The following is a 64,779-nucleotide window of genomic DNA, read 5'->3' on the forward strand; positions in this document are numbered from 1 at the left end:
ACAGGCCAGGGCGATCAAGGCATCGCCTGGGGGATGGTGGAGGATGAGCAACGTGATCGGGTATGGAGGGTGGGGGGTTCTGGTTAAACTGACGGAGCAGGGTTCTTGCCAAAACTGGCTTCTACAAGGAAGTGCACAGATGGGCCTAGGAGTAGGTTCTGGAGCCTGACTAAAGTTTGGTCAAGAAAAGAATTTCTGTCACCATCAACTTTTAATTATGAAAATGTTCCTTATCACAGTGACAAAGGGTAATATATACTAGAGGAAGAAGAGAATTGAATTAATTGCAAGATAAATACCCTAATTTGCAATAGTAAACCGGTTTGTTCCAAGCTCATTGAGGTTAAGCATGAATGTTTTTTATTAAGTATAATATACAGAGAGTAAAATTTTCCTTTTTAAGTGTACAGACCTGTGAGTTTTGAAAAATGTTTTCAATTGTGCAATCGCCACTGCAATCAAGGTATAGAATTTTTCCATCATGCAAAAAAAAAAAAATTCCCTCATGCATATTTGACGTGGATTCTTTCAGGACCCAGAGGCCATACCACCTTGTCTTAATTACTGTAGTTTTATAAGGAGTTTTGAATCAAGTAGTGATAAAGCTCTCACTTTGTTCTTTTGCAAAGTAATTTTGGCTACCTTAGTCCTTCTGTCTTTTGTGTACATTTTATAATCATTTTGTGAATTTCTACAAGTTGGGGGCCTAACCCCTAGGTCCACTAATTATCTCTGCCCTTGATCAAGTCACTTAACTCTTTTGTGCCCCTGTTTTTTCATTTATAAATTAGAATGATGATGGCTAATGATATTTTGAAGTTTAAGTGGGACAGTCCATATAACTCGTGGCCATAGAATGCCTAGCACATAGTTAGCACTCATTAAAGATCAGCCACGTTTTCCTTTACCACCATCCTTTGAGTGCCTTAGCAGTCTTTTCTTTCTTGGGGACAGTGGGGAAGTTAATGAACAGTTTGAAGAGAAATAGTAACTTGTTTAGCACATTAAGTGGGGCCATGGATGAGGGCAATGGGCTAGCGTGGGGTGAGGCTGGGGACAGGAAACAGGTGATAGGTGACTGCAGTGCCCTTGTGGCAGCTGATGAGGTGTTAGTCAAGCCGGCAAGGAAATACTTGAGTTATTTCTCAGATAGGTTGAGTGAGACTTGAGAAGTAATTGGCTATAGGAGTTGAAAACAAGGAAAAAGTCGAATTTGGCTTGGAGTGGCTAGCTTGAAGAGATCGAGTGGCTTCTGGTGGCTTATATGGCATCATATATAATTCACAATGTTTTTCGTGTGTCAAGATTGTCGGAAGTTGGGGAATAGTGCCATTCTTTAGACTGTAAACTGTCCTAACAGCAGGGACTGCTATTTTTGCCCACTATAGCTTACCCAGGGCATAGCACAATGCCTTACATATAACTAGGTACTTGTAATAGACAGAATAATGGTCCCCCAAAGATGTCCACACCCTAATCTTCAGAACCAATAAGTATGTTACCTTTCCAGTGCAAAGGGGACTTTGCAGGTAGGATTAAGCTATGGAGCTTGAGATGAGATTATCCTTTTTTTCTGTGTGGGCCCAGGATAACGACAGGGGTCCTCATAAGGGAAGGAGGGAAGCAGTAAAGTCAGAGAGAGAGAGGGAGATACCAGAATTTGCCTCCCTGATGGCCTTGAAGATGGAGGAAAGGGCCATGAGCCAAGGAACACAGGCAACCTCTAGAAGCCAGAAAAGGCAAGGAAAGAGATTATCCCTAGAGTCTCCAAAAAGGAACGCGCCTTGTCAACACCTTAATTTTTGCATAGTGAGATCAGTTTCTGACGACTTCCAGAACATTAAGATTATAAATCTGTGTTGTTTTAAGCCACTATGTTTGTGGTAATATGTTACAGCAATGATAGAAAACGAGTATCTGTTTTATGTGATGGACGGTGCTGAGAATTTGTGAAGACCTGTATTACACGGCTGCAAGTTTGCTGAATCTAAGTTTGCTGTGCTCCATACCTTGCTAACAAAACCTTGTTGTCTGGTAGCTGGGATTGACGGGAAGGAAAGTGGTGCAGTCAAAACGTGCTTGCAGCCTTTCCCAGAACATCTGATGTCATCCTTCTTTAATTCTATGAAATGCTTTGTTTCCAAAATCTCAAATCTCAGAAACAAATAAGAGATTTAGGGTCTTTGGGGAATGCAAACCAACCTCACAAGAACAATATGGTGGTAAGAACTCAGGCTCTGAAACCAGACAGGCCTGTTCCATATTCCTGGGTTTGCTCCAGTTCTGCAAGTTTTGATGAGTTTTAGAGTCTCTATTTCCTCAACTATAAAATTGAGACTACATTAGACTTTGAGAGACTGAAGCATGCAAACACTCTATATACAGTGAGCACTCAGTAAATGTTAGTCATTGTCATTGTCATTCTCTGAAGCTAACTGGAACCGAAGAGGTGGTAATCTCAGTTTCCATTAAAAAGTTAATTTACACAATCTTGATTTACATTATGGGATTATCCCTGTGTCTAGTTACACCCAGGGCAGGGAGCTGGAGTTGTTGAGGGTAAGCTGTGAATTGAGGCGGGGGGGAACTGGCAGTGTATGTGCTGAGAAAGTGACCAGGCCAAACAGCCTACAGAAATGGAACATTCCGCATCCCCTCCAGACCTCAGGGGGAAATGGGAAGCTAGTAGCCTCCACCTCCTCCATCCAGTCATCAGTGGCCTGGAAGAAGCACACCCTGAAAATATGAGCAAAATATGCCTTTTGATTTTGAAAGACAAACCTTTCTCCTGAAACTAAAATGTGCTGCCTAGAAGCCTTTGGGCTTCCTAACATTTATATGAAAAATGGCAGATATTCAAGCAAGGACTTTTGGAATCACAGATTCAGCTTTTTTTCCCCCCTATTTTTAATTCTTCCCAAGGTGAAGCACTTATTCAGGTGTGACTTACAGTTCATTAGAACCTCAATTAGCAGATCCTCAAAACACTGGAAAGAGGAAAATTAGAAGAAAATGAATGGACCCAAAATGTATTCATATCCAGGAAACTTATAATGAAAACAACATTTAGGGTCAGGATCCAGAAGCAAAGCAAGATCAGCGTCATCATTCAAAGACTCAGTTATATGTATTGTACCATACCTGCTGAGGTAAAAAAGCAGACTCATGCTACCACTTAGGTTTCCAAGGACAAGGGCTAAAACCAAAACCTTTTTCATTATCCACAACACCCCAGTACCTAAACCAGACCATAGATTTTGTGGGTTTACAAGAATTACCAAATGTAGCTCAGAAAATGAAAAGTGTGCTTGGTGCCCAGAAAAATAAAATTATATTCATATATATTTATGTGTGTATGTATATATGTATATATATTACAATTTTATATATCAAATTCTAAAATTTTATATGTAAATATTATTTTGCTACTATATATAAATATATAAGGTATGTAAGCATACATGGTAAATATAAAGATATAAGGGAAAATAGTAGGCCTCAGTGCATATATAATTTTAATATTTATATTTTAATATTTATATAATATATTCCTATATTAAAATTACATGTCTATTCAAACTCACTATTTTACCTTACCTGAAGAAGTTCCAATAGACAAAGTACCTCTCCTTTAGTCATCCTACATTTTGAAGAGTAAAAACTTAAAATATTTTTAAAAGAAAAAAATTGTGTCATCAGATCCATTTTAATAAGGCTGACTAATGTTACTAAGTATATAACACTGTCTAATACCAAATTACAGTCAAAATGCATTACTAAGAAAAGATGATAACCCCAACTGTAATTTTAGTTTTGTCAGATATAAAAGCTGGATATGACTCCTGGCCTACATTTTTCTGGAAATATCGTTCATTATCTGTTCATCTGTCTCAGAGAGTCAATGCCTTGTGCCATTGCCATTTTGATAACAATCTGCTCCTTACAAGGCTGAGGTATGAAGGTGTCATCTCTTATAAAAACCTCTCACATCCAGTGTAACCCAAGCACTAGCTTCTCCCTACTCCCCTCCAAAGGGCCTTTTTTTCTTTTATTTTTAAAGAAAGGGGGATTCATCATCTGCTCCAGAGTCATCCACCTGGCACCTCCTTTTCTGCCTTGTGAGCTCCTGCTCTGGGTCATCACCTGTGACCATGTCTTCCTCCATGTGACAGTGCAATCATGGAGCAGAGGAGGGTGATACGGGATGGGCCACACTCCCTGTAGAGACCTGCCCTTGATTTCCCGACAACAGCAGGTGAGAATGTGTTTTAAGACTTTACTGACCAGCTGGGGATAACTTAATGGCATTACAAAGTAGGAAATACTTTTTAACTGGATGTTAAATACGACTCCTTTCATTGTCCAGAGGGCATTAAACACTTCATTGAGGAGGGTGGGGTCCTTTTGAGGGTACATCCCATTTCTCAACCCTTCTCTCAAGCCCACTCTCCTCTGTCCCTTCCAGAGAGAACATGAGAGTCCCCTTCCTCAAATATGGTCGGTTTTCATTCCACAGTAGGAAAACTCCACTACCCACCCTCAAGGTCAGTGCTGTGCTAGGATTTATCACCTTCTGTGGTGGACACTCTCCGAGCCCCACCCAGGTCCCCTGGGATCCTGTCTACATTTCCTCCACCCGTCTCCCCTGGCTTCTGTGTGCTTTGGCTTCTAATGGCCTCTATCAGAGACTCTTTTGTGGAAGACTACTCTTAGGTTATTGGAACAGCTTTGAAGAGCCAGAAAGAACCAGGGAGAGGCAAGGACAGGAGTGTGAAAGCCCAGCTCCCTGGCCTTAAATTGGGACAAACTCTGAGGCATAACTCACACCCCAGAGTTCCCCCCTCAGGTTAGGCTGAGGCTGGGTCAGCCTGAAGTCACGCCCTTGGCTTCCTCTCCTTCCCTGTTCTGCATCTGTCACCCTTTCAAGGTCTCCCTAGAAGTACTTACTTCAAAAAAACCACTTGTATATGCATCCTTATTTCAGGGTCTTCTTCTAGGGAACAGACTTAAAGTACCTCTCCACCCATTTTCAGGTATAGTCCAAGGCTCTAGGATTCTCGAGCAATACATTCCCAAAATCCAGCTGAATGACCCAGGGGCTCTGGTGTGATATGTCAAATCCTTTTTCAGTTGTCTTTCCATCAGAGCAGGATGAAACTGTGCCCCTTTACTACTCCAGTCCTCAGTGGGTAAATTCTGGGCAAAATAAACATCTGTCCCAAGGACAAAAAAAATTCTTAGCAATAGTAGATTTAATTTGTATTATAGAGGACAAACTTTCCCAAAGCCAATGCAACTTGCAAAGGGGTGCTCTACTCAAAATTAGATTATTTAATTAGGCCAAGCTGATTCTATTCCCGTCGTCTACCTCCTGCCCACTTACCGGTGGTACATAGGAGATATATGGAGAAAATAAGTCCATTACATGCCCCATGGAAGAACAAGCCGTCAACCCCAAGGACCATTTTTAGTAGTGCAAAGACTCGGGGGGGCTTCGAAATGAACAATTCTCTTTTGTCTGGTCCAGTGGTTCTCAAAATGTGGTGCCAGGACCAGCGGCATCAGCAGCGTCGGGGAACTGGTTAGAAAGGCAGATGCTCTGGACCGCATCCCGGACCTCTGGAATCAGAAGCTCTAGGGTTGGAGGTGGGCCCAGCGATTTGTGTTTTACCAAGCTCTCCAGGGATTCTGATGCACGCTTCAAGTTGGGAACCACTGCTTTGGTCAAATCAAGCATTTTCTCTCTTCAATCTTTGTAAAAATTTTTTCAAATTCTCAGGAGAGCTAGCATGACTGGCTGTTACCAAGGGGTTTCAATCCTTGACACAATCATCTATGTCAAAGAGAAAGGGTGAGTAAAACCAGGGGAACTCTGTGAACTAGGAAGCCTCCACGGCGTGTGATTGTTGAATCTATCATTATTCCCTGGTCTGGGAGTCATGCACACAGTCATCTGTGATGTACTAGAATACGATGAATGAGGTCAGCCAAATATAGTGGTCACCATGAGTGATTTAAAAAAATGGAAACTAAGCAAGTTGCTCTACTTTAGATTGTTTGGTACATCCTAATATTGAGATGAGTGCTCGTCCAGTGCATTCTTACAACGTGAGTCTGCTGATCCCGTTATTGTACATACTATTATAGTGGCCTATTTACTTTTGTTTTTGTCCCTATACTGGAAGCATCTCAATGATTGAGACTGTTTCTTGTTCACTTTTGTATCTCTAATGATTGTTCCACAGTTAGGTGACCAATGTTTTTGTTTTTCTTTAGTCTACATGTAAGTGAGATCATATAGTATTTGTCTTTCTCTGACTTATTACACTTAGCATAATGCCTTCAAGTTCCATCCATGTTGTTGGATTCCCTCATTTTTTATGGCTGAATAATATTCCATTGTAGGTATATGTCACAACCTTGTTATCCATTCATTCACTGATGCACAAGAAAGGTTTTTAATTGGAAGAGTAAATTGATTGTGCCTCACAAAGGAGAAGTGTGTGGTAGCTTTTTCAGGCCTCAGAAAAAACATTTAATCATTAAAATCTATTATTTTACTAAAAGGAATTTATACTATTTCCTGGGCTCTCAAACCCTTTGTGAAGCTTTAGCTGGTGGGGGGACAGGGCAAGTTTTGAGGGGAGGTCTGTGAAGACTGAAGAGTGAGAGTGTAAAGGGGCTAGGAGAGCAGAATAAACTTGAAAAAGGTGGGCTTGTGCTGGGGGCAGGGCACTCTAGACCTCTGCCAAGCAAATACATTGGGGATAGGGAGACAGAGAATGCTTTATGTTTTTGTTTTGTTTTGTTTTTTTAGAAAGGCAGTTTTAAGTTAAGGACCATTTATTTTAAGAGGCAGAAATGTAAAACTACCTAAATCACCTTCCAGGAGTGGAAGCATGCAACTAATTTATAAGCAGAAAAAGGTAAAACACATTGAAGGAAACCATAATGTGCCACTCCAAAATATGCCACCTTGATATAAGGATTGTTTTGAGTTGAAGGCAGTTAAGAAACTGCGAAAGAATAAGCAGTTCTCTGTCCTCCCCATGTCTACCTAAAATTAGGGCATAAATTTCCCTTTGTGAAAGTGTTTCTCCTCCCCTCTCCAATTCTATAGGAGGAAAAAAACCTTTACCACTGGAGACAGAAAATCAGCCCTGGGACGGATCAGCGTAATAAACCTTACTAAATAACCCTTGTCTTTCACTTGTTGTCCCCATGTTTACCATCCCACAATTTACTGCTCCTAGAAGCCCAAACTTTTGTCTTCTCCCTTTTCCACAAATGCATTGGGTTTTTGTTGTTGTTGCAAAATGCTGTATAGGGGATGCCTGGATGGCTCAATCGGTTAAGCATCTGCCTTTGGCTCAGGTCATGATCCCAGGGTCCTGGGATCGAGCCCCATCTTGGGCTCTCTGCTCAGCGAGGAGTCTGCTTCTCCATCTCCCTCTGTCCGCCCCCCCCACCCCACTCGTGCTCTCTCTCAAATAAATAAAATATTTAAAAAAAAAACTACACAAGAGAGAGCAGCCCACATGGAGACTCTCTCAGAAAAAAAGCAAGGGTGGGACTTATAAAATCAAAGCTGGAAAGTTTCATGAAGACTGACTGAACAAGACATAACTTGTCAGTTCAAGATTGGTTCATTGTAATGAAGGTGGTCAAGGGTCATTTACTGAAGCCCAAGACTGGTTGTGGATTTTAGGAACTGTGTTTACCCATCAAGTCTCTAGGGTGACCCCAGATAATGCACTTGAGTCATAGCCTGTAAAGAGTCACAGTTTAATGATCAAGACATTTTCCCTGGACCAGTTTTCCATTAAGTAGTTGCTCAGTTCATTTTAGGTGGGCCCCGACCACATGCTCTGTGACAATTGTTCATATTCTCCCAGCTCAGGAGTCTACAAACCTAATATACTGAAGGCCAGTTCTGTTACCTTGAACAGGAACAATTCCAAAATTACAAGTTGATGATCACAGACATTTATATATATATAAGCTCTATGCCCAGTGAGGGGCTTAGAGGGGCTTTCACCCCACCAAGATCAAAAGTCTCATGTTCTACTGACTGAGCCAGCCAGGCACCCCATGTGACAGAGATTCTTTTCTTGACCAAACTTTAGTCAGGCTCCAGAACCTACTCCTAGGCCCATCTGTGCACTTCCTTGTAGAAGCCAGTTTTGGCAAGAACCCTGCTCCGTCAGTTTAACCAGAACCCCCCACCCTCCATACCCGATCACGTTGCTCATCCTCCACCATCCCCCAGGCGATGCCTTGATCGCCCTGGCCTGTCTTCAGCAGAGGATCCCCTTGGCTCTGTTTAGCCAGAATCCCCCATACTCCTGATGTTTCCTCTTAGTAATTTTCCACCCACCGACTCCCATCCTGCTCCTTGGCTATAAACGCCCACGTGCCCATGCCGCATTCCGAGTTGAGCCCAATCTCTCCCCCCCCACCCCCCCACGCCCACTGGAAGATCCCATTGCCGTGGTCCCTCTCCCTAGCATGATGCTTCTGGATAAGGTCTGCCTTTCCATCTCCGTAATGGACTGTGGGAGGGGCCTTCAGTCACATGATCTCCCAGAGCTATAGCATCCCCCCCCCGCCCCCACCCAGGGATTTGCTGTAATGTGTCTTGGGGCCTGAACACAGGAAAGACACACCAGTCTCAGGGCAAGCGATGGAGGGTTAACCAGAGATGAGGCCAACAAGCAACGTATCTTCACCTTCACTTGCTCCCCGTAGTCCATGTTCTCTGGCTGGTCCCTCTAATTAGCTGCAGCAGGGGAGAGGTGGCAAAATCGAGACCTAGACCTCAATGGGTATGGCACAAACCAGTTTGCTAATTGTAAATTGGCTCAATTATCTTGCAATTAACGGAACTCTCTTCTCCCACTAGCATATCTTAGCCTGGCCGTGAGTTTTCTCAGCATGTGCATCTAGGTCAGGCTGCTGTAGGGGAGGGCAGCCATCGGAGTCCTTATAATCAGCCAGTGTGCTCATTAACGTGCTTGCAGGGCTCCAAGGACGGTGTGCACTCGGAGCCATTTTTTTTAAAACCCTCGTCTTTGTGGGAAGACCAGGCAATTAGGGAGTGCAAGCGGAGGGGCCGGCTGAAGCACGCTAAGCGCTGCCAGGCCCACTGACGCACGCCGGGATGCACGCGCAGCCAGGGTGAGTGCCTCGTCCAGTGCACCCCTGGCCAGAAGGCCTAGGGGTTCACCCGGCGGGGGCCAGGGAGTGGGCCACAACCTCCACTGGACGCCGTGGTGGCTTTAAGAGCTGACACGCACGCCTCACACGACACCGTCCATTTCACTTGGACATGGAGTAGCATTTCCCTTGTCCACACAGCCAGATATATCAGAGAGCACACGTTTCTCGACTGCACTTCTCTGCCTGAGCTTCAGTCGTGGCTGGAGCAGAGGCCGCCGGCGCCCTGCCCGAATCCCCACGGAGCTAACATTGTCCCCGCAGACGGAGCACGACGGCGAGCGCTTGTGACTCTCCGTATGAGGGTATCTATCGTGCGGCCACGTCAGCATGGGTGGCTCTCCTAAGCGGCAAGCTGGAGGGACAGGGAACAGTGCCGGGCCTGTCCTCGGCCAACGAGAGAGAGGAGTGCAGGGATACACACCCCAGCTTCCTTGCCTCTCAGGTAGCAGACCCCGACGCGTGTTCGGTACCGGCCCCCCCCCCCCCACTCCGCCGGGACCTCCCCAGCAGGGCCCAGCTGTCCACCGTGGTCTTCTGCTCAGGGACGTGCCCGCTGTTGTCTTCTTTCCCAGGTCATCCCCTTTCCCCCACCGGTGCTTCTGGGGATGAGCTCCCAGGTCAACCGCTTGCACTCAGATCCTCTTCTCAGGGTGCGCTTCTGGGGAAACCCAACTTAAGACACAGCCAGGGCAACACCGCAGATCTGGGCCATCCCGTGGCAGGGGGGCAGATGCACCTCTCTCTCTGGCCAGTGACAAGTACCCCGGGACGGGGGCTCAGGGGCTGCATTTGGATCACGCTCACGGTTTCCAGAGCAGGTCTACAGTGGAGGGGTTCTCAACCAGGGGACGATCTTGCCGCCCCCCCGCCCCCGCCCCCGCCCCCGCCAGCCAGGGGCTGGCTGGCAATACCTAGAGCCACGTTCCGTTGTCACAGCTGAGGGGGCGAGGGCCACGGGCATGCAGAGGACCGCGCCAGGGATGCGCCGGACGTCCCCGCACAACACATGTCAATAGCGCCCCGGTTCGGCCCTCCTGGCACCGTCCAGGGCACCAGAGCCAGAAGACCTGGCTGCGGGTGCCTTCGTGGTCTCCGAAAGGGGGATAAAATATTTACTTGACAAGATTCTGAGGAGCCTGGGGTAGAGGCAACTAGAGCGTGGCGTCCATCATTCCTCCATTCGACGGTGCCAACCTGGTGCCAAGGAGTGACCACCCGAGTCGGTGAGCGAACAGGGATGCCAAAGACATGGTCTCTGCCCTCAGAGCCTCCGGAGGCCGGGTGAGGAGAAACGGTGCCCACGCTCAATTCGCTGCCAAGGTGAAGGCCGGCTGTCCTCAGGCACGCGGCCCGTGTGCAGGGGCAGGAGAGCAGGGAGCGGGAGACACGCTTCTTGGAGGTCAGGACGGCATATCTGAGGGCGAGAAGGTGGAGACGGGCAGGCCTCTCAGCAGAAGCGGCAGCCGTCTGCCAGGACGGGGCGCCCTGGGCGGGGTGGCCTGTCCGTGGCCGGTGACTCGGGGCGAGCACAGACACGTGGGAAGGAGAGGAGAGAAGAGCTGGGAAGGAGGCGGGCGCCACCTGGCCAGGGGCCCATCGCAGGGCCGGGCCGGGCCGGGCCGAGCCGGGGCGAGGCGGGTGAGGCAGCGAGGGCACCGCCCGAGCGCGGGTGTCTCCCTCAAGCTGCCGCCCCGGGCCCCCTCGCTTGCCTCACCCGGGCTGGCCCTCCGCCGCCGCCGCCGCCGCCCTGCTCGGAAGCCAGGAGTCCGCTCCCCGGGCCAGGGGCGGCCAGCCGGCCAGCCGAAGTCTCGCACTTCCTTCTCTTCCGGGAGGATATCTGGATTACGGCGTAGAAAAATATGCTTTAGCCATCCAGTGTCAGACTTAGCCTAAATTCGGGCAAGTGGGGGTGGGGAAAAAGAGAGGCAGGGGAGGACGTGTAAAAGAGTGAAGAAACTGAACTGGACTTCGAGCCCCCTTGAGGCGCTCCACAAGAATCCACTTGCCCAGAGACAGCCGGTGGGCCAGCAGAAAAGCATTCTTGTCTCTCCGCGGACCAGGGTCCTCTATCTCTCAGGAGCCCTCCGTCAAAAAGTGTTGAATCCTCTCTCAGTGGACCGTCCTATCTACGATACATGCAACTGTCACCATTGCCATTGGTTAAAACCCACCCCGGTTTTACAGCTGTGTGAAACTGGGGAGTTCCCCCGATTTGTCTCGGCTTCTTTTCCTCTGTGGGCCTTTTCTATGAATAATCCCATCATCGCCGTGTCTCGCGTAAACCTCGAGATTCTTTTAAAAACCTGCCCCGAAAGGCCGGCACATCTCAAGGCAACAAAGGGAATGGAAAACAAGGGCCCCTCAATCCTCTAGGAGCCCGTCACCTCCCTCCAGATCCATGCTTAGGATCCTGGCTGTGGTCTCCAAGACCGAGTGACGGCTGGAATGTGCTGCCATGGCCCGGGACAGGGGCTCTCACCTTTTCAAACCGATAGTTTAATCCTGAGCCGTAATTCCCAGACGAGACGACCGGCCCACGGCATCCTTGGTAAAGCGCCCTTACCGTGATACACAGGGCAGCACGAGGGAAGTAACTCAAGCATCAGAAGGGTATGTCCTGCGCACATCTACACGCCAACCATCAGGCAGATCACCGGAAGACTCAAGGAAGAATTCCGACGCCTGCTCCAAATACAGCGAGCCTCCACGTAGGCGGGAGCTGCTACACACGTGGACTCTGTGGGGTGTGTTCAAGCGGTGATGGGCACCAGGTGCAGCCCCGCCGTTCACGACAGGAGACTCAGAAACAGCGAACAATTCTGGGTGAGGCGCTGGCCAAGAAAAGAAATGAACAGCTTCCAAGGCTTGCGCGACAGCCGCATTCCTGCGCAAACCCGCGTGGACTGGGACCGGACCGGAAAGTGCGTATTCTCCGGCTTGTTGCCTCCGCGTCGGTGGCGGCATGCTCTCGGCCTTGAGCGGAAAACAAAGGTCCGGCCCTGCAGCGGAAGTGCGGGCTGTGGGCCTCAAGGCCCGGAGGCAGAGGCAACGACAGGAGGAGGCTTGAGGCCCGCCGCCGCTGTGGCCTGCAGAGAGCGCACGTGCGCACAAGCGGATGCTCCCGCGGCGGGGCGGGGAGCCCGGGGGCGGGGGGAGAGCGGGGAGGGCGGGGGGGGGGGGGCTCCCATCCACCTCCGGCCCAGCCGGCAGGGAGTCTGGACCTGGCGCGGAGGCGGCTCTGACACGTGCGGGTGTTTTCCCCAAATCGCAGGTAAGTTGTGTGGTGCTTGCGGTGGGGCGGGCTTCTGGCCGTCCATTTGCAAGTGAGGCTCGTGGCTCCACGGTGGAGTTGCGGCGCTGGCGAGACTCTACCTGGACGTGAAAGACAGGGTTTTCACCCCGCCCCTCAAGGCACTTGCGTTGTGTCTTCTCTTTAGGGCCCCCTTTGTCCCGCGATGCAACAGGCTGTAGAACGAGCTTTGGACCGTGCGGACTATGTCATCGCAAGTGCCCAGCAGAGGCCTCCTAAAAGGAAACGCTCGTCGAGTGGGGAAGCATCTCTCTATGAAAAACTTTATGACATGTATGTGGAAGAATGTGGGAAAGAGCCTGAGGCTCCGGAGGAACTAAGAAGCAACGTGAACTTGCTAGAGAAGCTCGTCAGGAGAGAGTCGTTGCCCTGTTTGGTGGTCAGCCTACATCCGGGAGTGGGGGGATATTCGCTGATGCTCGAGGGGAAACATGGAGCGGATTCGGAGACCATTCGGCTGCCTTATGAAGCAGGGGAATTGCTGGAATACCTGGATGCTGAAGAATTACCCCCTGCTCTGCTGGACCTCCTGGAAAAATCTCAGGTTAACATTTTCCACTGTGGGTGTGTCATAGCACAGGTGCGGGACTACAGGCAGGGCAGTGGTGGGGAACCTCCCGGCTACCAGAGCAGGCATATTCTCCTGCGCCCAACCATGCAGACGTTAGCCTGCGACGTGCAGTCCATCACCAGCGATGGCCAGGAATGGACCCAGGAGGACAAGCTGTTGCTTGAGAGCCAACTGATCTTGGCTACTGCGGAACCCCTGTGTCTGGATCCTTCCATATCAGTAGCCTGCACGGCAAACAGGCTGCTCTATAACAAGCAAAAGATGAACACTCGCCCGATGAAAAGGAGCTTCAAGAGGTATTCTGCACCCTCTCTGAGTCGGCAGCGGGAGCTGTCCGGTTGCCCACCTCCTCCTGAGCTCAGAGTTTGGGCCTCTTGCCGGAAAGGCAGAGACAGCCAAGCTGGGCAGCGGTATGACCTCAAAAATTCTAAAGCGGGCAGTTGTGTAGATATGTGGAAACAGAGACCCTGTGACTTGGCCGTCCCGTCTGAAGTGGATGTGCAGAAATATGCCAGAGGGAAGAGGTCCGCCAGACAGGATGTCTCACCTCCAGGAGTCTGGCCAGCCCACGAGGTGAGAGACGGTGGTGCGTTTGGATGTGAGGCTGGCGGCGAGCCTCAGACAACGGAGCTGACCTTCATGCAGCCGCCGCTGCCGCCGAATAATCCACCTTTCTCTGGACCGAGAAGGCCCTGGAAGGAAGGCGGGTGGGAGGGACAGATGTCTCCTCCGCACCCCTCCACAGATGACCATTCAGACGGTGTCCCGCCCGAGTCAAAGACTGCTGCTGGGGGGGTAGTCGTTCGGCCAGACGCGGTGGTCCCGCAGAAGGCCAAGTGTCTGGTCCCCGCGTCCCAGAGCTCCAGCGGCTCAGCCGGCCTCAGCGGGCTTCCTCCCGGGAAGGACCCAGAACAGCCTGAGATGGTGTCGGTTCGGTCTCCGGTCCAGGGCCAGGGCGTCAGACCGCCACCTCTACGCGTCAGACTTCCCTGGAGCTCAGGAAAGAGTTGGTCGGGGAACAGTTTTACTCCATGGGAGGCCAGCAGCTTTCTTAAATCTCCATCTCCGGCTCCTGCTTCTAAGCCACCAGGTCTTTCCCAGCAGTCGTCCGTGGGTGTGAATCGAGTTAACCCGCTTCCTGCAGCCCTCCCGTCCTCTGCCAGCGCACCGCAGAGGAGCCCGGCGAGCCGGGTCTCGGCCAACTCCCAGCAATCCTCTGTGAATGTGACTGGAGTTAGCCCGCTTCCCGCAGCCACCCTGTCCACCCGCAGCTCCCCGCTGGGAGCCCTGGCCACCCCGGTCACGGCCAAGTCCCAGAAGTCCTCTGTGGAAGTGATTCGAGTTGGCGCGTTTCCTGCAGGCACTTTGCCCACCAGCAGCTCCTCACCAAGAGCCCCGGCCACCCCGGTCACGGCCAAGTCCCCGAAATCCTCTGTGAAGCAGGGCACTCGAGTTAGCAGGCTGCCTGCGACCACCCCGTCCCCCGCCGGCTCATCACAAAGCAGCCCCCACGCCCAGGTCACGGCCAGCTCTGCGGGCCGCAACCTCCGCCTCCCCAAAGTGGCGGGCCCCGGTCGAGGAGCGCAGGCTTTGGCGCGGGGCTCCGGCCCCGGGCAGGGCTGCACGGCTGGCACCACGGCTCCCGCGCGGGTCAAGCCCAGCAGCCTGCCCTCAGGAGCTCAGTCCCCCAGTGCGGTGCCCACGGCAGCGCGGGGTCCTCCGGTCCGCGTTCAGTTTTTTTTAAAACACCCTTCCGGCCTCAGGCCAGTAACTCTACTGGAGCTTCCCCAAGATTCGCTCCTTTTGAACACCCCGCAGCAGCCAGAGCAGCGGCTCTGTCAGTTGATTCCCCAAGAACAACTTCAGCAAGCCTCCACTTCTGGTCCTCTGCAGCCGGTGCCACAGGGTTCAAGGGCACGAGGTGCCGCCGGTCCGAAAACGGCCTCATCTGCTCAGCCGGCTGTGGTCCTTAGCCGGGCTGGAGAGGGGAGTGTGCCGCAGCCCCAGGCGGCGGTGTTGGCCGCGCTTGGCTCTGCGGAGAGCCACGGAAGGCCCCGGCAGATCGGCCCTCGCCCTGCGCACCCACTGCCGCCGGCCCCTGCCTCGCAGCCACCGCCCCCGCAGCAGGCACAAGCCTTGAGAATCTTGCAGGGCCCCGTGGCTGTCACGACGGTGGCCGCGCAGACAGCTGGGCCGCCTCGGGGCCAGCAGGCCGCAAGCCAGTCCGGAGGTAAAGTGGACAGAGGCGCGCCTTCCCCTCCCAAATCCTGAGGCTTGCATTATTTGCTCTCTTTTTATTTTTCTTTAAGGTTTTATTTATTTGACAGAGACACAGCGAGAGAGGGAACACAAGCAGGGGGAGTGGGAGAGGGAGAAGCAGGCTTCCCGCGGAGCCGGGAGCCCGATGCCGGGCTCGATCCCAGGACCCTGGGATCATGACCCGAGTGAGCCAAAGGCAGACGCTTAACGACTGAGCCACCCAGGCGCCCCATTTGCTCTCTTTTTAAAAAACACCAGAGCATGGGCCCAAATCAACTCCCGAGTTTTGACCTCATTTTGGTTCTGGTTTCATTGTTGTTTTGTTTTGTTTTCCCGTAACGTGTCAGTATTTTACGGTTAGATGTCCAAACTCTACGGAAGCACAACCTCCTGAGTGGTTTGTAGAAACCAGGCAGCGATGTAAGAAACTGGGATTGTTTTTGCTTGAACTCATTGCCTTGTTGCTGTGCTCGTAGATGGAGTCACCTTTACGTTAATGTTCTAAAGTAGATCCAGCTCCAAACTGGGTTCTGTCTAAACCCCTAAAGCCTATAATTTCTCGAAAACCGTAACACTACACTAGCAAAACAGTTAGCGTGGGTATGACTTTAACAGGACGGTTGTGAAAATTTTTCGATGAGCTAAAAATCCTGACCTGAAATGGACCGCCTTCACCATTTTTGAAAGTGTGCGGTTGTCAGTCATGCTCAGTAGATTCCCGTTGCTGCACAAGGGATCCCTGGAACTGTTCTCCTCTTGCAAAAGTGAAACTCTGTCCCCACGGAGAAGCAGCTCCCCGTCTCCCCCAGCATTCTCTTTTCTGTTTCCCCGCGTTGGACTGCTTCAGATACTTTGCATAAGTGGAATCCTGAAGCAGTGTTTGTCCAAGGGCGTAGCTTTTTACACATGGTTTCCCTGTACATAGTCTGGACTGAAGTGACCTCTTAAACCCTCGAAACACCTTTTAGTCTACGGCCATACCACCCCGAACGCGCCCGCTCTTGTCGAAACACCTTTTAGAAGAGTGGACTTGGTATGTGCTTAAAAGGTTTGTGCACATGTATTAAATGCAATTTTTACAAATTTGTTTTGAAAGGATCTGTGAAACCTGCCAAAAGATGATGTGCTTGCCAGGCTTATATGGAGGATGTGGGAGACTTCGCAAATGGGCGGAGCGGCTCAAGGACGCCCCTGCTTGGTGGCGGTCCCCAGGCTGCACTCAGTGCCCACCCTGCCCCCACCCCGGAGCCCAGCCCCTCTCCTCCAGGTATAATCACTGGCCTTGAAAAGGCACTTGTGGGATGTCTTGCTTTCTCCCTATACAATCAATCATTTACTTGGTTTAGAATGCCAGGTTATTTGCAGAAATTAAAGAGCTACACACATTTGGAAAATGTGTTGTATTTGTTTGCGTTTCAAGTGTTTGTGACCTCTGGTTAGATTCTGAAGTGGAACCCTCCCCGCCCCCCGTTTCTGCCTCTCCCCTCCTGGTGCCCATCAATTGTTCAGCAGCCAGGCTCCCCCATGTCCGTTCCTGCTTTCTTGCATTGGTGGCGCTCAAAATAGCCCTGATGTTCTTTCTGTTTCCCCTTTCTTTTTATGGAGGTGTAATTCACATAAGCAACAATCACCCATTTTCAGGGGTACCGCTGAGTGGCCTTCACTACTACGTTTACATGGCTGTGCCACCACCAGCTCTATTTCCAAAACAGCTTCCTCACCCCAAACAGATCTCTGTAGCCAGGAAGCACTGGCTGCCCATCCTCCCCTCCCCCAGCCCGGGAAACACCAGTTTGCTTTCTGGGTCTGTGGACTTCCCTCTTCTAGATATTTGCTGATGATGGGATCAGATAGCATGTGACCTTTCATGTCTGGCCTCTCTCACTTGGCATAATGTGTTCGAGGTTCGTGTGTGGTGTAACACGCATCGGGCTTTGTTCGTTCTTGCTCGGCTGAATAATATTCCCTGGTGTGCGTATACCTCGTTTTGGCGATCTGTCATCCATCGATGGACATTTAGCTTGCTTCCACCTTTTGGCCATTGTGAATGCTCTTGCTAGGAACGTTGCTGTGCAAGGAGTTCTGTGAGAGCTTCTGGTATTTTGTTGCATTACAATTTTTAAAGGGCAGCCTGTCTCCCTAAAATTTGTTTCTCTATGTACACATGCATGCTTCCCTGCCTTTGGCTCTGACAGAAAAGGGAAATGAGGTCTGGCAGTTCCACTTTAAGAGATGAGTAAAGAGGCAGGTAAGCGGCGGCTCCTACTTGGTCAACCCCGCTGTACTAACGTGCTCTCCCGGCCCTGCTAAGGAAAGATTTCGGCCAACCTCAAGCCAACGAGTCAGACATGCCATGTGAGTGACGCTGAGCCCGGTAGGGCTTTAGGTTACCCATCCTGGACATCTTCGTGTATGGTGCCCGCACTTGTAAGAACTGAACCGGCGTGATGACCACTTGCTAAAAAGAGTTTCCGCTTGGCCTTGGGAACCAACCAGACACCTGCACCCAGAATCCCACCTGATATGATGTACTTCTTTCCTTCCGCCCTCTTGGTACTGGTGACCGTTGAACAATGTGGGGTTAGGGGCGCCGACTCCCCATGAAGTCAGCAATCTGTGTATGTCTGCTGCCTAGCCAAAAATTTAGCTCCTAGTAGCTTACTGCTGACCGGAAGTCTTACCGATCACTTAAACTGTCAGCTAACAGGTATGTTGTTTGTTGTATGTATTATACACTGTATTCTTACGATAAAGTAAGCTAGAGAAGGGAAAATATTATGGAAATTATTGGGAAGAGAACATTCATGTATAGTATTGTATGGTATTTCTCAAAAAATATGCATATAACAGATTTATGAAATTTAAATCTATGTTGTGACATAGGTGAACTTGTTCTTGAGTAATGTGGTGCTCTCTTCCCAGAGAAGTAAATAAATTAAGGTTTGTGTCACATCACCGTTGGTGATCTATGATTATTTCCTTTTAATCATCCCCATCAAGGTTGGTAATTTGAGGCAACTGCCACACTGATTAACAGAAAGGTAAGCACCCTTGAAGTAAATCTCAGAGTGTGTATTTATTCACACAACTCTTTAGGGAGGACTTCCTATGTGCCTCATACTGTGTTAGGCCCCAGCTGGGATGGGGAGATACAGATACCAAAGAAAAGAAAAATCCCTCTTCATAATCTAGATCTTATTCACCACTCATGTAATTTCATCCTTTAGCAATTTAAGCTACATTCCCAGTATGATAAAGTCTCGATAGGATAATGCATGTTACATTTGCAAAGAGGAGTATGTAATAAAGAGATTGGGAAACAGAAGGTTCAAGATTTTAGTGGCCTGTCACCCTATCACAAGTCAGAGGGCAGAACACAGACCATAAGATGATGGAGATAAGATTCCAGATGAAAAAGTATTGCCCAGCCCCTGGAGTCCAGGGATGTGTATCTGCACAGAGAATGTGTACTTACTCATCAATAAGTTAAAAAAAACTATTATCCCATTTTCAATTTCTATTTTGAGAAAATCTTGGGAAAAACATGTACTTCTCCTAAGAAACTTTTCTTTTCTTACAAATAACTAAACATGTTAGGTTCCTTGCTGGGTAGGCTGTCTTCAGGTCCTTTTCTCCCTTCCCTCACCTTCTAACCAATACCAATCTTGTCTCTGGTTTTTGTTGTGTGCTGCCTCCTGAAATGGCACCGTGGCCACCCGTTCATTAGCAGAGGCTGAGTTTATTCTCACTGGTAAGGGTGAGGACATCCTTGACAGTCTCAGTGTTTCAGGTAAATATCTTTTTCCATAAAATAATCCTTCATCTCCACAACTTCAGTATTTCATCTGCAGGGAAAATGTACTTAACTGCTGTCATCGCATCTTGGAAAACATCTAGGCTAAAAAATACAGGATTTCTTCGCGCTCTTCTCACCGCATGCTAGGCACTGTTCTGTTGTACATGTTGTAACCCACTCAGGCCTCGTAAGGCCCGTGTAAGGAAGGTACAATGATGGATGTGGAAACAAGGTCTTGGGAGCTAAAGGTCACCTACCTATAAAGTATCAGAGCCCAGATCTGGACCCAAGCTTCTTGGGGTAAGAGACCATGTCCTTTCCCACACTGCCCCCTCCACTGCCTTACTGAGGGCAAGACATAGACCCATCCACGGTGGGCTCAGCATATGGTTGGAGAGACCCCCAAGGCGTATGGATGAAATGACAAATTACAGCCTGTCACTTAACTACGTGTTGGTGCTTGAGGGGGGCTAATAACTGGCATCTCTGCCAGAGTTTAGAACCATCTGAAAGAGAGAGAGATTCAGAGTCAAAGAGTTGGACATCATTATTTTCTCTTTGTAAGGGATGCTCATATGTTAGAAGATGTAATTCAGATGTGGGCCAAGCAAGTGTCATAATACTGCTCCCTGGGTTGTAGGGGCATCCTTCCGCTCCCCAGCAGGGCTGGAGAACTGCAGACCCCTCCCCACAGGTCTGGCCTTCTCACCCGGGAGAACTGAGTGGGCAGAGCAAGGCTAATGTTACTCTAATAACAGCAAGATGACAGGTGATGATCAAGCTTGCTTAAACTGTACATAGCAGCCAGATTATTGAATGGTAATCACAGCAGCCTGGCAAGGAGTTGCTTACAAGACATGCATTATTCATTTAATCCTCAAAATGACCCTATTGGTGGTTAGTGTTGTAAACTCCATTTTCAAGCGAGACAACTGAGAGGATGCTGTAACTAATCTAGCTAATGGAGGGGCCAGGATTTGAATCTAGATAGCCTGCCTCCAGAACCCATAATCTTAACCACTAAGCTGGAGCTGCGTAATAAATTTACTGGGTCAGGGCGCCTGGGTGGCTCAGTTGGTTAAGCAACTGCCTTCGGCTCAGGTCATGATCCTGGAGTCCCGGGATCGAGTCCCGCATCGCACTCCCTGCTCAGTGGGGAGTCTGCTTCTCCCTCTGACCCTCCCCCCTCTCATGTGCTCTCTCTCATTCTGTCTCAAATAAATAAAATCTTTAAATAAATAAATAAACAAATAAATTTACTGGGTCAGTCTGGAAATAACTAGGGCTAGGTTGGGGCGCCTGGGTGGCTCAGTCAGTTAAGCTTCTGCCTTCCACTCAGGTCATGATCCCAAGGTCCTGGGATTGAACCCCACATCTGGCTCCTTACTCCATGGGGAGCCTCCTTCTCTCTCTTCCTCTGCCTGCCCCTCCCCCTGCTTGTGCTCTCTTTCTCTGTCAAGTAAAATCTTTTTTAAAAAATAACTAGGGCTAGGTATAACTGCTGTTTATAAAGTTATTTTTGTAGAAAAATACTTATCAGGGGCACGTGGGCGCTCAATCGGTTAAGCGTCTGCCTTCGGCTCAGGTCATGATTTCTGGGTCCTGGGATCAAGCCCCATGTCTGCTCAGCGGGGAGCCTGCTTCTCCGTCTCCTTCTGCCCCTCCCCCCGCTTGTGCTCACGCGTGTGCTCTGTCAAATAAATAAATGAAATCTTTATTTTTTTAAGATTCTCTAGGTATGGGGTGTGACCTCAGGAGCACCTTTTTTTTTTTTTTTAAGATTTATTTGACAGAGCGAGAGCACAAGCAGGGGGAGTGGCAAAGGGAGAGGGAGAAGCAGGCTTCCCGCGGAGCAGGGAGCCCAATGCAGGGCTCGATCCCAGGACCCTGGGACCATGACCCGAACCAAAGGCAGTCGCTTAACCAACTGAGCCACCCAGGCGCCCCAAATAAAATCTTAAAAAAAAAAAACAACTTACAAATCATACTTAGAAGACAACCCTTTCATAGAGTGGGACTTCCTCCATATAGCAGTCAAAGATGATCAACCACCCTGGAGTTGCCAGTTATCTGCTGTATTGAAATGAGCAGAATTATCCCAAAGTGACCTCATTCTGGCTTGCTGGGACCATGAATCAGCTGAGGCTGGAGCAGAGTGGAGGAAGCTTCCACTGAAGGATTGCTGATGGGGCAGCATGACACCTCTAACGGGCTCTGGTGAGAACTGGAAAGGGTATGAGACTTGCCCTGCCTGCAAGCTAACAAGTGAGTCTGCTTCAAGCTCATGGATGCTGGCAGAAATCACAATAACATTGGGTCAGAGGCAAAGGATGTGATTCCTCGTAGCACAACAGACAGCACGTGCTTCCTGTTTGCGTCGGTTCTCTTGCCCCCCACTTCCCACTGGGGCAACACAGAGGTGGGCCCAAGTGGATGCTGCATGTTCAGTGGAGGTGTGTTGCAGGTGAGGAACCAAGCTTAGGAAGTACCCGTCTCTTAAAGAGGGCTGCAAGCAAACCTGCCCAGTTTTTGCCCTAAAGGGAGACATTATTATACCATCAACAGACACATTTTTCTTTGGCTCCATAGGGAGACGTGCTCTCTATCTCCTAAGGCTGTTCACTCTACAAACTTTCTTGGAAAGTTAGCTCAGAATAAAAGCTATCAGTGTTTCTGCTCACAAGGTGTGCAGGAACAAGAGAAACCCACGGAAAAGTGTCTCCCAACAGACCTCGGGTGCCAGAGGCTGGAATTCCCAGACAACTTCTTTAAATATCTTGTGTCCAGCTCCAGACTGCGTGGCACCCAAGCAATTTGTGTGTCCCTTCCTTGACAAGGTTGTTTTCTCATGCTTGTTCGAAAGGAGAGCAATAAGGGCTCGGGTCCCTCTACTGGAACGTGGCCCCACACTGTATATCCAGGAAGGTGTGGGGGCACTGGTAGTCTCCTCAAATGCATGACAGGAGCAAAGGGACCCATGCCTTCTCTTCTCTTGCTACCCTGGTGTTGTAAGTTTTTCTCTCTCCCAAGAAAGCTAATGACTGAATTTGTTTCAAGTCCTGGTATATGGCAGGCGAGACCCAAATGGTCTCAGTACAGTAGATAAAGAAAAAAATAACCAGACATCTTAGAATTTACAAGCAGCCAGAAGGAGAAGGATCAAACAGGGCAGGTGCCCAGCAAAAACAGAATTGTGAGAGAAGACAGATAACAAATAAAAAATAAAACTAGGATTTAAAGAGATTCAAGTACAGCATTCGGGTGACCAATTGTCCCAGTTTGCCTGGGATTGAGGGAGTTCCAGGGATATGAGGCTTTCAGTGCTAAAACCAGGACAGTGCTGGGCAAACCAGGCTAAGTTGGTCAATCCTGTGCACGCGCACCTTCCCACACGTACAAACTCTGTGAAACCAGATGCTGTGGTTTGAAACTTAAAGATACATCAGATGAATTAAAGGAGAGGATGACTACCCTTGCAGCCAGAGTCAGTAATCTGGGTGAAGGGAAGAAATATCTCAAAGCATAATATCTCAAAAAGACAAAAATGTGGAACTTACAGGGAAAAGGAAAGAGTCTTGGTGGAGGATAGATCTAGGAGACAGAACAAGCAAAAGCAGGCCATGAAGAAGGAAAGGGAACTGGTGAAGGAGAAGCATAATGAAGAGAATAATAAATGAAAATTCCCTAGAACAAAACAAAGGCCCAAGTTTGCAGACTGAAGAAGTATGCCAAGTTCCCAGTAGGTTCCATGAGAATCCTAGTCGGTGATCTAGAAACAAATTATAGTTGATTAAGTTCTGGTGCAACAAGTACCGATTCCCTCCCCTTCATCTAACACAGATGAGCAGATTGTACTTCCCAAGTTCCGGACTTGGGGTTGGTTATGTGCCTCACGTGGGCCCATGGACATAATATAAGCAGAAGCCTGAATTTTCCTTGCACAGGGGGCTCACCATTGTCAACCTCAAAAATAAAAAAGCCAGTTATTTTACTAGTCAAATGAGTTTATTGAGGAATAACAGAGAAATTGCACTTTGGGACATACAAGCGATGGTGAACCCTAGGTAAGTCCAAGGAGATGAGGGAAGGTCAGCTTTTATGTTTTTTTAATGGTGGTTGGAATTTTCCTTAAGTTTATTTATTTAAGCGATCTCTACACCCAACGTGGGGCTTGAACTCACAACCCCAAGATCAAGAGTCACATGTCACCCAGGCGCACCAAGAGCTCTCCCTTCAGGGCTTCCCAATGCCATTTTAAACGAGGCTTCCCTTATTTTCACATCCTCCTGTTCTGCTTTCTGCCATGAGAGCATGCTTTGGGACACTCCTGACTCAAGGAAGATGAGAGGGGCGCCTGGGTGGCTCAGTTGGTTAAGCTACTGCCTTCGGCTCAGGTCATGATCCCAGGGTCCTGGGATCAAGCCCCGCATCGGGCTCCCTGCTCAGCAGGAAACCTGCTTCTCCCTCTCCCACTCCCACTACCCCTGCTTGTGTTCCTGCTCTCGCTGTCTCTTTCTGTCAGTTAAATAAGTAAATTTTTAAAAAAAAGGAGGATGAGAAATACATCAAGTGGCCTGGAACCAACTTGAATGTTAAGAGTCAAGCCCAGCCTAGATTTACAGATGTGTGAGTAAGCAATAATTATAATTTAATGCCGATAAGATTTTTTTGTGGTAGTTTGTTCCAGAGCATCATTCTGGCAATAGCTGATATACATACTTAGACATACCTTGATGGAATTCTAAATCTCTAGAATGAAAGATAAATCTTAAGTTTCCACTCAGAAAAAGTTTTCTATAAATAGAAAATAAGACGAGTATTGGGCTTCTCTTATACAACATTCAAAGTCCTAGAAGACAGAGGATGTTGAAATAACATCTAGAGACTTCTGAGAGTACAGACTACCACCCCAGAACCCCATATCCAGCCAGGATTTTATTCATCAGTAAACAAAATTCTTTTTCATTTTTTAAGAATTAAAAAATGTTAACAACCACTTGACCTATTTGAGGAAACTACTTAAATCATACTAACCAAATGACGAATAAACAGAAACAGAGGCCTCAAGTGCTAAAGTTTAAATGGATGATGATTGGATGTCTGCAAATAAGTAATAATATGTTTTCATCTAAATCAGTCATAAATGAACCTCTTGGAATACATAATATGAGTACTAGATAAGGATTTTTTTAAGGTAAGTATTCTTAAAAGAAGTTGCTGGAATGGTAATTTTAATAATAATCTAGAACTAAACTATTTTGGAGTCACCTAGGCATCGATGTGGTGAACATGGAGGGAGAATGGAGAAAGAACATTTGAAATTTCTCAACCGGGGCCAGAGAGGGAAGGGAAGTTAAAATAGTCTAACAATCGCATCTTACTGGAGTAGGGGATGCAAGGAAAAATAAACTGTCTTAGTGAGAAAAGAGTTGAGGGGTCTTGTTTTCAAATAACGTTAACAAAATAGTCAATTAAGAATACCAGAGAATACTTCTTTTTTCCGTCTGGGCTGCTGACATGCCATCCAGACTGAGGCCTGGAAACTTCGGGGCCACGTGAGCCACGGCCACGGCTGCATGCGCAAGCACCGGAAGCACCCAGGAGGCCGGGGTAATGCTGGTGGCATGCATCACCACAGGATCAACTTCAATAAATATCACCCAGGTTACTTTGGAAAAGTTGGTATGAGACATTACCACTTAAAGAGGAACCAGAGCTTCTGCCCAACTGTCAACCTTGATAAACTGTGGACCTTAGTCAGTGAGCAGACGCAGGTAAATGCCATCAAAACAAGACTGGAGCTGCTCCTATCATTCATGTGGTGTGATCGGGCTACTACAAAGTTTTGGGAAAGGGAAAACTCCCAAAACAGCCTGTCATCATGAAGTCCAAATTCTTCAGTAGAAGAGCAGAGGAGAAGATTAAGGGTGTCGGGGGCACCTGCGTTCTAGTAGCTTGAAGCCACGTTTTCGGAGGGGGTTCATTAAATGCTTACAAGTGCTTAAAAAAAAAAAAAGAATACCAGAGAATAAATTGCCATTAAAAGAATGGAAAAGTACAAAGGAATGTCCAAATTAGCAAGGACAAAAAAATGGAATGGATAGCAACTTCATAAAAGCAAAAGAAAAGGAAAAGAACCATCAAAAATAAAATGATATAGCATGAATACAATATGGAACAATAAAATCAAGCATATCAGTCATTTCGGTAAATGCAAATGACCAGAAATGTCCAAATGCACTTAAAACAAAAACTGAACTATATGATCATTTATAAGAAATAAGAGATAGCAAGCCAACACCATAAAAAACAGAAATGGCAATATTATTATCAGGAAAGGAGGGAGTGGAGATGAAAGTATTTCCAAGGGGCTGAAGAGGGACACTGTGGAATGGCCGAAGGCACAGCTCAAGAAACAAGTGTAAAAAAACTGGTATGTCTCGAGCAACATAGCAGCTAAATATGTAAAGAAGAGAGCCTAGGATTGAGTCTGGAAGGGTGCCAACATTTCTGGCTTGGGAAGAGATGAAGTTGGAATGGGAGCCTGAGAAGGAGCCGCCAAGGAAGTAGAGGAAGAACAGGAAAGTGGGCAATGGTAATTTCTGGAAGTCTCAACCAATATACAGGTAAAGGTGACCCCAGCAACAGTGGTTGGGCAGACTCCACCCATGGCCAGCTCCAGGGTCAGAGAAGACAGAACCTGGGCACCAACACTCCCTTCCCCACAGGGAGGCTAGGGGAGACCACGGCCTTTCCACACAACCCTAGCTCTCCTGTGGCTGCACTTTGTAGCAGAGTGTGATGGAGATGCAGTGCAGAATTAGGTTCTCTTATCTAAACGGAGTGGTGTGAAGAAAGCTGTCCAGCATTTGAGTGACACTGCAGAACACACCAGTATGTGGACATCAAAAGATCTATTTAACTTCCCGAGACTTAAAAAGTCAGTCCATGTTAAGATAATGTCATGTTTGCGGGCGCCTGGGGGGCTCAGTTGGTTCAGCATCTGCGTTCGGCTCAGGTCATGATCCCACGGTCCTAGGATCGGACTCCCTGCTGGGTGGGGAGCCTGTTTCTCCCTCTCCCTCTGCCCCTTCCCAGCTTGTACTCTCTATCTGTCAAACAAATAAATTAAATCTTTAAAAAAAAAGATAATGTCATGTTTCTGACCCACTCAAAATCCCCCTTTCCCTTCTATTGACTAATTGGGAATCTACACTTGTTGTCAAGTCCTAGAAATAATTTTAGGGCATTTTTAGTAAGATCTATAGGAAATACAACTGTTTAATATTGGCAAATGCAGGTCAAATCTCATTTTTGTGCCATAAACTGTGCAGAGCTTTGACTTTTCAGACATGGACATCTGTGGCAATAAGTAAGTTTTTGAAACAGCACTCTCACTAAGCATAGTGACTGCCCCTCTCAACACACACATACACACACAGAGACAGACAGAGAGAGAGGCTTTCGGAATAGCCAGTAAATTATGAAAAAAAAAGGCACTGCACAAAATACAGACATGATCTGGATGCCACTTACTTTGGATTTCTACCTCCTCCTAATAGTCTTCAAGGTGTTGCTGGCATTTTCACTGTGTAGGGCCCTGGGGTGGGGGGGTAAAATGTAGCTGGCCTGATTCTAACTGGAGGAGGGAAGTCAAAGAGGAGCTGACATCCCAGACACCTCTTCCCCTGGTGGGGGTGTTACAGAACCTGGACTGGATCACCCGACGGAAGAACCAAGCAGCTCCCGGAGATCTTGGAGGACAGGAGGTTTATTTAATGCCGGCGGGCTCAGAGGACAGTGGTCTCCAAAGGTCTGAGCCCCAAGCACTAACAAAGGGGGCAATTTATACACTTCTACTTCTGCATACTTGGTACTTTGAGCACGTGCACGAAGTGGGGCAGGGAGAAGAATCTGGAAGAGCCCCAAGGCAAGGACTGGGCCTCTCTCGCTGGCTCCGTCAGCCATTTTGGGACACAGATTTTCTTTATCATTCCCCCCCTTTGATGCCCCTTTAAACACCTAGTTTGGAGGGCATCATTCTGTTTGACTCTGAGGGTTGACTGCAAGGCTTGGGGCGAACACGGACTTAATCATAAACTTAACAGCACACCAGATAGAAGAAAACCAGGACTGACTGGGGCCAGGAAAACCATGGTGAAATGCGCTCAGAAATAGACAGCAGAGGGCCAGTAAAAGTGGGATCTATGACCTCAGGTAGAAGCCTCTGGGGGAAAGTCCAGTCAGGAGGGGCAACAGTGTGGAGTCCAACTCCCAAGATGAGGGAAATCACGCCGAAGCCGGAGTGGGTTCATGAAGTCTGGCTGGACTCTCCACTGGCGAGGCTCCTCGGCCCAATGATGAGCTTTCCAATCTTTGACCCAAACTGAGTCCCCTGTCTGGAAGGAGTGTACCTGAGACCCTAAGGAGATTGGAACCCTCTCAAAAGTGTACTTTTGTAATTTATTTAGGGTGGCCCCAGGGCCCCGAAGCTGCTCCTTTATCTCTTTATCTCCAACCCAATGCAAGTTTCCTGGAAGGCTTCCCAAGCACAGGGGAGGCCGTCCATACATTAATTTGAAAGGGGAGAAACCTGATGTCTGGCGTGTGCAGCGAGCACGCAGGAGAGCTAGGGGTAGCAGATCCGGCCATGGAAGTTAGTCTCCTGACAAAACTTTGCTAAGGTTCCCTTGAGGGTGCGATTCATTCGCGCTACGGTTCAGAGACCCTGTCTCCTCTTGCCTTGGGTTGAATCAGAGGCTAGTGTGTCCAGTGGGCTCAAAGGTTATCTGAGCCCTAAGCTTGGAGAGTATATCTTGGCCCAGGAGAGGGATGGGGCAATCGGGCAGATAAAGGAATTCATGTCGGACCTTGTGGCCCCTGAGTTCACACTGGCGAGCCTGGCAGAAGGGCTGTTGCATGGCCCATGTCCCGGTGGCCCCAAGGATGGTTGCAGTCCTTTTGCTGAAAGGGGCCACTGGGGAGGTGACAACAGAGTGCTTGGCCCCAGTATCAACCATAAAAGTCACTGGTTGGCCCCCCACCTTCATTCTGACCATGGGCTCATGGGGCAAAGGAGGAAAGAGCCCGGTGCCCCTCCGTCTGAGGCCATTCCTGCAAGGCCTGTGAGGTCCTCCTCTCGGGGTGCTTCCTTGTGGCGGCTGGGCATTCGTTTTTTCCAATGCCCTTTCTCTTTACAGTAGGCACATTGATCCCTTGCCAAGGGGGTTCTGGGCTTCCCCCCTTTCAGTGGTTGGGGTCTCCTCATCTTTGTGTTGTCCTTTTCTTTCAGGGTGGCGGCAAGGAGGCTGACTTTTTTTTTCATCTTTTCGTTGGCTTCCTGTTCGGCTGTGACCTCCCTGTTCATGTAGACCCTATTGGCAATCTCTATTAGTTGGGTGATGTTCATCCCGGCGAAACCCTCTAATTTCTGAAGTTTTTTTCTGATGTCTGGGACAGCCTGAGCCATGAAGGAGGTGTTTACCATCTGTTGGCCTTCCTGTGCCTCGGGGTCAAATGGAGTGTATATCCTGTAGGCTTCATATAGTCTTTCGTAGTAGTCCCCAGGGGACTCCCCTGATTGTTGAGTGACCGAGGATACCTTAGTCATGTTCATGGATTTCTTAGCTCCTGCCCAGATTCCCCAGAGGAGGGCCTCCTGGTACCGGTGGATGTGGGCCTGTCCCTCGGTTGTGGTGAGGTCCCATGCTGGGCACTCTTCAAATGTGGCTGTGTTAGCCCAGGCAGAAGGGTTGATGACTCCTGCTGGTGCGTGCTCTTCCAGGTACTGCTGTGCACCTTTCATTATTCTCCTCCTTTCCTCTGTGTTAAACAGGGTGTGGAGTAACTGTTGGCAGTCTTCCCAGGTTGGCCAATGAGTCTGGAAGAGGGATTCTATAAGGTCTACCATGGCCTGTGGTTTCTCAGAGTAGGATAGGGTGTTATGTGTCCAGTTGAGGAGGTCGGTGGTGGAGAAGGGCTGATAATACATCATGGAACGGCCAGGTTCGACCACCCCATCTTCATTGCACCTCTCAGGTTCCTCCGTCTCTCGTCGGCTAGGATTTGTGGAGACTGGGGCTTTTGCTGATTTTCTTTGGGTCACTTGGATGAGGCAATTAAGACTCTGGCCATCCCTGCCTATTGCAAGCGAATCGCACCCGGGGGGAAGGATCTGAGCAATTCCTAGCCAGGAGTCAATGTACGGAAACTGGTCAGGGCATCCTCGGTCTCCTGTTATGACTCACCATACTCGATGAATTGTTGGGACATCCAGTGTCCCTTCTGAAGGCCACCCGACAAAGGTGGGCCATTCCAATTCACATAGGGTTCTCAACTTGCCGGGGCTCATCCTGACTCCATAGTGTCCTGAAAACCCCTTTCCCTGAACTTTGGGGCCGGTAAGCAGTGTGGAGTCTCCAGGTGATGTTTAGAGATTTGGTCACCTGTACAATGTCTGCCACAAATGCGGGTCCATCGTCATTATGGATTGTTAATGGCAGGCCGAACTGGGGCACGATCTCCTGCAAGAGGACTTTAGCTACTTCCCAGCTTTGCTCTGTCCTGGTCGGGAAGGCTTTGACCCACCCAGAGTATGTGCATACTCTCACTAGGAGATATTTGAACCCTCTGCTTGGCTGCACATCTGTGAAGTCTACCTCTAGATCTTCGAAGGGGGTTGCTCCCATCCTCTGGACACCTGGCGGGGACCGTGGTGCAGACCGAGCATTATTTTATGCATCGTTCACTCATGGCTTGGCATAGTGCTGGCAGCTGACTGATGTCTTGAGAAGGGTCTCTAATGCAGTTTTTCCCAGCTGAGTGAGTCGGTGGTGTTCCTTGAGTAGATGCCCTCCAGTTGCTGTTGGAACAAAAATGTGCCCATCTGGCATCATCCCCCATCCCTTTTCAGTCAGGGTGGTCCCCTCAGCCATGGCCCATTCCTTTTTCTTCCGGGGTGTCAGGGCCATGGTGAGGGAAGGGGATCTGTCTTTGTCCTCACTGGCTTCGGTGGCTGCCTCATCCACCAGACGATTTCCCCATGCTATGGGGTCATCTCCTTTCTGGTGTCCCTTACAGTGCAGGATTGCTACTTCCCTTGGAAGCCAGATGGCTTCAAGGAGTCTCAGTATCTCCTCCTTGTTCTTGATAGCTTTTCCTGCTGCAGTTAGGAGCCCCTTTCCTTGCAGATGGCTCCATGTATATGTACAGTAGCAAAGGTGTACCGAGAGTCAGTATAGATGTAATTCAGCCTGTTGAGCTGACCATCCAGCTGGTAATGCTTTAGCTTCCAGGACTTCAGTGGTTGTGGTTACTGCATAACCCGCTTTCCAGGCACCCTCTTGTAGGTAACTGCTGCCATCGCTGAACAGCGTGAGCTCTGGATTCTTTACGGCTTGACCCCATGGATCTGGACAGCTCGTGTAGACTTCATCAGTCACCTTGGAGCAGTCATGGTCTGGTTCCCCCTCTTCCATCGGGAGAAAGGTTGCTGGATTTAATGTCCTTACTGTTCTGAGGGTGACCTGCGGGTTTTCGCAGAGGAGCCCTTGGTATTATGCTAGCCGAGAGTTGGAAAGGAAGCGGGGTCCCTGTGCGTTCATGAGGGACACAACTGCATGAGGGACCTTGACGTTAAGTTCTTGCCCCAGGGTAAGTTTGTCCGCCTCCTTGATGAGTAGGACTGTGGCTGCCAGCGCCCTGAGTCATGGTGGCCATACTGCTGCCACGGGGTCCAGCTTCTGACAGGTAAGCAACTGGCCGTTGCCAGGGTCCAACAGTCTGGGTGAGTACCCGAGGGCTATTTTTTCCTTCTCAGTCCAGGCAGGGGGTTCCCGATCTGGTCCCCCTAAGAGATCATAAAGGGGTCTTGCTATTGCTGAGAACCCAGGGATCCAGATGCGGCAGAATCCTGCAGCCCCCACGAATTCTCATAGGCCCCTTTCTGTCTAGGGCTGTGGCAGGGAGATGGTGACCCTTTTCCTCTCCGGCCCTAGTTCTCTCTTCCCTTGGGTGAGGAGGAAGCCATGGTATTGGACCTGTTGTAGGCAGATTTGTGCCTTCTTCCATGAGGCCCCGTATCCCAAGTCTGACAGTTTTTTTCTGAGCCACTTAGGTGCCCCCGGGGGTTGCTTTTTAAACACACAGCTTCTGAGATATACCCCCATCCCACCCATTTTGATTCAGTGGGTTTGCATAGGCCAGACAGTATTACACCGTGCTCATCACAACACGTGTCCTCCGTAATAGCCATCACCTGGCTCCCCATCCCCCAAATAGTTGCCTTTTTAACAAGGTCCTCCCTTGTGACTCTTATAAAGGAGGTTTGGAAACAATGTCTAAGCCTTACTGTTCAGAGCGCGGCCAGGGGACCAGCAGGATCTGTATCGCCAACGTCAGCCCCACCCCAGACAGACAACCGGAATCTGCCTTCGAACAGTGTAGTAGCTTGGCTTTTGATCTGACCTCTTCTCTGTTTTCATTTTAGTAGGGTTCCTCCCCCGACTTCTTGCCCCAGTCCTCTCCAGAAGAGCCAGTTTCCCCTGCCTCTCCCTACCTGAGACCTGTCCCATCCCTGGGGGATGCTCACCTCCCATCTCCCACCACCCAGAGACGACAGGGAAAGGTGTTCTGTGAAGCTAAAGAACCTAGATAGCTGGAGATCTTGCCTTGTTAGAGAAGGCCGACTTGACTCCCAGGTCCTCCGACCTCCGCAAATTCCAGACCCCCAGGCCTGTCTCATGATCTCAATTTTGGTTGCTCCACTTTGTCTCCATCAAGTGTTCTGAAGCATTTCACACACGACCGGGCTTAGGCAATCTGGCCAGACCTTGAAATTTTTGATCATGGTCTCTAGAACCATAGGTTTAATCTGCCCTGACCCCATGGTGATGTCCCTGTGTGCGGTGGTGCAGAGACAGATAAAGGGCGTGGGGGTGCCTCCTGAGGTGAGGAGACCAATCAGATGCCCATCTGGCTGTGTCCCGAAGGAGCTTAGGTGAGGCTCAGCCGTAGCGGTCTCAGCGTTGTGACTTAGGATCGGAAACTATTCCAATGCCACCATAGACCCTATGCCGTTCACCACAGAATCGCAGACAGGCCCACTCAGACTCCGTAGGCTTCTGGGGACCTTAAGGGTGCCCGCCCGTGGAGTCACAGAATCAGTCCTCTTGAGCAAGCCAGGTCAGACTGCACATTCACTCACACATTCACACTCCAGAAGTTATTACATTCCCTCCCTGGGAATCCCTACCTGTAAGACCTCTAAGAGGTCTCTGGGAGGTGATCAGGCTCCCCTTCCACCCCAATGGGGGTGGGCCTGTCAGGGTCCTGGGGCCCCAGGCCTTACCGGACTCCAACGTCGGGACCAGGTCCTCACCTGCCAAGTCTCCTCAAGTCTGGCGTGAACAGCCGAGTGGGGCCGGCCCGAGGCGACCAGGGCGGGAGATGGCTGAAAATTAGGCAGGGCTCGCCTTCTCCGTTACCATCTCTTGTTCCATCACGGCCCCGCCGTTGCCCCCAAACCGGTGGCAACAATGGGCCAACATGGTTGGGTTTCCCAGTAAGGGAACCAAATATTACGGAACCTGGACTGGATCGCCTGATGGAAGAACCAAGTGGCACCCGGAGATCTTGGAGGACAGGGGGTTTATTTAATGCCGGCGGGCTCAGAGGAGAGTGGTCTCCAAAAGTCTGAGCCCCCAGCACAAAGGGGGCAATTTATACACTTCTACTTCCGCATACTTGGCACTTTGGGCGCATGCGCCAAGTGGGGTGGGCGGGGGGGGGGGGGAAGAACCCGGAAGAGCCCCAGGGCAAGGACTGGGCCTCTCTCGTTGGCTCCGTCGGCCATCTTAGGACACAGACTTTCCTTATCAGGGGAACTGGGGCGATATTATTAAAGCGGACAAACTTGCAACCAGAAGATGAATAAGTTCTGGGGAGTGAATGCACGGCATACTGACTGTAGTCAATAATACTGTATTATAGGCTTTAAAATTGCTAAGGGATTCGATCTTAAATATTCTCACTACAAAAGAAAAATAACGATTAGGTGGCATGATAGAGGTATTAGCTAAGGCTATGGTGGTAATCATACTGCAGTATATAAATGTATCAGATCAACACACTGTATGCCTTAAACTTAACATGTTATATATCAAGTATATCTCAACTTTTAAAAAATGTTCAAAAATGGGTAACAGCATCCCCTCTGGAATTTACCTTAAAAAGAAACAAATAGAATCAAAATCTAGAGCCATCCTACCCGAAGCGTGGTCCCCCAAGCAGCAGCATTGGCCCCAATGACAGCTGGTTAGAAACACAGACTCTCAGGCCCCAGACCTACTGAATCAGAATCTACATTTTGCCAAGATCCCCAGTAAGTCGGCCAAGTGCCGCTACAGAAAATCTCCTGGCGAGCTAATAAAGAACACAGAGTTTCAGGCTTGTTGAAGTGAGATGTCGCCTGGACCTTTGTATTTTTACTAAGTTCCTCAGGTGGCTCCAACACCAGCCAAAATTTGAACACGAGCGCCCAAGTTCCTCAGGTGGCTCCAACACCAGACAAAATTTGAACATGAGCGCACAGCAGGCGGCACTGTTAATACCGTAGCCATGAGCCATGAGCCACACGCAGCTCTGGACAGTTACTGTAATTACTTACAATTGAACAAAATGAAAAAGTCAGTCACACTAGCCATAGTATTTCAGTGTTCAAGAGCCCCTCTACTCTATTGAGCAGTGCAGGCGTCACATTTCCATCCTTGCAGAAATTTCTGTTGGACATCACTGGCCTCATAGGTTTTCCCAATCTTGGCTACATGTTGGAACCACTGGCTGTAGTTTGTTGTTGTTAGTAGTTTGTTCTAAAGGTAAATGCAGAATGCTTATTTTAGGCCTCATCCTACAGGCATTTTATCTTCATAGGAACCTGACCTAGCATTTTCTAGTAAGAACACCATTAGGAAAGTGATGACCTTGATCTTGATAAGACCTCACAGATTTCCTGCTCAGATGATCGTGTGAGATATTGTCATTTAAGTTTGCTCAAGCCCAGGTTACCGTGCCAGGTTCTACATAGGTACCTTTGTGGATGTGATATTTCTTCATTTTCCCTTTTATTAACTGAAAAGATCACATAAAAGCACTAAGAAAACTTTACACGATTCCATACAACCATTACACTAGTTCTGTTTAGAGCCATTACGCACTATCCTTACATATCTGCCTACAGAATCTGATTTTTCACAGGCCACCCAGCCTGGCTGTTCGATAGGTTTACAACAATTATAAAACTGTATCTCTCTAGATCAGCCCCCACCACCAGCCAGCAGACTATACAGAAACATCATCTCCAAATGCCTGACTTTGGCTCCTGACGTTCTGGTTTGTCCCGTACACATTTTCCCGCAAACGTAATGCACCTCCTTCAGCCACTGCTCCTACAAGGACAGTGGAACCCCAGAGACCCAGGCTGCTACAGTGATGTCCTTTGCTGCTTCTGACTCATAGACATGCCTCCATTTCATACTCGAACAATCTCCAAGAGTCACTCAACTAGGTTACTTTAACAGAGTGGTCCTTTATGGAGATTTGCATGGTGGGGCACTTAGACGTGCTGGATCCTCTTGCCCCAGCCCAAGCCCCTGAAAGATCGATTTGACATTGCACTACATGGAAACATCTTTCCTCCGGTCAACCATTCCCTAACCAAGTGTGCATTTGGACTCTCCTTCCTTTGGGGGTTAGTAAGGAGTGGCCCTGATTCTCAGGGAAGCTCAGTGCTAGAGGTGGGAGAGGGCCAGTGGCCCTACATGGCTAGTCATTGTCCTTAGGAGGGCTGAGACTAGGGTAAGGCAGGGAGGCACTCCCTCTCTGGGCCATACCAGAACAGGTAAAATTTTGACACTGTGCTCACCATGGATTTTTTTGCCTTAATTCTGATTTTTAAAATACTACACAAATTATTTTTGTCTTAATTACTGAAGTGTGTTTGCCTGGCACTCTGTTAAATTTTGTGCAAGTGTCTCGCTTGCCTCACCATAGTCCCAACCCCTGATCCTCTCCATTGGGCTCCTCTGTCCCTCATTTAATAGAGCCTGAACAGGCCTACTGCTCATGCCATCACATCATACTTAGTATAAATCCCGTCTGGTAACCCCGTTTAGCCCCTGAGCTACACACAAATGATTGCTACCTCATTGTAATCACACTGTTCACCATTTGTTGTATTATGTTTAATTTCATAAATAATTGTTTCATAAACAATTTTCCTTGTTTCTAGGTTGCCTTAATTGCCTCTTTTAACAGCTGGAAGATAGTCTACTCGGCCAATGCACTATACTTAACTCTTCTATTATTGGGTATTCATTGCTCATTCATTAATGAGCCTTTAAGTCTGCAAAGAAGCAAAGTGTTGAGGTAGAGGCTTGAGTGAGAGAGAAGCCACGTTGCCAAATCAAGTCGGAGGCTTTTTTGATGTCGTTTTGGAGTTTGGAAGTTTGGGGACTCTTTTTGTTTGTTTGCTTTCTGGTGGGCTGCAAAGAGGAGAGGAGAGTTCAGCAAAAGCTGGAGCCTAAGTCAGCAGACCCAGGGGAAGGGCATCGGCAGGAGATGTATGCTAGGGAACCGAAGGTGTTGACTATATGGAGCCACAGTGGAGACCCCGCTGTTACTGCCACTGGGCGGGCTGACTCAGAGACCCATCTAAGGGCACTACTAGCACTCTATCTTGCATGCATACAAAAGAAGCCACTAAGCAGATAAATCCCATCTGACAAAGGCAAAGACGGGATTTATGTCAGATAAAGAGGAGGGAGAAGAAAAAAAAGCAGACATTTGTAAATGGTGACGTTTGCTTTCTTTCCCCTAGCATCGCTTCCAAGGCTGATCAGCTGGCAACGAGCGGAGAGGCCAGAGCAGGTGCCTACTGACAGAAGGAGGAGGAGGAACGCACCTGTGGTCAAGACCCAGTCGCTTCGGGTCTCCTGCTGCCCCTCGGAAGAACCCAGTCCGGGACCCGTGGGGCACTGCAGGAAGGAGCGGGTAGGGGTTGTTGTCGGATTTAGGCAAGTGTTAAGGGATTCTAAGGAGAGTTTAAGGAAGTGGGGACATGTTCTGAATTCCATGTTGTCAAGAGGCAGAAGCAATACAATAACTGGGCGACCTCATTTTTATTCGAGAGGTGGGAAAATTAAGAAAGGGCTAGAATTGTCACTGGGAAAGGAGCGGCAGTGAGTCTCATTAGTCAGAAGTGGGGGATTGTTAATCATTTTCCTGGTCTCTGTCTAGTTCCCAAAGTGCTCACAGCGACCTTCCCTGGACATTACTTCCCGTGAGTGCTATTTTTCTTCACTTGGGACTATCATGGCCAAGTCGCCGTCAGGGCTGTTTGTCACTCTTTCAGTCCCTCCTTTTGGCCAAGGGCAGACTAGGTCAGCCTCCAGGATGTTAATCTCTAGAGTCCAGGTCCACACAAGTTCAGACATTCTGCCCTTGAACAGCAGGATCAGTCACCAAGGGAAAAATTTTGGTCATTCACGGACGCACCAGGAGACCCTGGGGATCTACTCGGACATGTCTGGGACAGGCTGCTTCTGTTCTGGGGCTGCCAATGTCTTTGGATGGCACGCACATTTCAGTTATGCCCTCGCCCTCCTCCAATTTTTTGAACAGATGCAAATGCTGAGTCTTAGCTTCAGTTCCCTCCAAATGCAGACCCCATGGTGACAGCATGTACACAGGCAATTCACTGTGGAAAGTCATCCCTTTCAGCAAGGGTGGCTCCCGCGCATCGGGGCCCACCTGAGGGCCTGTAAAAGATCCACCTCGGAATGGTCCACCTGAGACCCAGAAGAGGGGAGTCCTGACCCACCAGCCCATCCTCACGGCCAAGGGTCCCCCGTGAACCCCTCCCCCTTCCAGAGTGACTGCGCGGCTCCCATCAGGGTCCCTGACTGGCAGATGTGAAACATTTGCTTGATATGCCGGAGATGAATGGATAAATGAAAAAAAAAATTCCAGCATTTTGCCTCTAAGAGTTTTCAAAGATTTCTGTGGTCCCCATATCAGTAGGATCAAGTCCCAAAGAGGCTGTGTCATATTGATATGTTGAGAAACCTAACACCCAACCAGGCTGCCTAGCTTTACCTAGAGGATGCCCATGGCCTCCTAGAGCTTCTTTGAGTAATTAGCCAGAGTTCTGCCTGGCTCTGCCAGACCCCAGAACCTTTTGTACTTGTGGGTGAAGGCCCTCAGTAAGCGCATGTCCCTACAGACCAGATGCACTCTGGGCCCAGTAATGAGAAAAGGAATAAAAGAGAGAAGGAAGACAGATTGGCTCTATCCTGCACCTATACCATCACATTGGCTGCACACCTTCTTGGGAAACTATCTGGACAACGTAAAATACCCCCCACCATCCGAGAAAGTCCCGTATTCTTCTGAAACCTTTTGTAAGCCGAAATGGTGTAAATCGAGGAAGCAATTATCATTTATTTATATGGAAATCTTTTTGAACAGTCTCAGACCCCAACAATAACCTCTTAGGCTTTTCTGATACCTCAAGACACATCTTGTTGATGGATGCCCAAAGTAAATCGAAATAAAGTGCGGAAGCTCACAGACCCAGTTCCAACCTCTGGCGGCTTGATGCTGACCTGCTGAGTGTAGTTTCGGGGGAGGAGCTTGGCGGGGCCGCTCGTGCTGCCTGGGGTGCGAGCTGCCTCTTTCAGGCTCGCGGCGGCGCAAATGCTGAACCCTATTTTCACTTTTCACCTTTTATCCATAAAAGCAAAAATCCTCTTCAAACTTCTTTCGGTTAGGGAAAACAGGTACTAATGTAGGTCTTTCATAAAAATGAAGTGTCATAAAATGAACTTTTGAGAAGCGGGGGATACCTGTGCCTCTATTTTTAGCGGTATAACTCCAGCAAAACTCTGCAGTAAAGGGTAAGCATTCAGCCGGTTAAGACTGGCCAGAACCGAAAAGGACCCCAAAACGTAATGATTGAAACTGGTAATGTACATAAAGAGCTAGACCAGTTCGTCTCATTCAAAATCCTATCTCTTTGCAAGCAATTTTCTTCCACTTCAAAATCTCTCATTATATACCCTTTCATTCAAAATGTTAATTCTCCCTCCTCTTGTAATTTAACCATCTACTAATCATTTCTGGGATGGAAACACATATTCCTAAGTGAAACGCTTGTGAAGGGCTGAATTAAGCAGGCAGCAGATTTGTTTCTCTAATTTCTTGTCTAATGGTTAATAAAATTGCCATGGAAGAACTTTCTCAAAGTCTTAAACAATTCATGATAACGTTTTTGTGCAAACTAAACTTTTTGGGGCCAGAGAGGCTTATAGCTCAGTAAAGTGGGGAAAAGACCAAAGTAATAACAACACGTTGCCCCAAAATGATATTTGCAAAGCTGATTAACAGTCGACAAAAATACAGTGCAACTCTTTCCAAATAAAAGGAAAGCTATGGAGATATGGATTCTAGCCTTGGGTCTTCTGGTTACTAGCTAAGTGACCTTGGGCATGTGTCTGCATCTCCCACCAAATTTCTGAGTCCATTTATAAGAAAAACAATTGAAATTGGATGATGAAACCAAAAGAAGACAATAACAAGGAAGTTTTATGTAAAGAAGAGACTATCAATGTGATGGGCTGGGGAAGAAGTTAGACATTCTCTCTGATTTTCTCTACCATCGCCTCTAGCCAGTCCGCCCCACTGCTCAAGTGAATCTCCAACCAGAATAATTCATGGTCTCCTTTAACAAAACGACGTCTCAAGGATGTCGGCAGTGAGCAAGACCAGCTAAGACTTTCTTGTGTTTGAAGTTGAGAGATAAGCAATTGGCTCCAAACTGGATTTCATTTATAAACGTAAAACTGAATCTACATTTGGTCAACAGTTCCTGCTGAACCCGAATATCATCCTTTCCCACTCTCAAGAAGAAACTTTAAAGATCTGAGCATTTTGAGAGCCTCCGCTCCCTGCCGTCTTCACAAAATAAAAAAATTCCCAGACTATCAGATGCAGGGTGTGGTAAATTACACGGAGGGCCCAATTCTTCACCCCTCCTCGGATCCACACCCTTTGCCATGTAATTCTGTAGAGCCCTCCTGCTGTAGTGCTCAGCCAGGTATGGAGCCTGGGTTTGTGGGGACCAGTGCAAAACAAAAATGCGGGACCCCTTGTTCAAAAGGCAGCCACTTTTGTAATGTGGCTGAGTAATGAGTGCCATTACAGCCGCTCAAATATAGAGACTTTTCCTTTCTTCCACAGTATGTCTTTCTTTCTTTCTCTCTCAACATGTCATGGTGTTATTTGCTATTTAATGTCATTCTTTTTTTTTTAATTTTTTTATTGTTATGTTAATCTATTTAATGTCATTCTAAATAAAGAAAAATTTTAAATTATTAGCATGAATTTTACAGTTCATCCTTATATTTTGCAAGAAGTGACACTTGCGGCTGGGACAACCATGCAAAGTGCATGAGACAGGGACCCTTGTGCAAGCATAAATATGCTGTGTCTCCCCTGGCCTGAGGGATTTTAGAGTATGGACGCAGTGGCCTATTTACCTTTGAACTCCCAGAGCTGGGCACGGTGCCTGCTACCTAGTAAGCAATAAATATATATTAAAGGAAGAAAGAGAAGGAAGAAGAAAATAAGTTTGAAAATCAGTTTTGCTTGGGAGTATGGGAAGAAACTGGCACACTCACATATCACCGTGAGACTGTAAAATGGTGCACCCACTTTGGAAAACAATCTGGCAGGTCCTCAAAAAGTTAAACATAAAGTTCCTGTAGGACCCAGCAGTCCCACTCCTAGGTACATACCCCAGAGAACTGAAAGCATGTGTTGACACAAAAATCTGTACATGAATGTTCATAGCAGCATTATTCCAAATAGCCAAAAAGTGAACACGGTTCAAACGTCCATCAACCAATGAACGGATAAACAAAATGTGGCCTATCTATACAATGGAATATTCAGCCATAAAAAAGAAAGAAGCATTGACACATGCTACAACATGGATGGCCCCTGGAGACACCACACTAAGTGAAAGAAGCCAGTCACATATCGCATGATTTCATTTGCATGAAATGTCCAGAATAGCTGAATCCATCCAGACAGAAAGCAGATTGGTGGTTGGGGGGAGGGGGTGGCTGGGCAGAGGGGGGAATGGGGAGTGACTGTTAAGGGGTAGAGAATTCTTTTTTAGGGTGAGGAAAGGTTTTGGAATAAGATAGTGATGCTGGTCATACAACTTTGTGACTATGCTAAAAACCACCACATTTTACAAATCCTATGGTATGTGAATTATATCTCAGATTTAAAAACACACTTCTGCTTGGGTCTATTTCTTACTAGTGGTGTGACCTTTGGAAAGTTATGTAACCTCTCTGAACTTCAGTCTCCTCAACTATAAAGTGGGAAAAAAATAATACTTGACACAGAATTTTTGGTGGAGAGGTAGCTAGCGATTAAATGTACAGCAGTTTGCACCAGTAGTTTAGGGCCTTTGCCCTTACCTGCTGCCCTCAGTGTCAGGGAGGGCCTCTGGCGAGCTTCAGGGCAAATGGATACAATGAACTCTCTCATTCACCCTCTTTCCCCGGGGAGTAGAATGTGAGGGAACATTTAGCCAGGGAGTGGAGTGGTGAAAGTTGTCTTCCTCCTCCTGTAAGTGGATTCTCTCCCCCTCTTCTCACTCCTTCTTGGGAGGGGATCTGCCTTCAAGGGAGCAGATTTGGACCCCAGGGGAAAAAAGCTAGGACAATGCCTCCCCAAGCTTGGCTGGTCTCTAGGCTGTGAGAGGGCAGAGTAACAGGGCTTTGGGGGATTTCTGCTTGGTCCAGCCACCCTCAGCACCTTAGCGTGAAATAGTGTGAACAGTGTGCCTGATTTCTTGCTGGACCCAGACACTCAGCAGGAATACAGTTTCAGGGAGGAGAAGGAAGCCCCAGTATCTGGCACCGCCAGGGCCAAATAGACCCATGCGGGACTCCAGGCAGCAAGGCGATACCTGCTCAAACAGAATGATCCTGAATTGTATTTGCTCAAAATAATTTAGTGACGGTGGGTGGTATTGATCAGGAGTGTTTTCATATTTCCACCAGAGGGCGCTGTCTGCCTCCTTGGTGGCCACAGCAGCGTTCTATAGGAAAGAGATGGGGAATTAACTGGTACCATATGACCAATTTTTTACAGTAAAGTTTTAACACGATGGAAGTGACTCCCCAGTCTACACTTCTAATCCTAAACTTCCCTCCAAACACCGGTCCTACATTTTCCGCTTCCTGCTTCCTATTTCCACCTGGATGTCCTGCTCACTGTGCCCCGAACAGAACTCATCATCTTCTTTCCCAAATTGAGCTTCTTATCTCGGTGTGTGGACCTACGACAGCTAATTTTATTCTGCAGAATGTGAAAGGTAAAGGGATCCCTTGCTGAAACCTGCTCACACTGTGCTTGCCGCATCAGGCCCTCGGGAGAAAGCAGCATCTTTTTCTCCTCTGCACAGAGGCACCATCATGGCTAGCTGCAGTCTGGGGCACCACACTTGTCTCTCCTACTCAGCTGGGCCATGTGCATGGAGGCGCTTTTCTCTAGTCCATCTCTGCCACCATCTCTGAATGTCAAAATAGTATTTTCATCCCTGAAGGTCCATCACAATTGTTGCCATTGCCATAAAACCTTTTCTGAGCTGCTTCCTCTCCTGCACTCCCACACCCTTAGGCCAACACTTTTCCAACCAAATTTTCAAAGCACCTTACTATACTCGAATCGTGGCATTTCCCCCTTTCTGCCTGGTCGTCAGCTATATTTTTTATTGTGGTAAACAAACACGTAACATTAAATTTGTCCCCCTGCAACTGGCTTCTTTCGCGTAGTATAACGTCCTCGAGGCTCATCCGTGTTGTACTATGTGACTGAATTTCCTTCTTTTTAATTAATTTACATATCCAATTATATGTATAGGCCACATTTTCTTTATCCATTCATCTGTCCATGGACATTTGAGTGGATGGTTTCCCCCTCTTTGCTACCGTGAATAATGTTGCGATGAACAATGGGTGTGCAAACAGCGCTTCGAGATCCTGCTTTGAATTCTTTTGGAGAGGAACCCAGAAGTGGGATTGCTGGATCATAGGGTAGATTTACTTTCAATATTTGAGGAACCTCCATACTGTTCTCCACAGTGGCTGCACCAGTGCGCATGCCCACCCACGGTGCAGGAGGGTTCCAACTTCTCTGCATCCTCATCAACACCTGCTGTTTTCCCCTGTTCTTTCCATCGTGGCACCTAGCTATTTTGGTACGGGTGGCTGTATTCATTTCCTGGGGATGCTGTAACAAATAACCACAACCCGAGTGGCTTAAAACAACAGCAACGTATTCTCTTGTAGTTCTGGAGTCCAGAAATCCCAAATCAAGGTGTGGGTAGGGCTGGCTCCCCCTAAAGTCTCGGAGGGAGAATCCGTTCCCTGCTGCTGTCTCAGCCTCTGGTGGCCACCGACCGCACTTGGCACTCGGCACTCCTTGGCTTGGAGGTGCAGGAGTTCAGTCTCTCTCCACCGCCATCTTCACGTGGCCATCTTTTCTCTATGTCTTCTCCTTTTCTGTCCCTTATGGACACGGTCCCTGGATTTAGGATCCATCCTAATGGGGCAGGGGGCACAATTCAACCCACTACAGTTGTCATTACTACACTAAGCTCCTCAAGATCAGGATCTATGTCTTGTGCACATGTGTTTACACCCAAGTGTCTAGCTTTGTGCCCTAAACACAGAAAGCTTGTAGAGTTCACAGGTGGGTGGACTGGTGGTCGGTCAGACGATGGATATTGTCTCACCTGTTGGATGGCCACCTAATGTGGTCAGAATTGGGAGGTGTGCATCAGGGATTCACGCACCCCACAGAAACTCGATAATCTTTCCAGGTATGACTTTTAAAATATAGTGCAGAGAACTCCCTGAAAAACCACACATGGCTTCATAGCCACATAGCTTAAATGAAAAACTCTCAATTCTTGCAAATAGATCCCAGATGAAGCCTGGCTGGCCTTGGGAGATTAAGGTAAACTTGGCCTAAACCCCAAGTTTCACAATGAGAGTCCCCAGCCCTCCCCCTGAGTCCTGGAAATCCTCAACTCCCTCCTTCATGGTTCTGACTTGTTGTTCCTGTGTGAGTTCTTGACTCCTTTCCTTGCCAAAGGTCAGATGCTTTGCCAGAAGCTGTGCGAGATCCCCAACCACCTCCCCAACACAAGCGGTTTGGGTGTTTGGAACTTCGCTCAAGGTTTGGGGGTTACACAGTGCACCCCCAGTCTTTGGCCATCTTGCTCATTCCACTTTCCCCTCGTTCTACTTTGCTCTGTCCTTTCCCTCTCTGGTTCAAAACACAAACTCCTTTCCTGTCTCATCCAGGAAGTTTTGCTCACACTTCCTCCCCCTGACATCTCAGCTTCTACTCTAAACAGGCTGACTTTTTTAAATTTAAGGAAGGCAAGCAGGCAGAAAGTAAAAGAGAGTGGGGAGAAGGAGGGAGGGAGGACCTGGGACCTTCTAAGAGGAAATCTCATACAGCTATTAAAATAATATTATTTTCTTTTCTTGTACTTTATAAATATTAATAACAAGTAAAAGTTGGAAGTTCTTTGAGTAGGGAGAGAAATGTAACAACAGCCTTTGGTCCACTTGCTGTAGACTTCCCCCAAACCTTGGCCTTCTTGCCAGAGTGAAGCAATCCTCTTCTCAAGTTTACATTTAATTATAATTGCAACTGTCAGGATGATTAAGCCTCTCCCTTTGTCATTGTCTTTTCTTGGCATCATTTCTTTGGCTCAGCTTCGGAGCTATAGACGATATGAATCACAGCGTATCTGTGCTTTTTAACTGTGGCGAAACCATAGGCAGCTTTTTGTTTATTCCCAGAATCCGTTCCAAAACAGCTGTTAAATGTTCATCCTTGGTTTTGTCATCTTATTTCAGAGAATTGTAATAGCAGCATCTTCTGTTTTTAATTCTCCTGAAGAAAGAAAAAAAGAACTCCCCGAGCTGGTGTGCTGTGCGTAGGTGCTAGTTAATGCCTTATTTCCTCTCATTTCCTTAATCAGGAAATTTCATAGTTCAGCAGGGGCAAGGTTCCCAGGAATGTGGCTCTGACCTCAACCAAGCTGTGTGAAACATTCGACCATGAAAACAGCTTGCTCTGCAAGCCTCTGAGCGGTCCAAACTCAGGGCGACCAGAAGCTTCCATTTAACAAAGTCGTGAGGAAAAAAAACCAAAAAACAAAAAACAAAGTCGTGAGGAAAGTTTGTACATTTTTCATGGTTAGTGATGGCTCCATCTCTAGTAGAATCAATCAGCTGAAAAGTAATACACGAAATCATAAATCAACTGGTAGTCTGGACACAAATTGGCTGGTGGTTTTACTTTAGGGAGATTTCCTTCTGAAAAGCTGCGGCGGAATGATGGACACAATACCACGTGGTATGAACAAGCACTCAGAAAAATCAAGACGATTTGTGCCTTATCTGGGTGCAAGATATTGCTTAGTTTAGAATCATTGCTTAAGGCTAACAGCTTATGGCCATTTTTTTTAAATGTCATGAGCCATGTTTAAATTGTGTTTTACCAATGGTTTTCACACCAGAGCTATACCTTGGAATAACCCGAGAAGAGTTTTAAACTGTATACTGGTAACTGTTCCCTACCCCAAAGATTCTGAATCACTGGTCTTGAGTGAACCTTGGACATTGGTCTTTTTAAACTTATCTCCAGAAGATTCTCGTGTGCAGCCAGGATTAGAGCCGCTGCTTTCTGAAAATCACAACTGCAAGCAAACTTTGAAACCTGTATGTTGTGTATCGGGCACACACACTGCAACTGTGCACACTGCAGTAAGTCAACTGGTTTTATACTTGCCTGTGGTGTTTTTGCTTTATTTTTTATTATTATTAGTTTCAGAGTTAGAGTTCAGTGATTCGTTGCATAGAACACCCAGTGCTCATCACATCATGTGCCCTCCTTAATGCCCGTCACCCAGTTACCCCATCCACCCACCCACCTCCCTTCCAGGGACCCTCAGTTTGTTTCCTGGAGTTAAGGGTCTCTTACAGTTTGGGCGCCTGGGCGGCTCAGTTGGTTAAACCGTCTGCCTTCGGCTTGGGTCATGGTCCCAGGGTCCTGGGATCGAGTACCGCATTAGGCTCCCTGCTCAGCGGGGAGCCTGCTTCTCCCTCTGCCTGCCACTCCCCCCTGCTCCTGCTCTCTCTCTCTCTCAAACAAATAAACAAAATCTTTAAAAAAAGTCTCTTATGGTTTGTCTCCCTCTCTGATTTCGTCTTATTTTTCCTTCCCTTCCCCTATGATCCTCTGTTTAGTTTCTTAAATTCCACAGAAGAGTGAAATCATATGATAATTTTCTTTCTCTGATTGACATATTTTGCTTAGTATAATACCCTCTAGTTCCAGCCACCTCTTTGCAAATGGTAAGATTTCATTTTTTTTATACTTGCCTATCTTTTAAATAGAATTTGTTTTTCTATCAGAGATAACTTAGTCCATAACAAATAATCTTTGGCAAGCCTCACATTCACTTCTGTGTGACTTCGTGTGTCTGTGTGTGTGTCTCTCTCTCTGCCCCCCACCTCCGCACCCCTCACCCGGAGATGCAAACCTAATTTTCAGTCCACACCATGTTTTAGTGACTGAAAACCTCCCAGGCAGTTCAGACTGCCCTGGTGGACTGGCTTCTGGGACACATACATTATCCCCTGTTTGAGTGAGTATGATTCTCTTTCCCTCCTCAACCTCAGCAGGGGGAAAACACCAAAATGTGAGCCTTTGCAAACAACAACAACAACAACAACAACTCTTAATATCCCAGTTTTCCAGACTCGTGCTTGTCCAGTATCCTCCATTTCAGGAAATGGCCCCTCAAATCCACTCTCTTATTAAACCAATAATTTGGACGCAACTTTGATTCTTTGCTTCCCATCATCCCTCACATCTAATCCCTTGCACTCGCCCTCACGTTTAATCAGCTCAGCGTCCGGGACAGAACTCACATTCACGGGCGCCTGGGTGGCTCAGTTGGTTAAGCGACTGCCTTCAGCTCGGGTCATGATCCTGGAGTCCCGGGATCGAGTCCCGCATCGGGCTCCCTGCTCAGCAGGGAGTCTGCTTCTCCTTCTGACCCTCTTCCCTCTCGTGCCCTCTCTCTCTCAAATAAATAAATAAAATCTTTAAAAAAAAAAAAGAACTCACATTCACCAGCTTCTCACCACGCCCACGTCACTGCGTTCTCGCCACGCCCACAGCTACCTGCCCCCTCCAAGCCAGGATCACAGTCCCAGCTCCATGATGCATCGCCTCCCAACTGCTTTAGCCTCCCTCTCTGCTTTCACCCGTTCAAGCCATTCCACACCCAGCAGCCAGAGTAATGTTTTCATATGGTGGTTTATAAGCAACTTTTCTGCTGAAAGCCTTTCAGTAGCTGCTCATTTCAAGTGGAGTAAAATCCAAACTCCTCACCATCACCATGGGATCAGGCTGCAGCTACTGTGTCCCAGCTGTGAGCTGTGTCCCTCTCCTTCTCCTCACCAGGATCCAGTCACACTGGTTGCTACCATTCCTGGAGCATGACAGGTTCTGCCCTGCTCTGGGCTTTCTCTGGTGCCTCATCTGGCTGGCTCCCTTAACCTGTCAGTCACCCTCTAAGTCTCCCTCTTCAGAAAGGCCTTCCCTGATGATATTATCTCTGTCATAGCATCTGTGTATTTCCTTTCTCGTAATTATTTACCGTTTGTTTGTCTTCTCTCTCCCCTGACTAGAATTGAAGCTCCATGACGAAAAGCACTTTCTCTGATTCACCGGTGTGTTCCCAGCCCCTAATAGCGGACCTGGCACACACTAGGAACACTTCAGATATTTGTGGAATCATCAAACGAACGACTGGAAAGAGGAGCAGAGGAAGCGACTGGGTAATACATATCAGAGGCAATGTATCTCTGCATGATTAAGGGTTGACTGTAGCTTTTGAGAAAAGGAATGTCAGCTTTAGGTAACACATCTGAGCATCCGCTCTGACCATCAGCTATTGCTGAAACAATTACCACTCAAGTCATTCTCGTAATGTGCACCAGTGAGGGCCCTGGTGACAAGTACAGAAACCAACTTAAGCTAACTTAACCAAAACGAGAATCCACAAGAGGGCTTCTCACCTGCCTTATGGAACCTAAGCACTGGAGGCAGAAAAGGACTAAAATCAGGAAACCGAAATCCCTGGAAAGCTAGGGACATTTCTCTTTCTTCTTTCTCTTTCTTCTCTCTCTCTCTTTTCCTCCCTCCTTCCCTCCTGCTTTTCTCTGCACAACTATTTCTTTCTTCTTTCTCTGCAGATCAGCTTTCTGCACACCTGCCACTCATCGTTTCTGAGCATTTACATCTCTGCTGTCCTAGAACCCACATGGAGCTTGAGTCTCTCAGAAATGAACCTCCACGTTTCCTGAGAAAGAGATTCCGATTGCCCTAGGGCTGGGTTAGGCGCTCAACCCTGGACAATTGCTCGTAGCCGCTGAGTTAGGAATACCGGTACAAACAGTCCCTCCAAGGGGTAGCACCTTGACATGCCCCAAGGGCGAGGGAGTTTAAAGGGACAACTCCTGGTGACAAGGGGGATCACTGGCTTTTTGGCGAGGGAGACACCTCAAGTTATCTACTGGGTCATGCTCATCCTTAGCTCCTCCTCACTGTTTTTCTACTTGCTCCTTACCACTAGTTTACCTCTGGAGCATCCAGGCTTTGGGCTGATTCTTTAATTCCTGGAAGCCTCCAGGCCTTCGAGGGGCATAGTATGGGAGAAAAGGAAGGGAAGAAGAGAAGTACTTTTATGCCACAGAAAGAGGAGATTGAGATCAAGAAAAGAATATTTTAAGCCTCAAAGCATGACAAATTATTTCTAAGAGCAGAATTAGATTAAGAAAAGAATAAGTGCATATTAAGTATGAAAGCTTGATGGATTATTTTCAGTTGTTGCCTTTGAGTCATTTGTTCAAAGCTAATGACTCAGCCACTAAGAGATTCTTTTGTTATGTGATCAGTCTTATCTTATTGCTCGTATGCAAGTTCAAATGATAATATGTTTCTGATTAAATATTGCATTGATGAAGCAACCTGTTTCTTGGTCCTTATGCTCACTTTTATGAAGCATTGTCTTCCAAAAGTGACACGTGAATCTATAGAAACAGACCCATCAATATATTTGAATAAAAAATAAGTGGTTGAATTTTGGGCGTAGGATTTTAGGTTTTTATGGAACAATGTCACACAAGATAGAACAAGCGACATATTTAGGAAAAGTCTTTCTTAAAGGCCATATGGTATATTGGTTAATATTCTGGCTTCGTGGCCAAAGGATTCATACCCTGGTTTCTGCTGCCTAACTAGTTGTGTGATCTTCAACAAAATATTTAATTTCTTTTTTTTAAGATTTTTATTTATTTATTTGGGAGAGAGAGAGGGCATGAACAGAGGGAGGGGCAGAGGGACAGGGAGAAGCAGGCTCCCCACCGAACAGGGAGCCCAGCTTGGGGCTGGATCCCAGGACCCTGAGGTCATGACCTGAGCCGAAGGCAAATGCTTAACCGACTGAGCCACCCAGGCGCCCCTAATTTCTTATCGTAAAATGAGAACAGTAATAGCACTTGCCTCTGAAGAGCTGGGTAAGGTTTACTTGCATGAATGGATTGTATCAGTTAGGGATTGTACTGGACTGCAAACAACAGAATCCCTGACTACATAGTAGCTTCAGCATCACTATATTGCACACCTGAAACTAAGAGAGCACAATGTGTTATCTATACTGGAATTAAGATAAAAATAAACAGTAGCTTCAGCAGACCAGGCGATTCATTTTTCTCACTCATTAGGAGGCCCGGGGTAGGTAGTTGCCAGCTTTGGGTAAAGGGGTCACAGATTTCCTAAGTGAGGCCTTTGCAGTTCCTGTCATCTTTCTCTCATGGTCCCAAGATGGCTGCTGTGGCCTCAGCCATCACGCCCATGTTCTTAACAGCAAAAAGGAAGAAGGGGTTGTGATTGAATCAGGAGAGCAAAAACTTTCCCAGATGTTTAAGTCAGCGCAGCCTAAGTGCCGTGACAAAAAAGCCCACTCATCAGTGGATTAACACAATCGAAGTTTACTTCTCACTCTTGCCAAGGCCAGTTGATAACGGAGGGTAGGGGCTAGAGGAAAAGGATAGCAGGCAGTTTTGCTCAGTGCAGTCGTGCAAGAACCCTTTTAAGATATGGGGCTTCCGGGGTCAAACTGGGCACGAATATTCTGCTGGCAGACAAGGGAAGATAGAGTGTGGGGAAGTGTGTAGAATGGATCAGGTCTCGTATTGAGGTACTAGATTTTTGTTCACATTTTATTGGCCAGATTTCAGTTGCACGGGTCCTCGTAAATGTAAAGGGAGCCAGAAAATATAGTCAGTCCCTCGATGAACAGTTCTTCCCAGCAACATCTCGAAGGGGAGCCATTGAAGGGGAGCATGGACCTCTGCGGGTAGAGCTATCTCTGCCACACCGGAGACCCACAGCAACTTCTACATAAACTGTATTGCCTAGAATTGTGGTACTTGATCACCACTGCCTGCAATAGAGGCTGGGAAATGTAGTTTTCAGCCAGTACAAAGACAGCCCTGGATAGCTGAGGTTTCTTTTGATAAGGAAGAACAGCCTGTGTAGGCAACTAACAGTGTCTGTCTCATGTGAGAAAAGTACTTAACACAATGCCTGGCACTTCATAAACACCCTGGAAATGCTAGCTATCGTCACTGCTACGCTATATTTCTTAGGGAGAGATGTGCTCTCTGGCGGAGCTAACTGCATTTCCTGCTCTGAATAACTTGCTTGACATTCTGGTTTATTGAGGGCTGAAACTAGAATCAGAAAGCCTGGATTTAAATCCTGGCTCGGTCCCATACCATCTTCTCTAAGCCTCACATTTTTGATGGAAAATGGGAAGGTTTAGACCTGCCTCACATGCTGGTCTTGTGGGTTAGCTTAGACAATGAGCTTGAATGGGCTCAGAGCATTCTTGTGTACACACTACACACATGATATTAAAACCGAATCTCGAACCAAGCAACCCAAATGGTCATTGCATCAGTTTCCTTGGGCTTCTGTAACAAAGGACCACAAACTGTGTGGCTTAAAACAAAGGGGTTTATTCTCTCGTGGGTCTGGAAGCTAAAAGTCTGAAATCAGGGTGTTGGCAGGGCCAGGCTCCCTCCCAGGGCCCTAGGGAAGAATCCTTCGTTGCCTCTTCCAGTTTCTGATGGGGGCTTGGTGTTCCTTGGCTTCCCACTGGATCACTGCACTTCTGCCTCTGCAGTCACATGGAACTCTCCTGGCATGCCTCTGTGTCTCTTCTCCTCTTCTTATAAGGACACCAGCCATATTGGACTAAGGGCCCACCCTACTCCAGTATGACCTCATGTTAACTAATTATATCTGCCATGACCCTGTTTCCACATCAGGTCACATTCTGTGGTACTGGGGGTTAGGACTTCAATGTGTCACTGGGGGACGCAGCTGGGGGGGGGCTCGATTCAACCCAAACATAACGTTCATTATATGATGAATGAATAAACAAAATGTGGTATATCCATATAATGGAATATTCTTCAACAATGAAAAGGAATGAAGTGCTGATACATGCTACAATGTGGATGAATCTTGAAAACCATGCTGAGAGAAGCCAGACATAAAAGGCCACATATTGTATCATTCCATTTACACGCCATGTCCCCAATAGGCAAATCTGTAGAGGCAGAAAGTAGATTAGCTGGAGGAGGGGGGATTGGGGAGTGACTGCCAAAGAGTATGGGGTTCCTTTCGGGGAAGGACAAAAATGTTCTCAAACCTACTGTGGTGATCGTGGCGCTAAGAAAGTGAGCAAATGAAATTCTGCCATTATACATAAGTTTGGGCCTCTACCTTCAATAAACGACATTTCCAGGGTCCTGAAAGAACCTATCCATGTCATCCTATGAATGCTGCTGGAAAGCTTAGAGGAATCCGGGGTTAGGGAGGGAGAACATAAGACTCTCGTGGGAGGAGGAGAGTTAGCTGGCCAAGTGGACTGGTGAGAACTGACATCCACTGGCCTCTAATTCCACGCTCTGTGCTCTGCAGCTGGGAGGCTCCCTATTAGGAATAGAATGCGTTTCTTGATCTGTGGCAAGGCTACACCCTGTATCTTAGCTCAGTTTGTAGCCCTTGGTCCTCATTGACAGGAGTAACCCCACTGTTTTCTCTTCCCTCCTCTCCTCAAACCTGCATTTACACAGAAGCCTTCTCTTCCCAGGTCACCTTTGGCAAGCCATTCAAGGCTCTGTTGTGGAAATTTCCATGAAATGATGCCTGCAATGTCACAAAATGATACTAAAATTTGAGAGATCTATTTCTATATCCCATAGCACCTAAATATCCCAACTCCCTTTCATCGTCCAGACAGGAGGGGGCAGAGTCTCCTTTTACACAGAGAGAGAAGGTGACCTGACCGAGTGCCGCTATTTGGATGTTGCGGGCTGCCCCATTCCTGGCCCAGGGCCAGGGGCTGTCGGCCATACAAAGATGAGTAAGACCTAGAACCTGCTCTCAGGGATCTTTGTATCCGGTTGTTGACAGTGTGCGCGGTGAGTGAAGTACAAAGAACTAGCCCAACTAAGATTTTTAACTCCAACTGCCTCCAGAACCCCTCCTTGAGAATACATCCCTAGGTCCCCCTGTGGGTCTTTAAAGATTTCTCTGCTTTCTCTATGCCTATTATTCCCAAGCAAGTTTCTCCAGCTCTCTCTTCATCCCTTCTTCAAAAACCTCCACCTTTCACTAAGTAATACCGCTTTTTGAGGTGACTCTTTCCTGTCTCCCCTGAGTCCCCAAATCAGCAGGCCATTTCTTCTGTTTCCAGTCACCCCAAGGTGAAATACAAATGTCTGTTACATTAACAGGAAGAAAATTGAACTGAAAGAAAGTTTGCCTAATTTGTAAAATAAAAATGAGTTTCGATCCCAGTAGCTTATGTATTATTCTCGTAAGGACTGGGTTTACATCGATCATCTTTTCCATGGCAGTCAAGTGTGGAATGTGGTGAAGTTAGAAATGTAATTGTGTAGACATAAAAAATTGCATCTCTATAACCATCATCGGGACACTTTTCTCAAGATGCTATCTCGGTGTCCTTCAGAGCAATAACTCTATCAATTGAGAATGTAACAGAAGCAACTTAAATGTTATGCCTCGTTTACTTCTGGTAAGGCTAATGTGCTTCAGAGCAAGACTATTACTCATGACATAAGGTACTCTCAGAGAGGCTGGAAACGCTTCAAGACCATTAAAATAAAATGCCAGCCATTCCTGCTGTTCAAATATTCTTCAACTTCTAATTTAAGGCACCAACACCTAAGAATGTAATTGTGTTATTCTCTCTGATAGCTGGAATCTATCTAAGCCAAATGCCGGGGAATTATGGACTATTGGGGCTACGGGAATCCAGGAGACAAATGAGGTGGGGAAAACATGTTATTTTGTACTGGCACGTTCAACATTTGTGCTCCGTTAGCGTTTATGTGTTAAAATGTATTCAAAGACCAAAGTGCCTGAATTGTCTTTCCTCGGCTGAATTGAAGAAGAGGTTGGGGAAATGCATAAACCACCTCGAGATCTAAACTCAGAAATCTGAAAGAGAGAGAAAGACTCACACACCTCTACTCGGAATTATTTTCCACACTAAATTTTCTCCAGAGTTGATCATCCATTTTCGAAGCAGGAAGTTGTCATCTTGATCAAGCAGTCCCGTGCGCCAGCCCCCTCCCAGGCCCCAGAACTGAACAGTTCCGTCCCTGATAAGCAAGTGGACCACAGTTTGAAAAAGGCACACTGGATCAGAAAAGGGCAATTTTAAAAGCCGATGCTGGGAAAGGTGATGCTTCCTCTATCACATGGGTAAATTATTTCTATTTAATGCCTGCCTTGGGAGGGGTACACTTTAGGTTCAGGGACCCCATTGGCACATCAGGGCTTTGCCTGGGACACAATGCCAATTCAAACTGTCACACAGTACAGGGAGGGGAAAAAAGCCTAAATCAGTTTCTATTCTTTAATAGAAAGCAATACTGTAGTTTAAATTAGCAAGGCACTGCTGAACCACTATTTAAAATGCGTTTGCACTGACATCCCAAGAAAGGGTTTTTTTTTTCTTGTTTAATTGCACTGTCAGTGTGGAACGCTTTCACTTAAAACCATTCTGAGGTAGACCTTTTAATAGAAAGTGACAATTTAAATTGCCATGATAGCGGCGTAAATGGTGCTTAAAGTCATTACTAAACTCATGTCGCATTTGGCTCCGGACCAGTTTGTTAAAGCTGAAGAAAAGGTGTTGGGGGCAGGGAGGAAAGCAACTAGATGGTGAATCATTAATTCCTTTTATATTCATTGTAATAACATTAGCTGTGATGAAGTCATCTGGCTCCCACTGGATGTAATGTACATTTCTACTGAATTCCACATTATTCCATTCTAACGTTGTCCTGAGTGATGTCTGTTACTGAGGAACTGCTCCAGTCACAGGCAACTGACTTCTCTGCAGTCGCTCTGCTTCCTCGCCTTCAGTGCCATGGTCCGGAAGAGGAGCTGGGCCTTCCATTTGCTGGTTGGAATTCAGAAGCGAAAGTGCTAGATTTAACTATTTCCTTTCTCTACTCTGCCTTAAGTCAGTCAGATTCTCCAGATTGTCCTTGGGAAATGACAGCTCTGTCCCCAAAGCTGAAGGTGTCATTCATTGTGAATTGAAGTCAAGGCCGCTCCAGAGGTGCCATTGGTCAAACGTGATTGGCTTAACCAAGACAACTGGTTTGCCAAACCCATGAGGCCACACCTAGGGCCCCAGGGAGGGGAGCACCATGGAATCTACTGGAGCCCTGCACCCAGAAAGGAGCTCCCCAGGGGGTTAAGGTTGAGTTAAGGGCCTTGGGGATGACGACGGAAGGGAAAGGCAGGAAGAGAGAAGCCTGTGTGTGGGATTGCGCAGCACTCAGCCACTTCCACAGTCTCTCACTCAGCTGCCTCCGATCAGAAACAGAACCCCTTAAAAGTGAAGTCATTTGGTTGTTTGGGCACAATAGGTAAACTAGTTGATTATAGACTTACCATATAAAAATACGCTGCACATTCCTTTTTATCATGTAAAAATTTCCTCAAAGAACGAACAATTGTAATTGGGCTCCCAGTAGGGAAACATACTTTACATTTTAAACTTAAAACACTGTATTTAGGACAGCATTTCTGAGTAGTTTTCCGAAGTCATACGATTGAAGGGCTCTGGGAATGACTTTACACCTTTCAAATTTTTCCTAGATGAGACATTAAAAATTTCTGAAATTTCCATCACTTAAAATGGGAAGTGACCATGGTGATCTTCTGGGGCATGACATTAGGGTCTTAACTGGGGGTTGGGGATGGGTTACAGAGACACCCTGAAAACCACACACAGATTTCGGTGTAGGTGTGCATTACTGAGGAGAGATAGTTCATTTCTTTCATCAGAATTTCAAAGAACTTTGCAAAGCAAAAAAATAGTTTATCCATTAATCCAATCTCGCTTCACTAAAAACCAAAAAACAGAGACCCAGAGAGGTGGTCGACTTCCCAGAGCCATACCGACGGCTTCTGGCTAGTCTACAGAATCCCAGTCTCTGATTCCCGGTCCCAAACCGCCTTTTTAATTTTTTACAATTCTTCTTCCTTTTGCAAAACAATGGATACTGCACTCCTGTGCTTGTCTGAAAGCTGCTCTCTTGGCAACCTGAACTCCCTGGAATGCAACTGTCCCTGGCAGAGGCAAGAGGGGCCTCAGAGCCCCTGAAATTGTTGTCACGATGTTCATGCATTTTGGTCCATGGAAGAAGGACCCGAGAGAGCACTGATTCCTTTACACCATTTATGCATTCATTTAACAAAGATTTATTGAGCTAAATATTTATCAGTGCATTATTTAGACATAATTCTGACACATTTTGTTATCCACTTTCAGAGAAAACAAATTTTGTTATCCATTTTCAGAGAAAATAACAGGAAGTGAGCTGGGAAAGGACTGCAAAAGGCAGAGAGATGATCCAGAATTATGAGATACTCGCTCACAGCCTGGAAGCAAAGAGAAAGCAAGAGCATCCACTGTTGAGCAGGGAAGACCCAGAGCTGTGAAGCAGACAGTAAAGGATTTCTCACACAGCCTGACTGGGAACGGAGGGTTGGGCAGAGTTTGCTTTAGAGAGTGCTTCATTTAAAGGGTTAAAATGTATGCCATGTGATGAAAACCATCATCTACACAAAAACTTGTACACACATGGTCACAGCAGCAGTATTTGGAATAGCCAGAAGGTAGAAACAATGCAGGTGTCCATCCACAGAAGAGTGTGTTCTATCCGTACCATGGAATATTATTCAGCCACGAAAAGGAATGAAGTATTGATGCACGCCACAACGTGAAAGAACCTTTAACACATCATGGTGCGCGAAAGAAACCAGTCACCAAGGGCCGCATACTCCGTGATTGCATTTATATGAAATGTCCAGAATAGACACCTCGATCAAGGCTGAAAGATTAAGTGTTGCTTAGGGCTGGGAAGGATGGGGGGGTGGGGAGGGTGCTCACCAGAGGATACACAGTTTCTTTCTGAGGCGATTCAAATGTTCTAAACTTTCACATATCAGAATATATTAAAAGCTTCTGAATTGTATACTTTTTTAGAAGTGGGCTTGAACTCATGACCCTGAGATCGAGACCTGAGCTGATGTGAAAAGTTGGACGCTTAACCGACTGAGCCACCCAGGCGCCCCAAAACCATTGTACACTTTGAATGGATAAATTATAAGCTGCGTGAATAATATCTCAATAAAGCTGCTATTTTTTAAATGTACACTGTATGAAGGCTTAAAGCCTAAGCTCTAGCCTTGTGGAAAATTGCTTTTCCCTTTGGAGCCAAATTCTGAAACGTCACTGGTCTTGGAGAAGGGGCAACACATGAGCCTAATTCACACCAGGTTCTTAGTGCCGTCTGTCTGCTTTTGTTAGAGTAACAAAGGATGCAGAAAACTCCATAGAACGCAGAACGTCAGTGAAAATATCAAAGGAGGGAGGAAAGAAAAGAGTTAGAAGGAAAAACCCACACGACACACATAGAGCACCGTGTTCTGTCAGAGAATAAACTTGGGTTTTGGACTCAGCCAGCTAGTCACCTTAGCCACCTTAGGGAAGAGGATTGTCAAAAGAGGGAAGGGGGCAGGATCTAGGATATAAATAAGTTCACTGTGTGTTTTTTTTTTTTTAATTTTATTTACTTTTGAGAGAGCGAGAGAATGACAGAGAGAGAGAAAACGAGAGGGAGGAGGGTCAGAGGGAGAAGCAGACTCCCCGCTGAGCAGGGACCCGATGCAGAGCTCGATCCCGGGACTCCAGGATCATGACCTGAGCCGAAGGCAGTCGCTTAACCAAGTGAGCCACCCAGGCGCCCGGTTTACTGTGTTTTGAAAGGCTAAGTCTTATTAGAGGAAACGAACTGCTGGTATCCAGAAAATGGAGAAGTCAGTCTCATGTGTTTAGGGGTCAAAGGAGACAAAGTGCCCGGTACAGCGGGGGAGAATGCAGAAGGCAATCTAAAAGTCTTGAGAGAAGCTATGGCCCTTCTCTTGTCTTTGAGGACACGGGAGGAGCCCTTTGGCACTGTCGCCATCCCCAAGACTAGAGAAAGGGCGACAGCTGTGAGCGTCACAAAGCATGGACACCTGGGCCAGCCTGGGGCATCAGGGCACCAGAGGGGCCCAATGTGTGTGGCTGATGGGACTGGACACTAAGCACTGTGACCTCTGGAAGCCCGTGTGCTGTGAGCCGAGCACCCTGGGGTGAGCAAATCACCGAGGAAGCACAACACGCCACTCTGGGCCCAGGAAATGTCACAGCAGGGAGGCCAACAGCGCTGATGGGTCGCTGGCCGTGGAGGACTGGTGCTCCTCACGACACTGGGAGGCGGCAAGTAGCATCGAAGCAGTGCCAGAAGGAGGCACCAGCGAGCTGGAATCGGGCGTTTGGACAGTGTGAGGCCCACAATGTTCTCAGACCACCCGGAGGGGCATCAAGAGCCAGGCAGTTTGATGCTGGATTTCCTATTCATTTGGCACATAGGGTCCTGAAGCCATCTTAACTGAATTTGCAAATAATAGGAGACATCCCGTGCTCAAACCCTTAAGTTTGTGGACACATTCATGCTGGTTACGAGAATACCCTGCCCTAGAAGCTGTATCCAACTTCAGAATTACGATGTATTTTCACAAGCATTAGCCTATACAGTCCTCACGAAGTCCTGTGAACAGGTAGGTGGTTCACATTATCCTCCCCATTTGTCAGATGAAGAAACTGAGGCTTGGTGAAGCCAAATGAATTGCCCAACATCCCATGATTAATAAGTCCTGAAGCTCTGGCTACCATAAGGTATTTTGCCCCCTTAGTCCAGCAGGCCTATCATGCCATGATGCCTTTCAAAAAAGGGGGACTACATAAGCCCCCCAAAACTTCAGGATTTTCCTGCCTCTGGACTGGAAGCAACGAACGATCGTAGTCCAAGGCCACGTTCCGAAGTTAACTTCAGTTTGGCCCTAGCTGCTTTTCTGGCTTTAGTCCACAGCAGTGGCTCTAAGAAACCCTCCCTGCGCGCCCCTGTGCTCTCCAGCAGAGGAGGCAGGCCCAGGCCCGGGGCTGTGCCCGCCGAGTCTCCTGCCTGGATCCACACACCCGGACCCAATCCTGCCTCGTCGGCCTGCCACACCGGTCCACCTCTGACCTCTCACCGTGTCCCGGCCACGCGGACATTGTGCTTTGTCAGGACGTCTCCAACATTCCTGCTGCCTTGCTCCTGACGTTAATTCCGTGGGTCACTGGTGCCGGTTCCGTCTTCCTACCGAGAGTTGGAAGCCCTGAGATCAGGGGCCTTGTTCCACGTGCCTGTGATTCCCAGCAGCGCCCAGTGCAGCCAAGGAGCCGGTGAACTGCTGTGACGGATGCTCAGTCCTTTCTTGGCAGACACTTGGTAATTGCCTGGTTGGCAAATGTACGATTTTGTCATCACGTCCTATGCTAAATCGCAAGGATCCTCAGCACCTCCGCCCACCCTGACCCTTACAGACCTACTTCCTCAGCCACCAACAGGCTGAGGACCCCTTCTTCCTGGAGAGTCACGGCCCAGGGGCTGCCTTGATTCCATCCTCTCTCCGCGGTGGCTGTGTGAGCTCCCACAAGCTCTGAGCTTCTCGCTTCCTGCCTGTGAACCGGGGACCAGGAAGACGGTAATAGTTCTCATCACTTAGGATTGTTACGGGAATGAAGTCCGTTAGGATGTGCTCAGACCTGTGAGTGAGCACAAATACGTGCTGGATAAGCGCAGCCCCTGACGATTCGGGTTGGAATGACCCTTGCCCCCCCGCCCCCCCCCCCCCCCCCATGGCGCAGCCAGTCCAGCTACACCGGGGGCTTCTCTCACTGCTCTCGGTTGAGCTTGAAGGAGATAAAAAGCCGATTCTAAAATGCCCCCCGCCCCCGACACACACACAAAAGAGGAAAGCAGGGTTTAACAATTGTTTTTCTGGGAGGACTCGCCTCCCTCTTCAAGATGGGCCTTTCCAAGGGGAATAGGCTGTGACTCGGTGGAGCTACTGGAGTCACGGTGGGGCGTGGTGCGCCATGGTGCGCCCTGTGCAGGGGCAGCAAATCGTGTCGGGCCGGCCAGGCCGCCGCGCGTTGTCTCCCGCTGCCCGTTGCTGCGAGTTTCACAGGCTTGCGTGGGCGCCAGTGCAGGGGCCGCTTCCCTATCAGCCAGCCGCTCAGCCGGCGAGTCGCGCATGGATGGGTCCACTTAGTCGCTCACTTGTTTAACAAATATGTCTTCAGCACTACATGGAAGACATAAGATAAAACGTATTTTTTTTTTCATTTTCCTGATACACATACACCCTTGGTCCTCTGGAATCCCCAAACGGATACACTGACAGAGTTTACATCCCAGTCACTTACAGACAACAGATAAATGAGTAAAATATGTGGTATGTTTAGATAGTGACCTGTTCTAAGAAGAAAAAATAAAGCCGGGAAGGGGATATGAAATGTCAGGGGATGAACACTGAAATTCTAGTGAACTTGGCCAGGGAACCAAACCCAGGGTTCCTCCAGGTTCTCCAGAAAACCAGAATCAAGAAGATGGAGAGAGAAAAGAAGGGGAGATTTTAAGGAACTGGCTCATGTGATTATGGGGCTGGCAGGTCTGAAATGCGCAGGGCAGGCCAGCAGGCCGGAGTCCCAGGGAAGAGTTGATGTTGCAGTCTTGAGGCCAAAGGCAGTCTGAAGTCAGCTTTCCTTTTCCTGGGAGGACCTCAGTCGTTTTCACTTAAGGCTTTCAATTGATTGAACGAAGCCCACCCTGTTGGAGGAGGTCATCCAGAGGACATGACCACCAGGTGACCCTCAAGCTGGCCCTGGGCAATCAGAGGCTCCCTCCCCGTCCTTGAAATGTTCCTTCTGCTTACTGGTCCCACACAAGGAGCCACTTTCAGGGACACAGCCTTGACAGGGTAAGGTGTTTCCAAGCCCCTCTGGACATGACTGTATCCTGTTAAAGCCTCTATATCAACTTTCAAGATTCTGGCTGGGTCGGGGGCGGGGGTGGGTGGAGAGCTCCTCCTGCAGCGCCCAAGACAAGCCTCGTAAGTTCCCTTGCTTATTAAACATGCCACCCAAATCTGGAATGGCCTACCTTTTTCTTCAGTTACTCCCCCTTCATATGGGGGCCGGTTTTCAAACCAACAGCCAGCACCCACATAGTGGAGGGTGATCTGCTTTGCTCAACATCTACTGAGAAGGGGGCTCTTGAGAAAAAAAAAAAAAAAGCATTCAGAAAGTGAGTGAGCCAGGAAAGAGAAAAACAGACTGAGCAGAAGGCGCCAAGGCCAAGTGGGAATATGCCGGGAGGGGAGTGAACAAGGGGAAGAGGAATGGAGAAGAAACCAGAATTCCAGGGAACAGACTATGTAAGGCCTCAGAGGTCTTCCTAAGGAGCTCGGTGTTGATCTGAGCAGAATGGAGGGCAGGGTTTCAACAAAGGCTGGCGGGATCTGACTTAGGGTTCTAACAAGATTGCCGGCCGCTGTGTTGAGAAGGACTGCAGGTGGGCGAGAACAGAAGCACGGAGAGCAGCTGGGAGGCTGTCTCAGTAACCCAGGAAGCACAGTGGGGGCTCCCATCAGCCTGGTAGCGGTGAGGGCTAAGGAGAAAGGTCAAGGAGAAGTCCCCGAATTCTGTGTGTAGTTTGAAGATGGAGCCAAGAGGATTTGCTGGCAGACTGCATTTGGGTTGTGAGAGAAAGGAAGGGATCAAGGAAGACACTGAGGTGTTTGGCTTGAACCCCGGGAGCTGCCATTGGCTGAGGTGGGGAAGTTTGCAGGAGTAGCTCGGCGTGGGGCACTGTATAGCAAAGACTCTGGGACAGAGAATGGGGGTGCCTAACACCTGTCTCCGTGGAGGCGTCATGCAGGCAGTTGGATGTACAGGGCTGGAGATAGAAACTGGAGCGTTAGCAACACATAGACGATGTTGAGAGCCCTGGGGCGTCCCATGAAATCACCCAGGCAGTGAGAGCAGATAGAGAAGAGGTCCAAGGATTGAACTGTAGGCCACCTGGACACTTGGAAGTTGGGAAGCTGAGCAGAAGCCACCAAACGGGATGAGAAAGTGCGATCAAAAAAGAGAAGACCCGGGGCGCCTGGGTGGCTCAGTTGGTTAAGCGTCTGCCTTCGGCTCGGGTCATGATCCCAGGGTCCTGGGATCGAGCCCCGCATCGGGCTCCCTGCTCCCCTGGAGGCCTGCTTCTCCCTCTCCCACTCCCCCTGCTTGTGTTCCCTCTCTCGCTGTGTCTCTGTCTGTCAAATAAATAAATAAAATCTTTAAAAAAGAGAGAGCACCCAAGAGGTGAGTGGGATATTGTGGGAACCAAGGAAGAAAGTGTCTCAAGGAGAAAGTGACCAACGGGTGAGATGCCGCTGCAGCGGACTGAGAAGTGACATTGGATGTAGCAGTGTGGGGTCATTTGTGGGCGGGGCGGTTTCGGTAGACAGATGGGGACAAAACCTGATTGGGTGGGCTCTCGGAAGAACAGAAGGCCAGACCTCAGAGACTGCGAATGGACGCCAGTCTCGTGTTTAAGAGACAAGAATGAGCAGCACATGTATATGCTGCTGGGAAAGGCCAGGCGAAGGAGGGAGGCGGCGACGCGGTGAAGAGACAAGACGGCCATGGCCGTGGCCTTGAGAAAGATGGAGTCTAGCGCACAGGTGGAGGGACTGTTCCTGGCCAGGAGCATAAACAAGGCACCCGCCTTATGGAACGTGTGGAACTTCTAATTCTTTCCGTTTGCTTAGTGAACTAGGAAGCTAGGTCAAGCTCAGGGGAGAGTGAACATGGGGGGGTGTGGGGGGAGAAAAGAGGTTTGAGAGTTTGAAGACAGAGCTTAAAAAAAAACAGTATGAATTTTGCTGGAGTTTCTAGGAGTTGGAGGCAATCTCTTTAACCAGTAGTGAGAGCACAGGACACATAGAGCCTGGAGTGAGCTAACCCAAAGGCTTAAGTTTATAGAAACATCTATAGGGAGGGGAGGGAGAGCACAAAGGACCCCAAGGTGCCTGCTGCAAGACAGGAGGCATCCCAGAATGGACAAAGGGTACATCCGGTAGCGACTGGGGATACCAGTGATTCGCTGTGTTGGCTAGTGTTACCGTGAGTGAGGTCTTTCAATGCCTCCGGAAAACAACAGATGAAGAGCATTCCCTTCATCTTGAACATCTGCTCCCTTCAAATGGAAGACGGGGTGTAGAGGCTCAAGCAGGGCCGCGCCACCCCCACCTCTGAGTGGCAGCCCCAGCTCGTCTGTGGACACTGAACATGGCGGTGCGGTGGGCCAGGGGACCGTTAGGAGGAAGGAGAGCACACGGCCCCATTCCAACTCCCTGCACTCCAAGAAGCTCCTGGCACGAAGGCAGCAGCATGAGTTTCACCTGGGAAACTGTTAAGGAATGACAATTCTCAGGCCCCATCTGCCACCTGCTACATCAGAACCTCTGAGGGAAGGGCCCAGCAAGCTCTTTTTGAAGCAGGTCCTCCGATGTCCACCGAAGTTTGAGAAACACTGCCGGGAAGCAGCCTGGAGAAATTTCTCTCTGCTCTTATCCAGTAGTGCCACCTATTGGGCAAGCTCTTCAGATGCTGGGAGGTTCCTAGAAACACCAGAGCATGTCCTTTTTCTTTTCCATATTTAAACAACTTTACAAACCCAAACCCAAAAGCAACCTTCTTATGATCCATCACATTATGTAAACACTAATTTTACATGGCTGTGATGAATATATTGAGACTCCTATTTTGTTTAATTTTTTTTCATAAAACATTTTGTATTCACTTGCCATGAATTAGCCCAGTAGAATATGCAGTCATTATGTTTATGGTAATATTCCATCATAATAAAATTACAGAGTCACAGGGACATTTTTTGAATGTGATGAACTGGACCCATGGTCCAACTGAGCATAAATAAATGCATGGAGACCACATGACTTAGTGTTCAGAATTAATTCCATCCTGGAAAATCTAAGAAGTTTGTTATCGTATCAGAAATGAGTCCATCATTTCCGTGGTTTTAGACACTTGAGCTCTTTATAGTTTTCAGTGCTTACAAATAAGAAGTACCTTTGTATAATAAACTGGTTTCTGAAAGTTCTTTCTTTGGGATTATAATCTATAAAGTAAAATTTTTAGCCCAGATGGTCTGGGCTAAAAACATCAGAACATTATCTAAAGGAAGTGAAAAGAATATCTAGCAAACTCTCCGAATGTGTTAACAAAACAATTAGGCAGTTGTGGGGTAGTCGTCACACACAACAACAGGCTTACAACATAATATCAGGGAAGTTTGCCAACCTTCTGGCTTCCCAGTATCTTGGGGACACCTTTCCTATGTTGGTCCCGCCTCCCTGGTAGAAGCCAGAAAACTTGCTTTCTCAGCTTCCCTTGCAGATAGGTTCACACGTGACTTAGGATTCATCCATCAGACATGACAGAAGCGAGACTGCGTCACACGTGAGCAATGGAAAGAATCCGGAAGCACGTGGAATCCACTTTCTGGCGAGGGTACGTGGCTTCCAGCACTCAAGGTGCTGGTACCTGGTCCTCGGTCTGTGTTGCAGGTGCAAGCAGTGGGTCCTTGTCCGGTGGTCTTCAATGAACAGCTGGGGGTATGTTTTAACCACTACTCCTGGCTGAGTAGCCTTTAAGCCGCACACTCTGGCCCCTGTCAGAGATCTGGGAACTACATGATTCTCGTTAATAAATTCCTTCTCTGCTTTCTGTGCTTGCTTTAGTCTTTTTGCTATGGAACAAATCACCCTCAAACCTAGTGGATCTTGTGGCTTACAGTGGAATTTCTCAATCTCAGCACAGTCAGCATTTGGGGCCAGATAATTCTTTGTTGTGGGGAGCTGTTCTGTGTCTTGTAGGATGTTTAGCAGCACTCCTGGGCTCTACCCACTAGATGCCAGAACACCCCCCTCCACGTTGGGACAAACGAAAATAACGTCTTCAGACATCGCCAAATGCCCCGTGGCAGCAAAACGTCCCCTCGCTGAGACTCACTGGCTTAAAAGAAAAAAGTCTCGGAGAATGTCTCGGCCGGGGCCGGGGGTGGGGGGGCGGTTCTGGCTTGGGGTGTCCAATGCAGTTTTAGTCTGATGGTGGTTCGAGCTAGGGGCTGGCTGGGAATCTCTCTCTTCTCATGTAGTCTCAGGGCCTCTCCACGCAGTTTCTTTATATAGGCTAGTTGGGGCTTTTTCACCACACAGTGACCTCGAGTTTGTTGAACCGCTGATGCAGAAGGGCAGGGCTCCAAGGGGGTGTCCCAAAAGAACAGGGTAATGCCTTTTATGATCGAGCCTCAGAAGTCACGCTGTACCACTTCCACCACGGTCACAAGATTCAAGGGGAAGAGTTGTCAGAGTTACACTGTAGGATCACGTGGGATGGGAAACATTGTTTGAAACTTTATCTGAAAAACGTTATCTGTCACAGTGCTCTACAACATTACTCACCAGAGAAATGCAAATGAAAGCCACAATGAGACACCACTGCATACCCACCAGAATGGCTAAAAATAAAAAGATTCACAGCACTAGGGTTTGATAAGGATGTGGAGCGACTGCAACTGTCTCATACAATACTGACAGGAATGTAAATTGGTATAACCAACTTTGGAAAAATTGTATCAACTAAAGCTCAACATATGCTCAGTCTATGACCCAGCAATCACTTTCCTGGGTTTGGAACCCAAGGGAAATGAATGCATATGTTCAAGAAAAGGCACAAGCAAGGATGCTTGTGCAAGCTTTATTCAGCATGATTAAAAACTGGGGAAAACCGTGCCTGTCAGTAGGAGAATGAATATATAAATTGTGATC

At 47.9% G+C, this 64,779-nt stretch overlaps 1 protein-coding gene across 1 annotated transcript; it reads left to right on the forward strand.

Annotated features, from left to right (window-relative positions):
* The first annotated feature begins 12,674 nt into the window (after window positions 1-12,674).
* On the forward strand, window positions 12,675-58,152 carry LOC113931217 (transcription factor SPT20 homolog). The gene is made up of 8 exons (XM_035725458.1): window positions 12,675-14,291; window positions 14,619-15,330; window positions 16,328-16,392; window positions 24,684-24,929; window positions 30,308-30,430; window positions 30,837-30,903; window positions 36,029-36,201; window positions 57,814-58,152. The coding sequence occupies exons 1-8, from the start codon at window positions 12,675-12,677 to the stop codon at window positions 58,150-58,152; spliced, it is 3,342 nt and encodes a 1,113-aa protein (XP_035581351.1).
* The last annotated feature ends 6,627 nt before the right edge of the window (window positions 58,153-64,779 follow it).

Source organism: Zalophus californianus, chromosome X, assembly GCF_009762305.2.
Source record: "Zalophus californianus isolate mZalCal1 chromosome X, mZalCal1.pri.v2, whole genome shotgun sequence".
In the NCBI taxonomy this organism is placed as follows: Eukaryota; Metazoa; Chordata; class Mammalia; order Carnivora; family Otariidae; genus Zalophus; species Zalophus californianus.

Bases quoted from the DNA above. Each gene is read 5' to 3' on its own strand.
- LOC113931217 (XM_035725458.1), top strand. From the start codon at position 12,675: ATGCAACAGGCTGTAGAACGAGCTTTGGACCGTGCGGACTATGTCATC. The intron at 14,292-14,618 runs GTCTCGGCCAAC...CCCCACGCCCAG, and splicing joins AGAGGAGCCCGGCGAGCCGG to GTCACGGCCAGCTCTGCGGG. The intron at 15,331-16,327 runs GTAAAGTGGACA...AACACCTTTTAG, and splicing joins GGCCGCAAGCCAGTCCGGAG to TCTACGGCCATACCACCCCG.